The sequence below is a fragment of the Pseudonaja textilis genome, chromosome 2 (genome assembly GCF_049901715.1).
Source record: "Pseudonaja textilis isolate UNSWEBS1 chromosome 2, rPseTex1.2, whole genome shotgun sequence".
NCBI classification, from domain to species: domain Eukaryota; kingdom Metazoa; phylum Chordata; class Lepidosauria; order Squamata; family Elapidae; genus Pseudonaja; species Pseudonaja textilis.
This window is the reverse complement of record NC_141991.1, coordinates 117,103,763-117,175,851: the sequence shown is the minus strand read 5'-3', so window position 1 is coordinate 117,175,851 and position 72,089 is coordinate 117,103,763. Positions and strand designations below refer to the sequence as shown.

Genomic DNA, 72,089 nt, shown 5'->3' with positions numbered 1-72,089 from the left:
AAAAGCCACAGGCAGTGATACAATGAATGGCTGAACATTATTATTTTTTTGCTGCTCTTTTTCTCTCCAATTCATGGGAAAGGATTTGATGATAGGAAAATGGCAGAGGTTTGCTCTGGGCAGTTTTGTATTTTCCATTGCTATAGATAGGGCAACACCAACTGATTTAGAAAATGTTTTCAGAAGGACAAGGATGACTTTGATAGGTTAATTCTTTGTCATGCACAGAGAATAAGTTGTCTTTTATCTAACTCTGCTTCCAAGATGTCTGTCTAGGTTTAATTTTTCTGAGCAAGAAAGTTTTTTTTTCTGCAGGGAAAACTTCATTTTCCTTTGGTGGAGGCACTTCTCCAGATTGTGAAGGCCTGCTCTTGCTCAGAGAAAATGTTTTGCAGGTTGCAACCCTCTCCTTGCAACCTATGGGTCATACGTGATCTATAAGGAAAATTCAGGTACCATTGAGGCAGCATAGAGATGGTTACCAATTGGTCAAAATGGTGGTGGAATGTGCCTGGATTCCCGGAAGGGAGAAGCTATTTTTCGGAGGGCAAGGAGGCAGTGGAGCTTGGAAAGTGTAGTAGGCAGAAAGAGGGTTAAATGCTTTCTCCCCAGCTATAGAGTATATCTGTAGTTATACAAGCAGTTGTTTTAGTCTGGTAATATTTTGTGTATAGTAAGGAACAAGAAAAGAAAGTATTGTAACTCTACGTATAATTCAGGATTATTTGGGCCTGACAACAACTGATGTAAAAGAGTAATTCCACTGCCATATGTAGGTAAATTATGTTGTGGGGGCAAAGAGGTGGGCAGGTGTCTCAACAGTAAACCAGGGGTGTCAAACTCGCGTCATCACATCGATGTCACGTGATGTATCATGACTTTTCCCCTTCGCTAAACCAGGGATGGGCGTGGCCGATGCATGATACATCCAGGTCACGGGCCACGAGTTTGACACCCCTGCAGTAAACCAGCACTGGACTCCAACAATGGAGAAAAACCTAGAGCAGTTTATTCTTTCCAAACCTTTGAGCATTCAGGATCAGGGGTTGAAAACAAAACAGTCTCTTTGGAAGGTCAGTAAAGCAAGCATACAAAAAAACAAACAAACCTCAAACATAAAATATTCCAAGCAAGAGAGAAAAATGGGACCAGTAGCATTTGCTGGAGGTGGGTTATCCTCCTTTGTACCCACAGACTCAATGGGCAACCCAGTCTCAACAAAGAAGCATCAGGCAAATTGGTAATTCCCCACTTGTGTAGATTCTGGTCTTTTCATTTCGTCTTTTCATTTCGTCTCATAAGAAACTGCAATAGAATAACTAGCTCAATTTAGTGCCCCACAAAGGTTTCAACCAGGCAGCATAAACAGGTGGAAGAATCTGTTTTTACAGGCCTTGATAAGAGAATTTTCAGCACTTCCTCTGCAGGCTTCTGGTTGTTGTGGTAGTGTTCTGGTGACTATTATCTCCCTCCAACTCACATACTTGCCCTTTCGGTAGCACAATCAGGTGTTGTGGGTTATTTACAAGGAGGCTGGTGTTTTCCCTTCATCACTAGTGTGAGCAATCCAATCTTTCCATTCTCATTCAGATAATAGGCAATTTCTTTCTGCCAACCGTGCCAATCAATTATAGTTTAATTACCTGTGTGACTTCTGACTTTTCCCATTTGGAAACTTTCCTATTTCAAACCATACTTAATTTACCAGGTGTTAATAAAATGAACTTTGCACTGTTTGTGTTTCATATGAGGCTGACCATTCTGTGCATGCACTTGTTTTGAATTTAATATGTTTTGTATCAATTGTGCTTACTCGGCACAGTATCATAGGAGCTGAAAGTTACATCAAACCACCTTAACTGTCTTCAGAAATGCAGATGACCAATAAATGCTGGCAGAGGGATAGAGATGCCAGATGTCAGCCTTGTGGAGTAGTCCAGATAAGAAGCACAGCGTAACTATCTTTATTGTAAGGTTACATTAACAGAATACTGCAAATCAAAAAGTACCTCTCCTGTCCTTCACTTTTACTCTCCTTGGGAGGATTTTTACCATCCCCTTCTCCTTCGGACTCAAATTTTGTTTATCACATCTTGTCTAAGCTTCAGGTCTTCTTCCTATCTCTCAAGGCTATTCCCACATATCATTACACCAGCTAACTGTTTTCCAGATTTTTGCAATGCTTATATGGTAGCCCAAAGGTTGCACTTTGGGAATGGTACTAGATTTTTATTAATGTTTTTAAAAAGGAAAATAAAAAACTGATACAAAGTAAGAAAAAGAAATAGACCAGAAAGCTAAAAGTGCAAGAAAATTTAAAAGTAAAAGAAATATAGAAAAGGACGAAAAAGATGGGTTTTTGATTTTCATTTACGAAGGGAAAATCTGGAACTTTTAGATTCGGGTTTTCCCAGATGTGCCAATATGATAACTCTAATAAAAATGTGACTTTGAGAAAATGTTTGTCTCGGAGTTTGTTGTGTTGGAATTTGTTACTTGGAATGTTGACACCCTGGCCCTCCAAGGTCAAACACAGCCCTCAATGAAATCAAGCTTGACACCCCTAGTGGTTTAATTCTTTGACATATATTTCTTCCTGTATTTTTTTTTAAAAAATGTTTGGCTAATAAACTCCATATATCACAGTTTCAGTTTTTCTTAAAATTATGCCTCATGTGGAGAAAAAATGTAAAGACTTTTCCCCCCTTTATTTCTCCTACAAAAATAGAACTCGGAATCATTCAACAAAATTGGCTGTAGGAAATTCACAGAAGCTGTCCAACAGGGCCTGCTAGATCTTGTGATTAGGGGTAATTTTTAAGTTCAAAACAAATAGTTTAGTTGCTGAAGGATAAAAGTGGGGAAAAAGCTACAGCCACATCTACACTTCATTACAAAAACTTGCTGATCCTTACAGGAAACAAAATTTGTTCCTGATCCAGGGGGTTATAATTTGTCAATCTGGCAGTGGAAACTAAAAATGATTGTTCAAATGTTCTGATATACTCTTGCCTTTCTTCTGTCGTTCTCACAGTAGTCCTAACATTAATTTAAAAAGAGATGAAGATGCTGTTGAAGACATGCAGGCCAGCTGTGCTCCCTCTGTTCTTCATTTGATGATGATAAAAAGTTTAATGTGTTGGTTTTCAATCAGTCCAAAAGTGGATCAGCTTAGACACATTGACGTCATGAAACTTCATGAAGACATCAGAATTAGTTCTGCAAGATCTTGTCACCTCTTTGTGCCTTCATCAATTAACATTTGAGCATGACTTTGATGGGTAGATTAATTAGGCTGGAAGTAAAACTGAAACATGCCTCCACAGAATATTTTTCAGAGTTTAATTTGAAACATGTCAGTTTTACATAGTGAGTCCAAACAAGTTTATAATGAAATATATTTCTCACACAGTGAAATACAAATATTAAATGATATTTTAATGCAATTTTATTTTCATAAAAATCACTTCACAACCTAATATTACATATTCTTGTACTTCTAGATGGGTAAGGCCTCAATCATATCACGTAACATATCACAATTTATTGCGATGTTTTTTGCCTTTGTGGAGCCAGGGTGGGCATGGCTTGCATGTGATGCATCTGGCCTGTGGGCCACCAATGAATGATAGGCCCAGTGTCAGGATTCCAACAAGCATGCCCAATGGAATCAAAACTCCAAGGCAGGCTTATTCCTCAAAATACAGCTTTATTAGGTATATCATATTGGCACATTTGGGGAAAACCTAACTCTGAAGGACCCAAGGTTTTCCCCATCCAAATCAAGACCCCAAAGTTCTTTTCCCCAGGTCACATGGTCCAACAAGGTCACAGCCACCATCCTGGCTGGCTTTGGTCCATGCCTCTCCAATACCTGATAGAACGTCCTTGGCTTGCACAGGAAAGAATGTTGTTTTGGCTACACATCCCAGCTATCTCTATTTTCCCCCTCACATTCTGACAGCTCCAACCAGCCTTGCTGTGGCAGCCCTTGAAGATGCTCCAAAATGGCTTCAAGGCTGACACCCAGTACAGGAAGCAGAAATAATGTTATGACCCTTTTAATCCTCAAAATAAATGTAAACTGAGATTAGTTCATAGTCATGGAAGGTATTATCCCAAAGTGCAAAACAATCATTCACTTGCTTTAAGAATTGAAAAGTGATTTGTAAAGGAGTATCTGCTTTCATTTCACTGTCCATTGTTTAATTTCTTCGACAATGCTATTGTGGGATTCCCTGTCAGAAGGAGCAACCAACTTTCACTTAATGTAATGTTTCCCTTCTCATATGACCGCACATGTTCACTTGAAGCTCTTTCCAACTTGGAGGACAGGGCTATTTTAAGAGTTTCCTCTTTTCATATATAGATAGTTGCCATGGTTACAAAACTAATGCACATGGAAAGAAGGTTCTTCACTATTGACTCAGCACTAAGGCACGTTGTTGCATCTCTTGATTTCTCAACTAATTAAAGGGATATTAAGCTAACTTTGCCTCTGATACAGTTCTGTTGACTTTAATGGATAAACGGTGCTGATCTATGCCACCTAAGAAGCTAGCTCACTGTTTACCCATTACCATGCCACCTGAAATAAATCCTGCTTTGGTTTGGTTTATTTTGCCAATTAGATTTGTGCCTTTCATATATATGACTGGTCTGGAACTAGAAAATATGTAAAAAATATGGGTGCCTTGATTTTGATCATAATGCAAGAAGTTTGACTCAATACAAAATATTTTACCAAAATTAAACTGGTAAACTACTCTGCTATGGCATTCCTGGTGTTTTTTTTTCTTTGTAAATTAAAAAAAACATTGTGTTTGTAGTGGGTTATTGTAGAGAGGGTGAAGAAAAGGAAACAAGACAAATTAAGATGCATGGCAAATTTTAATCAATATACATAAATAACAGTATTCTGAGTACACATATATATTGTAAATATACATGTCAAGTAAAGTAATTGATACAAAGAGAATCAAGAGACCAAAAGAAATTCAGGATATTAATTGTTATGCTGGTTGGAATCACATCCATTCATTCAACCATAACTAGTTACATAGACATGCATTTAATGCAGAAATGGGCCTTGCCTCTTCTTGTGCCCCTTTTCAATCATTGTATATTTCTGTTGTGTTGCAGGGCTAAATAACGGGATAGGCAAAGGGGAAAGATGAATGTTTAATGAAATCCTGGCCTTAATGACATTTTATTCCATTAGAACCCATGGAGATCTTCCATATACTTCTAAGAGCCAAAATGTCACAGTCAGAAAGTTGGAACTGAAAGACAATCTGCCTCCTGAAGTTCACAGTCAACTCTACATTAACTGTAGTAACTGATTTCATAGTGATCTTATTTCAGCAAATCAGATCTTTTAAATGTAGTCTTATACATATACATGATTCCTCCTGGCTCAAGTGTTACTTATTTCCCCCTGTACCTGTATAGGGTTGTAGCCAAGAAAAGGCAATCTTGTATTTTCTTTCAGAAGAGGCACCAACAAAACAATTTTCTAGACTGTCATAGGGGTTAGCATTGCAGCTTTACTGTATTTAAGACATTTTTATTCCATTTGGCCCTCAAAAAAGAAAAAAAAATGCTCAAAGCAGTATAAACTACACATACCCACAAATACCTACAAAGGCAACAGCTTTGATACTGAAGCAGGTTCCTTGACTTAGGTCTTTGTTAATAGGCAACCAAAATCTGAATGCATCAGCATTTCTAAGAGATGTAAATAGAATTCTAACAGTCAGTTCTTATGGGAAAGCAAATATCGATATATAACATATCCAAATAACTGGCCTCTGGAGTTGAGCAAGCTACATTAGTCACCACATGTCCCTTCACTCTTTATTTTAAATTTAGACAGAGTTGTAGCTTAATTTGCTTTTCATCACCCAAATAGCCTGTCTGTAATCCAAGCCAGCATGCTGAAGTGTTTGAATAAGGACTGTAAGCACAATATGGGAGTTATTTAAAAACAAACAAACTGAACTGATTACTTTTGAAGTTGAATTCTTTTTGTTCATCCAAAGTATATCCACCAGAAGTTGGAAAATAACTGTAACAATATGTGGGGAAAAAACTTGAGAGATAGAGCAAAGAGAGGCCGCTCAGGGAATGGTCAGACAAGAGAGAGCAGAGTGCTCAACTGCATAATGGACACAGAAAGAGTCTGTGAAGGACCCTCCTAGTTTTTCAGGCTGTAGAGGAGGTAGTGGGAGAACTGTACTTTCAGGCTTGTAAGATTTTCTTAAGGTAGTTGTACGATTAAGAATTAGCTTATTTGGTTGTGTTTCCTGTTTGGTCTAGTTAGTAAGGCAATCAGCTAAAAAAATGTCTCTCCAACAGCAGTGACAGATATGGATGGGATTGAATGGGGTGCTTGTAGTAGAGCATTTTTTAAATATCCCCCTTCATGCCTCATAGCAGCTCTGAGTGTGTGATCAGCAGAAACAGAAAGAAAACATGTAATCCTTCCAGCCTCACTTGTTAGGAATAGTTTTTAGGTGGTTTTGATGCAAAGCACATCTTTGTACAGGTCATCTACCAAGACTTCACATCTCTGAGCTCAGGATTGGTGCTTAGAAGCCATTTGATCTGAAGGTAAGAGTTCTGGTTCACATGGAAAATCTCTTCCACCCTACTCTTCTAATCTGTTCTTCAGTATGCAACTTGTGTTGTTTGGTATTTACTGGCATGTACAGTAATTGTTGAAAATGTCAGTGAATTGGCAAATGGTAAATATCATTGACATACAGGATGGAGAATAAATGTTTCCATGGTCTCAAATTTTCCATTAATATGCACCACCCAAATGAAAGGCTTTTGTGATTCCCTAAGTCTGAGTAGGATTACAACAAAGTCAATGGAAGAAACAAAACATTTTGCTAAATTACACTGTGGTATGTGCACAACATAAACTAATTGGAAGCATATTATTGGAATTCTGGATTGGAGCTTCTTTTCATGGCCTTCTGAATATCACTGAATGGTGGGTTTAGGGATTTCTTTACCATCATACTGTGTAGGAGCAAAGAGAAAAAAAAAATCTCCTTCCACCTTGTAAGACTTCGTGGGAAGTAATAGCTCTCCAACTGGAGGCACAGTTCTGTAAATCTTCAAGCAAATGTGACTAGGTCCTCTTCATTAGTGTAGATAAGACAAGGATGATGTGACACCTATATTATAGTTTGAACTATATCATAGGTACATTCTTTCTCATCTCACTTTTTTCTGTTTATTTTGGAAAGAAAGCTGTTCCTTTCCCTTTCTTTCTTTCTTTCTTTCTTTCTTTCTTTCTTTCTTTCTTTCTTTCTTTCTTTCTTTCTTTCTTTCTTTCTTTCTTTCTTTCTTTCTTTCTTTCCTTCCTTCCTCCCTCCCTCCCTCCCTCCCTCCCGGCTGGCTTGCTGCAAAACGACTCACTGCAAGCAATTCACTCCAGGACAATGCACTATGGGAGAATACTGGAGGTGAGGGGAACCTTCTCCTCCCCCTCTCCCTTTCTGTCCCTCCAGCCCTCCTTGATCCAGCTTACCAACAGCAATAGCATTTAGACTTATATACTTATATACCCACTTCACAGTGCTTTACAGCCCTCTCTAAATGGTTTACAGAGTCAGCCTATTGCCCCCAACAATCTGGGTCCTCATTTTACCCACCTTGGAAGGATGAAAGGCTGAGTCAACCTAGAGCTTGGTGAGATTTGAACTGCCAAATTGCAGGCTGCCGACAGTCAGCAGAAGTAGCCCTGCAGTACTGCACCCTAAACACTGCACTATCATGGCTCAATACCCCTTGAACTATGTGGCAGAAACTCATTTGCACTGAAAAGTATTTGACTCTCTTCCTTCCTGCTTGGTCCTCCCCCATTTTTTTCTGAGGAGGAGGAGATTTTCTTTGAGCCTATTCCTCCTGAAAATGAAATTGTGGTGCCCAGAACTTGATACAGAATAGAAGGAGCTGTCTGATCATTTTGGAATATAGTCGAAGGATTACGTTTTATGATTGATTGATTGATTTGCATCCTGCCATTATTATTTTTATAATAACTCAAGGCAGTGAATATACCTAATAGTCCTTTCTCCTCCGACTTTTCCACAACAGCAACAACCCTCAGAGGTGAATTGGATCGAGAGAGAGTACTTGGCCCAAAGTCAGCCGGCTGGCTTTCATGCCTAAAGAAGGACTCGAACTCACACTCTCCCACTTTCTAGCCTGGTGTCTTAACCACTAGATCAAAATTGGCTCTCTGAATTTGAACACTCTGCTTCTGTTGAAGCACCTTGAAATGGCATAATATGTAGTCACCTGCTTCTATTCTAAGATCTAAATATCAGGCCATATCTTTCCCATTCTATACCAAGACATTTTAATTTTGTTTTCTAATTTCTCTCTGTTGAACTTCATACTGGTACTTTTAGCCCATTTCATTAATCCATCAAAGTAATTTTGAATTTCATGTTGGTGTTAGCTATCTCTCCTGAGTTTTGGTCACTAAATCGGATAAGCATTCTCTCCATCTCTTCATCCAGGTCATTAAGCCTTAGAGGGCCCAGGACCAAATTGTTTGGCCTCCATCCTGAGATCTCACTCCAGTTTGATAAGGAACAAATAATGAGCATGGTTTTAATTTAATTCTCATGCCATCAAGCTCCAATTAATCAGCTTGCTAATCTGAATGTTGGTGGTACTATGTCAGATGCTTGCTGGAATCAGGATATAGTGTGATTTCAGCATTCTCATAATGTATCAAAAAATTATCCAATCAAAAATAAAATAAATTATTCTGGAAAGAGTTGGTATTGGTAAAACATGCAGAGCTGTGGAAATTAGAGGATATATTGCAAAAAGCTCATTAATCAATCTCTTTATGTTTTGCTCAGACATATCAGCGTCTGACTGATCTATAATTCCCTAGCTTCATGTGTTTTCCTCTTCTTAACAGTGAGGACATTTGCTGTCCTTCAGTCATCTGGCACTTCCCTAGTACTCCGGATTTCTACAAAGATAATACAGGTAGTCCTTGACTTATAACTTTTTATTTAGTGACCACTTGAAGCAGTGGTGTATTAACGATTAAGCAGACTAAGCATGTGCTTAGGGCACCAGCCAGGCCCAAAGGGGGCACCACAAAGTTGAGAATATGGCTTCGTTTGTACAATATGTACAAAGGAGGGGGGTGCCAAGATTTGTCAGTGCTTAGCCTTAATCCACCACTGACTTGAAGTTACAATAGTATTGAAAAAAGTTACAATGAATCTACAATGGCGCTGGCTTATGGTCATTTTTCACCCTTACATCCGTTGCAGAGTCCCTGTGGTCACATGATCAAAATTTGGATGTTTGGCAACTTGCTCTTATTTATGGCAATTACAATGTCCCAGGGTCATATGGTCACCTTTTGTGACCTTCTGACAAGCAGACTCAATGGGGAAGCTAGATTCATTAACAAGCGTATTACTAATTTAACCATTTCAGTGTTTCATTTAACAACTGTGGCAAGAAAGGTTGTAAAATGTGACGAAACTCACTTAACAATTGGAAATTTTGGGCTCCATTGTGGTTGTAAAACAAGGACTATCTGTAGATAGCATTTCAGCCTAGTTACCAACTAGTGCTATTATAACAAGAGTCTGGTATTATAGATCTGTTCATTTCTCAACAGAACCATGCCTTTGATCCTTCTAAATTATTGTCCAGAAAAACCTCCTCAACTGAAGACCACACTATTTTGGAAAGGATTCTTTTTTAGCTTATGTGTGACACCATCTTTTCCTCCCTCTACCTTATTTTCATTTTTGATTCTTATTTTTCTTGTTATTTCTTGGTTGGTTATTTAATCATTGCTATGGATAACTTAACTTTTTATATTCTAGGTAGGCTGCTGAGAGTTGTGTGATTGTCACAGGACAGATAGAAAAATAGAGATAGCTTTGCCTCCCTGCAACAGACAATGAAACCATACAATAAAAGGTCTCTCCAATTTCTCTGTGTTGCTGTTCTTGTTGAAACATACTGAATGAATTGGTGCTGGCAGTTATAAGAATCAGCTGCTTGCATAGCAATGAAGCATAGCATGCACTAAACCAACAGCTGCACCATTTAGCAATTCCTTGGTCTGTGTTAATATAGAGGCAGCATCCATACCACTTCAATGCTAACCTCACTCCCACAGCAATATCTACAATTGTACCCTAGAAAAAAGGTCAATGAGTCATTGACTCATTGTTGATGAGTTATAGCCAATGAGACCAAATTCAAAACCTTTGGGAAGGTAAAAGGAGCTCATAAAATGGTTGAAAATGTTAGCATGCCATAAAAACATTATTTAGTCTAGTATGTGATAAATTGCTCCCATCTTTAGAAAACAGGCCAGTTTTATAAACAAAAATGTTAACAACTAAATTGGAATAGACTATGATTTCTCTTCCTGTATACATCAAGCGAAGTTTGACTTTTGATGCCTTCAAACACATCCATATCATGTTCCTGGCAAGAACATAATATGGATGCTCTTGGAAGTGATTTGCTCCTGCTTTCTTTCCAGATAGTTTTTGATCTTCCAACCAGCCTACTGTCCTGGCATTTCTGTGGCCTTCCACTAAATATTAACAAAATCTAACTGTCAGGTGCAAAGGATCAGGATCATACATTAATTTGCAACACAGAAGATTTATTTAAGGCTACGCACACAAATCTAGTCAACTACAGTTCAGCACTAAATTGGCACAAGATGTAGGTCAACAGAATTCAAAAAGGGTTGGACTTGGACCATTTGTGGCAATATAAGCACTCTAAGCTGATGTCACATTTAACTCCGCCTCCCCACCCCCAAACTCTGCCTACTCTTCTCCTACAGTGACCCAGCTTAGCTTTTTAAGATTAACCAGGGTCTAGCTAATAGCCTAAACTAAAGCCAGAAAACATGTGGGATTAGCTGAACTGATATTAAAATAATCTTTATACCTGCTACTGATATTATGTCTGCTTTTATCTTCCCTAATTTTTACTGTGATTTTTCTCTGAATGAAGAAAGTTGCCTATGATCTGAAGGGAAAGCAGGATATTTAGAACATTTGGCAGGCGTTGATATTCCACCCTCCATTATGCTATTTGGCAGATTTTCACATCCTACCTGTTCTGCAGTGCCTTCATGGCTGGCATTCTGGAAATTCTGAGTCATACAATGTTCCTTTTTATAGGGTTTGGAGGGCTCTGCTGAGTCATCCTATTCTTCAGATAATTCTAGTCAGGGAGCCTGGTTCCTATCTATATTATCTATTAGCTGATTGGTCTCTTGATCTCACCCGCAGAGTTGCTAAATTTTGTCCCACCATATGTACCATCTGCTGCTCACTGGGCAGCAAAATACTGTGGTAGTTTTCTATCAGATATTTTTGCACTATAGTTATGTCTTATTCTAATTATAAGATATCCACTATTATTGGTTGCGCAGTCAGCCAGACATTTGGACTGAGTTTGGCATTTTTGTCCATTATCATTGCTTATATACACAACAATGTGAAATCACAGTTGCTGCTTCTTTAGCTGGTGTTGGCCTTCATAGGCATTGAGTTCTTCCTAAGAATCTAAGATATTGTAATGTATCGACATTGTAAATTTGCAGATCCAAGCATTGCAGTCTCATGTAACTGACAGATGTAAATATTACATAATGTGTAGATTTTCTAAATGACATCCAAGATTTATTTTACCTGGTACCCAGTGTGCCAATAACCACTGGGACCATCAGAGTCAATTTATACTACAATCTTTCAATATTGATTTCTTGATCTTGATCTTTCTTGAGATCTTGATATTTCTAGAACGTTGTGATCTTCTCCGGTTCTTTGTTTTCTATTCTATTATCCCCTCCCTGTACTGCCACACCAATCCCAAAAGCAATATTTAGGCAAGTAAAAATATCTTCTTAATTATATAACTTTGAAAAAAACAACACCCTGCAGATGGAAGAGAAAAACCTAACAGACATTTCAGTATTACAAGGTTAGGAATAATGAGATCTAATAGCAGCAGTTTGGAGACACACATATGTATAGCTCTAAAATAAGAGAAAGTTCCTCAATAAAGAGAGCAACCAAAACCTGGAGCAGGGCAAGTAGTCTATCTTGCAAGACTTAGTTCATTTTGCATGTCTGATTGTACTATATTTCCTCCTCCCCCTCCTTATACTTCAGGGAGGCACCTGCCTGAGCCATTTCTGAATATTGTCTCACTATTCTGGACTTAAAAAAAGAATGTCTGTCCCTTTTGCTTAGGTAAAAATGATGGAGAGGTATATCTCCATCAAGGTCACCTTTACTTTCTGCACATTGAGAAACACTTTATTATAATTAAATACACAAATCCCATACATACACACCAAAAGTTTATGGAAACAGGGAAACATGAAGACATCATATTCCTGTACTATTGTTGTTCTTTTTCTTTTTAAACATGTTATTTATTAATTTCAATGCCTAAGATGGCCTTCTTTTAAAGGAGATGTATAAATACAAAAAAATAAAAAGCATTACGTAGTAACTTGATGCTGATATATATTGCTTAACAACTATTCTGCTAGTGTACAGTAAGAATAGTTACATGGAATAGAAAGAAAACGTCAGCCTTCAAAGCAGGGGCATTTAAAGTTCCCAGTGGATTGTTATCTAAAATTTATGGAAGTTTTTTGATCCAGCAGCTCTTCAGATTCTTGGAAGGGAAATCTTTTCCATCTTTCTTCCACATGTGCAATTTTTTTTTTTAAAAAAAATGTGACTTGGGAACTGTACTATTGGACAGGAGAAGGAAGGGCACATGCTTCTCACTCAAGAAAATCCCCAGCTGAATTCCTGGTTTTTCAAGTAGGGCTGGAAAACCTCTTGCTTGAAATTCTGGTGAGCTGTTATTTGTCACTGGTGGTGATACTGAGATAGACTAACAATGGTTTGACTCAGGATCTGGCAGCTTCCACCGTTCCTAAAAAAAGCATGGCCTTTCATCTGTCACTCATTGCTCATGGTCTTTGCAAAAATCTACACATCTGCCATCCAGGCAGTCTGCTTAGCAAAGGCAGCATGATAAATTTAGTAGAAATCATCCCATTTTCTGATCTGTTAAGCCAATAGGATCTACTTACCAAATAAGAGCATGCATGACTATGTACAATACGACAGTGCAATATCTTTATTTTAGTCTTTGATCACTGAGAAGCAAAAACATAACTATGGAATTAAAGAACACAACATAAAATAATGTCTGCCTAAACACTGTAAGTATTGCAATGGCATTCTTTTGGCTGGGATCCATGTGTAGCACTATGAATCTTACTATAAAAATAATCTAGAGGAAAATATCTGAAAGATGGGTAACACTTGACTGGAGTGTTATGCATTTCTGGGGGGCCTGGGAGTAGGGAGATGGTCTGGAAATAATTTGGAACTAACACATTTCTCATCCACCTCCATTGGCTAATGGTAGGTAGGTATGTAGGTAGATAGATAGATAGGCAGGCAGGCAGGAAGGCAGGCAGGCAGATATAGATAGATATAGATATAGATACAGATGTAGATGTAGATACAGATATAGATATAGGTGATAGATGATAGACAGACAAACAGTTATAGTTAGGTAGGTCAGTAGGTAGCTAGATGATAGAGATAGATGATAGAGAGATAGACAGACAGACATATAGATAATAGATAGTCAGACAGATAAAGATGGAAAGAGATAATAGAGATAGAGATATACAGTTTGTATAGACTGTGTAGCTTCCCAAGTTTTAAGGCAAAAGGAAGAACCACTCATCCTGCTATTAACTGGATAAAAATTGCCATCTTGGAAAATATCTCAGAAGACTTGTAATGAATTGTAAGTGGGTTACCAATATTCAGAGAAGGAAAAACTTGACCTGCAACATAATCAGTTCTGCAAATGGATAAAGCATGTTCCACAAGCAGATCATTTGCAAGCTTGTTTAAAAACAACAGTGCCTTATGCAATAGTGATAATGAAAACTTATTGTAGAAGGATAATGTTTCTGCATACCATTTTCCATTAAGGCTGGTCACAACACTGTTATAATTGCCTTCAAGATGTGAATATGACTCTAGTTTGCAATCTGTGCATATTAGTGTTATTTTTAAATGCATGGCTATATTTTGCCCATGCAATTATGGAATCTTTATTTTTTTCCAACACCTGGCTTGCCTGATTCTGTTTCTCTTGGCTGCTTAGTTTACTCTGGCACAATTGTTTTGAAAAAAAAAACCCACCTGATAATAAAATAGAATGGGGTTAATAAAGTGCTTCTTTCAGTTGCTGAAAGATGCATTCTTTCAAAGTCATATATCATCCTGGGACTTAAAAGTTTTGGAAATAAAACCCATACATAATGTTTCATGTGCCCACTAACTGTCAGAGGAAAGCTTTTTGCTAGCACTGGAACTGCAAAAAGTTTCAAGAGGCTGCTGCTGGGTTTTATTTTATGAACAGTTAATTTTGCATAATAGCTGTCTGAGCCTTTCAAAGTACTGTAGCAACTATCACCATGCCAAGTTCTAAAATAGTGGTGCTTTTCTTTTTTTTGATGGTGTGGAGTAACATTAGCATGTGGTAGACCAGGGAGGAAAAAAAGAAAGAGTTCCAATCTCAGTACAGCTGACTTTTTCCAAGAGAATGGAATAATTATGCCAAAGTTGATTGTTAGGAAAGATGGCCCTCTGTCAGAGAGAAGACTGAACAGTGTAATATTACATTTTCTGAGAAACACAGGGATGGCTACAGGCCTTGGCCACTAGAAAATAATGCTGTAATTTTTAAATAGATAATTGGAAGTAGAATATAATATAGGTAGTCCTTGATTTACAATAGTTCATTTAGTGACTGTTTGAAGTTACAACGGCACTGGAAAAAAAAGTGACTTACAACTATTTTTCACATTGTTGCAGCATCGCCCATGGTCATCAGATCAAAATTCAGATGCTGGACAGGTGACTCATATTTATGATCATTGCAGAGTCCCAGGGTCATGTGATAACCTTTTGAGATCTTCTGACAAGCAAAATCAATGGGGAAGCCAGATTCACTTAACAGCCATATTGCTAATTCGACAACTGCAGTGGTTCATTGAACAACTGTGCAAGAAAGTTCGTAAAGTGAGGCAAGATTCATGCAACAAACGTCTCACTTAGCAACAAAAATTTTAAGCTCATTTGTAGGCGTAAGTTGAGGGCTACCTGTAGAACAGTTTGGTTTCCCTTTTCAGTTTTTCCAGGGTGTCTCTATAATGAAAGGGTAGTGATTTGCCCTTGGTAAGTACATGGCAGGTATATAAGCATCTCTGAAAGTATATTATCTGGTCAAACATATGTTAGAAAAAATTCTCTTTATCAGTTCATATGGATTTAAAGTAAAAACTTCCAAATGTTTTTTTTTCTGTGACCAGCATTTTCATGAATTCAGAAAAAGATTCAGAACAATGAGAAGGAAAGGCTTGACTGAATAAGTTCAGGAAGGATGGAAAAAGGGAAGAGGAATGTTGCTATATATTTCCAAGAACACCATGCTTTCATAGGACTAATCCACATTGGTCCACCAGAATGAGCTAATAACTATTTTTGGAGGGCACCCCTTGTCAACCCCCACCTCGATCAAAGCCACCCCAGGGTTGTGTTTCTCTACTCGACTTCTCTACTCAACTGACAAAGTACAATTTTAAAAAATTATTATATTGCCTTAAAGGCTCTTATCTGTATCAACACATTTCAATTTCTTGCAGGCTAACTATATCAGCCCTCTGGCTATTTTACAGAGGAAGAAATGACCTTCAACTGAGTCACTGCTTATTTGTGGTCTATTTAGGAGCTAGAGATACAACTGTTATGATTGAGATGTCTGAAAATGGTGTTCCACTGGATTAAACAACACAGGGAAAATAGGAATCCCAAAGAATGATATGTTCTGAATGAGCAACCTTTTGTTTACAAGGAAAGAATTATGGTCATTTTGCTCTCATATAGAATTCTTAGTAACTATGAGAGGCATTGGAAAGCAATAGGCAGTAAAAATAGGATTTGTTAAAAAAGCTAATTAAGTTTGGGTGTGTATCCATTTTAATCTATCTGTCTGTCTGTCTATCTATCTATCTATCTATCTATCTATCTATCTATCTATCTATCTATCTATCTATCTATCTATCTATCTATCTATCTTCAACTCTTGGGATTTGTATGTGTATATGTGTTACAATCAAAGTGTGAAATTAGGCATATCATAGAATGGCCAGGAAATTTATAGAATGGTAAAAATGGGATATCAAAGTATGAAACACTTTATATTTTACACATTTCCTAGACATTCTATGCAATGCCAAAAGGTGACAACAAAGTATAAAATACTTCCTCTAAAATGCCGTTCTAGCTTTCCTTACTGTAACAAATGGGTCAATGGGGTCTTATTTTGCATTTCTTCTTTCATTTTCATATCCTTTTCAAGAAACTCTTCTTTTCATGACTCTGTTTTCATACTTTGCCTAAATAGTTCTTGTCATTCTACATAATGCCAAGGTATTATATCCAATGGCCTGAGAATGTATATATCAAAATAACACAGACATTTCATACTTAACAAACGTTACATATTCTATAGATTTCCTAGGCATTCCACACAATGCCAGTTTTTTACTCATTGCCAGTAACACATATACCTCATACATATACACAGGAAGGCCCATCCATGGGAAGGTCAATGAGAGGCCATTGCTTTCCTGAAAGAGAAAGGTAAGAAAGTAGAGCAGCAGGTCAATTGCCCAATGGAAGAATAAGGTGGAGTGGCTGTGAGACTGAAGACTTTCTAAGCTGATTCCAAAGAGTCTCAGTCTATACAGCATTTATTAATGTTAGCCTAGGGACAATCTGGCATGGACACCAGACTGAAACAACTTGCACTGTAAGTGTAGATGTGTCTTAGAAGGAATGGGAGGAATTGCTAGATCCCAATATGTTACAAAGGCTAGATAGTTAAAAAAAGGGTTAAGAGAAATAGGAGAGTCATACATATGTTGACTTCACTTTGGTAGTAAATGATTCAATTTCTAATGCAGTGGTACCTAAGTTCTCATGGTTAATTGGTTCTGGGAGATGCAATGAATACCAAAAACAATGAGTACCAAACATTTTTTCCATAAGAAATAATGTAGTGAGTCACAAGGCAGCTGACACCAACAAGTTCTAGCTTGTGTGTTAAATAGCAAACAAACAATGAACACCGGGACAAAATTTTCATGTCAAAGTGCATTCAGTACCGAATTCAAAGCAGCTGAGTACCAAGGTACCACTGTATTCTTCAAAAAGCAGGCATGTAACAATTATTTTTATTATTTAAAACTCAACCTTTACACCACATCATCTTTCTGAAAACCATTGTCCTATCTCTTCCCGGCATTTGCTTTCTTTCACTTTCAGTATTTCCTCTGTCTTCAACGTATTCTGCTGATTGGCCTGTTGTAGTTTACTCATTCTCTCACCATCTACTTGCTTTTATTCATGTTTTCTTCCAAATCAGTTTAGATTGGCTATCTAATTGCTCCTTACTTTCTCAATTTCCACAGTTTTCTGGAACACTTTCCTGCTGGCTGAAAATGACAGGTTTTTGAAACCTCAGAATCTACGTAAGTACAACTGCAACTGAATGACTGTTGTTCAGGATTAAATAAACCAAGTACAAAGAGCAAAGTCACTCGTCAGATGTTTAAAATTCAGGCAAGACAAAATGGCTTTGGAAAGGGTTGTTCTCTATATGTTCCTTAAAAATGGCTGGATTATATACAGACAGCACATGATAGCAGAATTCATCAAGAAACAAGACAGAAGGAAGATCTATTCCCCAATATATGGTGGGTACAAGGAGCCCAAGTTAGTTTATATCCCCAATTTGAAAGAACACCTCTCCTGTGCTATTTCTATAGAGTTGTAGCATTTTAATTTTGGGATTTCTCCACATAACTGTCTACGGATATTCTCAGTCACCCAGGTCATGGTTGTCACAAAGGTGCTTTTTCAAAAGGTCTCTCTTTTTCCAAAAATAAAATCTAGTTGCCTTTTGGGTTCGCCACATAAAAGTAAGGAGGTCTTCTAATTGATGGCCTATTTAACAAAAGAAACTTTCCTTCCACTCAACTGTCTTTCTTGCACTAAGCAAAGTTTATTTCTCATTCTTTACATCATCATTTTGTTTCTTTGCACATTTGTGGGGATGCTGATCCCTAATTTTCACTTTTTGTCCCTGTCATATGACAGTTGTTGTAATTGACAGCAGTGTTTTAACTGATTTTTGAAGACTTATTTTTATGCTTTTTTAGATGTTCTTTTCTAACAGGTTCTTTTTTTAGTATTCTATGTTATTGATTGCAAGCTGAATTGGGCAAATGCTTCTATTAAAAGATGGCTAATCCATGCAGAGACAAAATGTCAGAAGGATACTAGCAAGGGTCAGAAACAAGGAAAGCTGTCTGGGAAACTGAGAATTAGGGTTTGGAGGGCAGAGAATAGACTTACTGAACACAAGCACTGCCTTTGTCTTCTCTAATAGTGCAGTGATTGAAAGAAGAGGTAAGATTCTGTCATCATACACGGAAAGAATGACTGTCTTGCTTTGTCAGTAAATCTCACACCCCCTTGTGGAAAAGGAGTTTTGCACCCTCTAGAGCAGGAATGTCCAACCTTGGCAACTTTAAGACCTGTGGACTTCGACTCCCAGAATTCCCCAGTCAGCATGCTGGGGATTTCTGGGATTCGAAATCCCCCAGTGTTAATGTTGCCACGGTTGGACATCCCTGTTGTAAAAGCTTTTAAAGTGCCTATCCTGAGGCCACAAAAGTACAGCTTCCCATATATGCTTGCCCTCATAGCCTTCCCTGTACAAATTCCCATCTGACGACCCACTTCCTGTTGAGTATTGACTCAACGCCTTATTTACCTTTCAAAAGCATAACAAGATTCAACAGGCTGCATATCAAGTCGGTCACAGCAACCAGCTATATAGTGCGCACAACCTCTGCTCAACAATCAATAGATTTCTGCTTAGCTACGGTGTGCCATCGTTTATGGACTATTAAAAAAATACTATTCTTTCCTACCAATTAAGAGCAGAAGGAAAACGTTTGTTCTTTCTTCTTGCGCTGGTAGTAAGAGTGGGAAAAAAGCCTGAACTTTTCCCTGTGCTTTAGCAGGGAACAGTTCCAACACTTACATAAAGAGACATGCTGAAAACATCAGATATTATATGGAGTTCACTCCTTTCTCCCATCTAATTAAATGAGTGGGCAAATCTATGAGCTTTCCAGAAATGAGCATGGAACTAAGAGTAACACAATTAAAATGATTCAGTCAGTTAAGGTTAAATTGCAGGTTACTCTTTCAGGGTTTTATTATTATTATTCTCGCTTGAAAAGTGCAATAGATTCAGGAATGACTTTTAAAGTAATCAATCATTTTCCCCGCCTTCCAAATGAGAACAGATTTCATCACCCATTGATAATGAAAGTAAATTGAGAAAAACCTTATTCTGTTTAATAATAGTTCAACCAGGCGGCTAGTGGTCTCTCAAGGTTATGTCTCTATTTGATAAGATTTGTAAACTACAGGTAGTCCTCAACTTATGATCACAATTGAGCCCAAAGTTTATATTGTTAAGTGAGAAAATTGTTAAGTGAGTTTTGCCCCATTTTACAACTTTTCTTGCCACAGTTTTTAAGTGAACCACTGCAGATATATAGTTAGTAACATGGTTGTTAGGTGAATCTGGCTTCCTCATTGACTTCGCTTGTCAGAAGGTCTCAAAAGGGGATCACATGACCCCTGGGACACTGCAACCGTCATAAATGCGAGTCAGTTGTCAAGGATCTGAATATAAATCACGTGACCATGGGGATTCTACAGTGGTCATTAGTATGAAAATGGTCATAAGCCACTTTTTTCGGTGCCGTTGTAACATGGAGCGGTCACTAAACAAGCTGTTTTAAGTTGAGGACTAGCTCTGTTCCATAAGGAATTGAGTTTTTTCTCCAGTTGGGTGCCAGTTTAATTTTTTAAAAATATTAGCAAAACAAGGTACACTTTATTTTGGGGGTATCAATGGTATTTAAATGTAAGCTGAAAAATTAAGAAAACATCAAGTGGCTTTTTGTCAAAGATTGTTTTACCATCATCTATGCAAATGGCTTTTGCAGTAAAAATATTTAAATATAACATATATTAATATAAAATATTTCATAGGCCTATTTAAAAATTTGCTGTTTAGAGGGGCCAGGGTGGAATAATAGCTGAAGGCACTGGGCACGATAAATTGAGAGGCTGTGTTAGTCCTGCTTTAGGTACAAAGCCGGCCGGTGACTTTGGACTAGTCATTCCCTCTCAACCACATTGAGGTTCGATCATTTTGAAATAGAATTTACCCCCAAAATCTAATTCACAGATAACTGTAAACAGGATTTATTTATTTATTTGTATCCTACCTTCATTATTTTTACGAATAACCCAAGGCAGCAAACATATCCAATACACCCTCCTTTTATTTTGCCCACAACAACCACCCTGTGAGGTAGATTGGGCTGAGAGAGATAGTGACAAGCCAAGGTCACCAGCTGGCTTGCATGGCTGAGGTGGGACTTGGTGGGACTCACATTCTCCTTCTCGCTAACCTGGTACTTTAACCACTGGACCAAACTGGCTCTTTGGTCTGGATAAAAATCTGTCCTCTCCTGGGCCCATAAGGGGTAAACACAAGTCTCTCATATCACTATTTCTGTCTGATTCCCGTTAACATTTGCATGCAAATATTGTTCCTTCCTTAGTGCATATATTTTCCATTCTCCTGCCGTATGTGTTACTGTAGCTGTGCTTGCTTGTTGGCAGGGTATTTTCACTAAGTTATCTGCAGCCTGGCAGCTATTTTTCCACCAGGAGTTAGTTTCCTCTTTGCTTTTAGCTTGCTCAGAACAGGTGACCTTTCTGTCACCTGTGAAATGTATTATGCTGTTTGGACATGGCTGAATCTAAGAGAAATGAACTACAGCATTGGTAATTTTGAAGCCAGCTTTTCCACTGGAATTACACACAGAGGTTTCATTACATTTCTGGAGAGAATAACAAAATAACGGAGTTGGAAGGGACCTTGGAGATCTTCTAGTCCAACCAGATGCTCAAGCAGGAAACTCTATTTCATTTCAGACAAATGGTTGTCCAATCTCTTCTTAAAAACCTCCAGTGTTGGAGCATCCACAACTTCTGGAGGCAAATCGTACCACTGATTAATTGTTCTAAATGTCAGGAGATTTCTCCTTAGTTCTATATTAGCATTTTAATCAAGGAAGCGGTTGCTTTGAAAGAAAGCTGTGCAGTTATTTATTTTAATTATAAATGTACAGTACAACTGGGGGGGAACACACCGGATCCCCTGCACCTCTGGTATACATAATAGTTCAACTCCATGCTATATAGCTCAGAAGTTAACTATGATAACTACTTAATTCTATTCATTTGAGAACTTTTAGGTGAACGTTTGAGTTCACCTTGAGAGAGTGTTTGCCTTTTTATAATCTCAGCTAAGGATTTACTGCTTAGTTTTGTATTCTTCTCTTCCCTTTAAAATAAACAGAGATCAAGCCAGTTCTGAATCTCTGGTGAATTTCATGGCCAAACAGAATCTTTCAACCAAAGAGTACTACGTGTTCTTCATATTATACAAAGCTTGTTTTCTGTACAACGTTGCTGTTGATTTTTGAATTGTATCAGAAGTGTCCAATATGGGAACATTAATATGTGGACTTCAACTCCCAGAATTCCCCAGCCAGCATGGGCACACCTTGGTAGTTAGTTACCCCTGCATTATATAATGTGTACATATTTAAATAAAGATATTTTAAAAATTGCAGATTAGAACTTTCCATTTGCATGAATGGAGTGGATAGGTATTCTACAGTAAACCTGGTGGGGAGGGAGAGAACCTTGTAAGCACAGATCCTGTGTGGTATAAAACCTTTTCTCAGTTGTCATGCTTAGCTTGTTTAGTTTTTGATAGATTCTCTCTCTTCTGAGATCTTAGAATTGCTGTACTAACAGCATGAATTGCTTGCTTGAAAGTTAAAAGGCTTCAGAAGAGACCTTTACTGCTGTGAAAATGAATGACTTTTTGTTGCGTGGCTGGCATGCTAAAAAGGAAAATAATGTACTATTTATATATGCTTAATTCATATAGCTCATAAAACATTAGAATTTGCTTCTTATCCTATTGAAAAGTATACCAAAAGAGTTCTCCTGGTAGAGGCCAAGAGAGCAAGACCTAACCGAGAGCTAAACTAATCAAGTTATATTTGTTTCAATTATATTTTTGATAGCAGAACTATCAAATGCACACATATTCCCACAGACTATGCCAATCTTACATCAGTGTGCAGGTACTTCTTGACTTTCAACCGTTCATTTGTGACCGTTGGTATTGAAAACAGTATTGAAAATAGTGACTTATGACCCCTTTTCACACTGGTGACTTTTCCATCCCCATGGCCACGTGATCAAAATTTGGAAGCTTAGCAACTAGTTCATATTTGTTAGATTTTGCAGCAGAAATCAAATCCAGATGACTGATTCAGCAGGATTCATTAATGTCTTTATATACATAGAACAGATGAGTAAATGTACAATACCAATGTAGGTTCTTCCAACATAGCAGAGAGTTAGAGGCAAAAACCCCAGCAAGATGAGAGAACAGCAGAAAAAAGTTACAGCTTCAGTTTCAATTCAGCAGTTGCAGACAAGACTGCAGCTTCAGAGCTTAATGTAGAGCCACGCCTAGGCTCCTTTCAGTTTCAGTTTCCAGACAGTCCTCATTGGCTGACTTAGTTGCTATGCCTATTCATTGGCTGACCTTGTTACCATGCCTCTGCCAGTTCATGAATATCCTGACAATAGTTATGATGGTTGCAATGTCCTGGGGTCACACTGTTACTTTTTGTGACCTTCTGACAAGCAAAGTCAATGGAAAAGCCAGATTTCATTTTATGACTGTGTTACTAACGTAACGACCGTAGTGATCCACTTAACAATGGTGGCATGAAAGGCTGTAAAAGGGAGCAAAACTCACTTAATAACTGTCTGACTTAGCAACAGAAATCGTGGGGCTCAGTGGTGGTTGTAAGCCGAGGACTACCGGTATACGACGAATGACTGCTGCAGTGTGTGCTAAATTTCAAAGAACACAGCCAGCATTGCTAAAGATCTATCGATTAAGCTCTACCGATAAATTTCAGGCATTCATGTTTAACTTGGGGCAGGTGGAGGCCGGGAGCATTTATCACCAGGTTATTTCTGAATGGTGTTTCCCCTTCTGCAAATTTCCACCAAGGGTTCCAAGATTTCTTTCCAAATATATTGTGTAAGCTGTGAATGAGAGCCAAGTAGCACTCTGCCCTTGGGCAACCAGCTGGGACAGTTCCTCTCCCTGCAATGTTCCTCAATCAGAAATACAATCATACCGCGATAGATGACCCCTTTATAGAAATAAATTAAGGGTAAAATGTTTCAGTCTATCAGCCCTCACACTCCAAAGCCTATCATGACAACTGAATTTCTAGCCAGGTATTGCTTTGAGACAATATTCTTCTAAAGTTTCTTCCCACCCCGCTAATTATTCACCTATCAGTTTCTTTTCTCTCTCTCTCTCTTCACATACGGGCACATATGCAGGACAGTCTCTCTACATGGCCTAACAGGATAATCACATATACGGGATTTACAACTGTTCATTTAGTGTTCAAAATTACGACATTCAAAAAAACCGTTCAAAATTATGACGGCACTGTAAAAAGTGATTGAAGACTGTTTTTCGCACTTTATTATATAGAATAGAATTCTTTATTGACCAAGTGTGATTGGACACACAAGTAATTTGTCTTTGGTGCATATGCTCTCAGTGTACATAAAGAAAAAAATAAAATATATTATTTTTATGTATAAAATATAAAATAAAATATATTGTTTTTCACACTTGAATGAGAGTTGTAACATCTTCACAGTTACGTGATCAGAATTCGGATGCTGGGCAATTCATATTTATGGTGGTTGCAATGTCCCAGGATCGTGTGATCAGATTTTGTGACCTTCTGACAAGTAAAGTCAATGGGGAAGCCAGATTCATTTTACAACCATGCTGCTAACTTAACGCATGCAGTGATTCATTTATCAGCTGGGGCAAGAAATGTCATAAAATGGGGCAAAATTCACTTAACAACTATCTCACTTAACAACAGAAATTGTGGGCTTAATTGTGGTCATAAATTGAGGACAACCTGTATTCCTCAGGGAAGGAAGAGCAGTGTCCATCTTTTCTAATTCAGCCTATGGATTGGTATCTTACTAATTTATCATTTCTCTTCCAAAGTCTTTCCCAATCCTCTAACTGAGTGTTATATCTGAAATTTTTCATCCATGCTATCATTGTCTGTTTTACTACCTCCTCCTCTGTATCAAATTTTAGAAGCTATTTATAAATTTTGGATATACATTTTTTCTTCTTTTTTCTTCTGGTATTTTTTCAAGTTGTTGAGGGCTTATATCTATACCAAATTCTTCCATATCTTTTTTATCCTTTGTTTGCACCTGCAGGTAGGGCCACCAGTCTAACTTGATTCCTTCTTCCTTCAAATTTTGATTTGCTTTTAAGTTTCCATGATTATCTAATAACTGATTGTATTTGATCATGTTTGAAATATCCATATTACAAATTAAAAATGGCAGCCTCATATAGGGAAAACATTTATAAAATGTTTTATCGTTGGCATCTAGCACCATCGAGATTGGGCAAGATATATCCAAATTTGAGTCCAATATGTTGGAAGTGTAAACAAACAACAGGTACCTTCTTTCATAAGTGGTGGTTGTGCCCCGAAGCCAAAAAATTCTGGAATCAAATAAAAAATTTGGCTGCAAATAATAGCAACAGATTGGTATCTTACTATGGCTAGAATTATTCGTGACATTAGCCAATTCCCTTTTTTAAATGTATTTTTTCCTTTGAACCTATGTTGTGGTTGGTTTAGTGTCTTGTAGAGAATGAAACCGAGAAAAATTAATTAAAGTATGGTTTTGAATCAACCATATTTGTTAACTTAGAGAGTAGTTGGATTATTATATTATTTAACATTTTCTTTTTTTTCTTCTTGTATGACTGCTTAAGCAGACAGTGCAATGTGTTCTAGTGGGGTTGAAAGCTTTGCTTGAAGATTTAAACAGAAGTAATCCTTATTTTAAACATCGACACTAAAGGATTAGTTCCTTCATCACTTTAAATCTAGTCCTTCCTGCCAACACCACTCAAAATTAGCCCTCATATTGCGCAGATTGGAGTTCATTCCCTCCAGAAAAGTACTTTTTTCTTAACTAAAATAAAGCTTTAAAGGGTTGCTTTTAGCAATCTGTTTTATTAGTCAAAGAAAAGTTATATGTGCTACTATGACTTGTTCCTACTGTGTAACCTTCCTGCCAAAATATGGTGGGGATTAACAAACTGCCAGAAGATGACAATTTAAGGCACCATGGCTTGTTTGCAATTTCATGTCATCCGTTATTGATTGCATATATGGAGCAATCATCTGTTGTTCTCCTATATGGAAAGATCCCAGTTTAGTTTTAAAGTAATCATATTGTCAAGTTGTTTATGGATAGAAGCATTGGAACTTCAACATCTCCTCCAAAAGTTCAATTATAAATAGTGGCTACCTTACAAAGAAGCTTGCCTTTTATTTTAGCATTGCTTTGCTAATAAAACGCTGCTGTTGGAATCTTCTCTTGGGGTAGGAAATGAGGAAGGGAAAGGAAAAGGTTAATTCTTCTGCATTTCAGCTGGGAAGGAAGCCTATTGGGCCTAGCAAAACTGTTCTGCTTTGTGACAAACCATACTCTATGTGCAGGATGGACATTTAAAGGAATTCTGCCCATTTTCCTGGCTCAGGCAAAAAGATTTCCATGGAAAAATCTGTTTTATTTTCAGTTTTTGGCTTCTTTCCTTCAGCTTACCTTGCTCACTTCTAGGCTCTGGATATCAGTTACAGGTTTGGGATGTTTAGAGAGATTCCTTCTGCTTCTTGTGTGGTCAAAATACACCCCAAATTTGTATGTGTGTGTGTCCGTGCGCGTGTGCATATATGTATGTATGTATGTATGTATGTATGTATGTATATGTATATGTATATGTATATGTATATGTATATGTATATGTATATGTATATGTATATGTATGGTATTCAGCTTTGTTCGGGTATTTTCCCACGTCCTTATAGTTGTGCTTTTAAAATTGTAGCAACGTTTCGGCAGAATCTCATCTGCCATCATCAGGCTTGTGTATTGTGTTCGTTTGTGAGTCAGACTTTCACAGCAATTTCTGTTTTAAATCCCGCCTGGATGAACACAAAAATGCAGTAAAAAAGCTGGAACACACTTCCTCACCAGTCCAACACATGAAAGCCACAGGTCATAGCATCAACTTCAATGGCACCAAAACCCTAGCCACTATAGAAAACCCCAGCCACAGAATCATCAGAGAAGCCATAGAGATTGAAAAAAGACCTGAAAGCATGAATAGAAGAGATGATTCCACCAGACTGTCAATTATTTGGAAGCCTGCGCTCACAAACAAAAAAATCTCCACACCACTAGCCAGCCAAACACATGGGCACAAACAGATCCCCCTTGATACCTCCAGCTCAAACACACCCCCAGCAGGCACCCAGATGAAACCTAACTTCCTAACAAATGATAGCCGTCCATTTACTCGGAGCCAAGCTGCACTAAAAGCCTCCAATGCTGGAACACAATGTTGCCAGCCAATCAAGACACAAAAAAAGGTACAAAACAGACAGAAGATATTAGAAACACCAATCAAGCAGAACACAGCAAACTCCAAGACCAATAAACACAGACCAAGACTCCCAACCAATCAGGATGAAGAAAAAACCATTCTGGCACAGCAGTAGGCTAGCCCAAAATTTGAAACTGAAACAACTGTAAAAGTCTGACTCATAGACGAACACAATACAGAAGTCTGATGATGGCAGATGAGATTCTGCCGAAATGTTGCTACAACTTTAAAAGCACAACTATAATGACGTGGGAAAATACCCGAACAAAGCTGAATTCAGCTCTGTGTATGGTATTCAATTCTGTGCTGGGTGTTGATAGGATTGGTCATTGAAGTAGCAGTTGGTGTGAGTTTTCTTCTGGTATATGGTGTGTCCTAGTGTTCCATCTGTTTTTTTTTTGTAGATTAGTACATCTAGGAATGGTAGTTGTTGGTGAATTTGATTTTGGGGTGTGTGCTGTTTAGGTGTGTTAGGAAATTGTTTAAGTTTTCTTTTCCATGGGGTCAAATAACAAATGTGTCATCGATGTATCTTAACCATACTTTGGGTTTGTGGGTGGCATTGTCTAGGGCTCTGGATTCGAATTCTTCCATGAACAGGTTTGCAATGACGGGTGACAGTGGTGATCCCATAGGGGCTCTTTCAATTTGCTTGTATCCACCTAGCACAGATAAATTCCATGGCCAAAACACTAATTGCCAGAACCAAACGCCTGGCAGACAAGATATGCATAAAGACTGAACTATGCACCCTAATTAAAATACTGACAGCCAACGGCTTCCACAAAAACAAAATCACAGGCCTGATCCACAAAAACACACTGAGACATCATGGAGACCTAGAAGATGAACAGACCTATGGAACAGCTGTCCTGCTCTTCATAAGAGATACTACAGACAAAATCAGTAACATTGGCAACCCAGGCCTGATATCTCACATTTTGATAAAGCTACTAAGTTAATTGAAACAGCAGCAACACCCTAGATTTACAGAGATTCTCCATAACAATAATGTGTTTACTTTTAGGTCACTTTTGCACACATTTGCCCCTGTGGTTTTTCTACTGTGTTTTAATCTGCCTTAAAAAAAAGAAGAAAAAGAATGGTTATATTTTAAACTCGTTTTAACAGTAAAGTATTTCCAAGCATGTTGTCTCTCAAACATACATTTTGAAGGGTTTCTCCATTAATTTCTCAGAAAGGGATGGCACAATGAACCCCAATATGCTAGCCTAAAATGTGGTCAGCCTGCTTGTGACTCAGGGTGCAGTATAGACACAACATTCTGAAATATCCAGTAAGTTTCAGGGTTGAACAAAGATTTAAGTGTAAGGAAGCACAATCCAATCCCAACCTTCTAATAACTACATAACAGCATATAAAACATTTTTGCTTTAGAATAAAACAGACTGAGGAATTTACAATTTTGAAGTACTCTGATTTAGGAGCTTCTGAGAAAATCCAATAGGCTGTTGAATTTTAGCCAGCAGAAAAGAAGTGAGGAATAACTTTCTTCCTACTGAAATCAATGGCTGGAAATGTGAAAAGCGTTATGAGCTTAGAATACCCACTCAGGGACCATGGTTATGACTAAACAAGAGAGGAAGAGACTCTTAGGATAGATGTATTAAATTGCGTGCTTTGGCCAGCATGGCATTGATTGCTGCAGATTAAATAATTACAGTCTACAGTAAGTTATAAAGGGTATGTCAGGCTACAGAACTTTTCCCATTCACTCAACTAGAATAAACTTCTGAAAACGTATCCAAACGTATCACAAAGGAATTCTTTATTGAGATGAGACAATTCCTGTAGGAGTTCAAAGCAGCTTCTGAGTCTCTCTGCATACAGGGATACATAAGGGAGTTTAGAACCCCTCCCCTTATCTTGATGTGTATTTAGTGAAACAAAAGCCAGTATGTTAATTCCTCCCTACCCCTCTTGTTAGAATGAACTATTCAAGAGATTCCCAAAGTACAATCTCACTATGGAATTTTTATAACCTTCTCATCTCCTGGTTGTGCCTCTCAGAGGTGATAGTTCTGGCCATCTGGCTTTTCTCCCTCTATCGTATCATATGTGGGTTATACAAATTCGATATAAGATTAAATATATTCAGGTTACATCAAGAAAGGATTTCTTTATCAGCTTCCCCCCACCTTTTCTTCTTCCACTGAAGAAATGACAGATACACGGATCTGACAGGGCAGCAGTTATTTAGAATTGATTAGGGAGTGACCCTCGCTGTGAGAATATACAGGACCCCCTATGGAGCAGCCCTTTTAATGGGAAATAGTGAAAGGCAGACTCGCTTGCTTTTTCAGTAAAATTCCCCTCTATGTGCTTTTATTCTTGATGGGCCACTGCAGGCAGAGCAATCTAAGAGCAGAGAAGAGACTGGGCAGCCATTTGTTTGGAATGATATAGAATCTCTCTTGAATAGGAGTTTGGACTAGACTATCTCCAATGTCCCTTCCTTATTCTGATGTTCTGAAGATGAACTGTGTCCTCACATTCCCACTGAATCTCAAGCTAACTTTGTTCTGAGCTACCTAATTTTGTTTTGACCTAGCATATGGTATGCCCTAAGATGGGGTGTCGTACTTGCGACAACATGTTGTCGTCACATGATTTATTGCAACTTCACTAAAATGGGGGTAGGCATGGTCAGTGTGTGACTCATTCGGTCTGCGGGCCGTGAGTTTGACACTAAGATAAGATATGTTTGAGAATCACCGTACCTTTCATTCCCCTCAAATTGGCTTAATTGGGTAAACCATGACTGGCAATAAACGAGTATTTTGTGTCAACACCACTCTGTGTGTTACATTAGCAGTTGAGTAGAACATAAGCTCCACATTTCTAAATCCCCCCCTCTCTCCCTCTCCCTTTCTCCCCTCTTTTTTTTTTATCCACTTAATTCCAGCCCTTCTCCTAGTACTGCTATCCAAGGGCCAGCTGTGGATTAATTAGAATTCTGAATGCCTATTCCAGGAGAAGAAGCAGACCACTATTGAAACCTTTGATACAGCAAGCCAGGATGGTAAAATCGGCCTGCAGCTTTCAGTAATGAGCTATTTCTTTTTTAAAAAAATGTCCAATATCTGTCTTGTGCGATTCGGGGCTGCTTAACTAATACAGAATTACTGAAACTGCATTATTTTAACATGTGACTGATGATCAGAACAGCCTGGATAGCATGTAGATGATTGGATATATAGGAGACCCTCTTAGTACATTGTCCATATCAAAATAGAGTATGGAGTATGTTCTCTGATAATCCCTTGCTAACTGGTGACTTTTAGCCTTAATAATGATGGAAGGAAAGCAGACAGGAAGGAAACACTGGCAGTGCTCCACTACATAAAAGAGTAGTAGGGTAACCTGTTTGCCTTTTCAAAAGAGCTCATGGATAAACCTAAGTGCTGTGTTCATATATACAATGGTTGTTAGTGTACTCTTCATAAACAATAAGCATTATGTGGATTTCCTACATTTGAAACAAACAACTTCCTTCCTCTTCCCCCTCCACATTATTTTCCTCATAACAAATAAGTAATCAGAGCCCTCACAGGTTATTCTAATTCTCCTCATTAAGTATTATTTATATGCCTAATTATTAATGATTTTCCCAGTTTAAATATTACAATTGAGAAAATACCAAAGGGAGTCAATCCAAGACAACTGTATCTGCTACAGAGAAAGTGTAATTAACCAAGCACTAAAACCCTGCTTATTTCTGTAACAGCTATGCATTCGTATTTCCTGAATTGCATTTGCTGGGTGAAATTCTAACTTCAGCGTGATTAAAAAAATTTCTAAGTTTTCAGATGGAGGAAGACTGAGTAACCAACTCTTCTTCCAAAGTCTACCTTTTTATGACCACTGAGTATAGTAACCTTTTCTCCTGTTACTGTGTCAATGGATCCCCCAGCCATTCTTCTTCTGGTGAATTTAGCCAATTAGAAATCACACAAAGCATATTCTAAGATTGCTGCCTTACTGAGTCAGTCAGATCAGGTGTTGTATATGGATATCTTTGAAGGCAAATATTTGAGAGGTTGTCACAGAGAAGTGGGGGGACAACCCATTCTTCAAAGCACCTGAAGGCAGGACAAGAACTAACAGATGTAAATTTATCAAAGAAAGAGCCAACCAAGAACTAAGGAGAAATTTCTCCCCCCCAAAATTAATCAGTGGAATGGCTTGCCTCCAGAAGTTTGTGTTGTTCCATCACTGGAGGTTTTTAAGAAGAGGTTGGACAGCCTTTTTTCTGAAATGGTAACAGAGCCTTGTGTTTGAGTAAGGGGTTGAATTAGAAGATCTCCAAGATATTTTGCAATTCTGTTATTCTGTAAAAGTATTTGGAGGTTTTAGGGGCAACTGGGCATCACACATTATCAGGATTTATGTGATAACATTTTTGTACCCCTCATACAAAGTTCTCTCCACCCCACACAGTAGGTTCCTTTTAATCCTTTTGTTATTATGAATATATTCCTATGCCTGTTTTAGAGTTGTCAGTACATGGATGAAGCAAGACTTTACCTTCACTCCATCCACATTAGTAATTGGACTAATCAACATATCCAGAATTCTATCAAACTTTCCTATTGCTCAAAAGACAAACATATAACTCCTTTGTTCTATGTTATTTTGTTATTTTATGTTGATATTTCATACTTTAAAAAATCAGAGCGTTAAGCGTTGGATCGCTGTAGCATTCCTTTATACAGCAGGTATCGCTGGAATCAAGTGACAGCATGTCCTGCCTTCCCTGGCTGTACAAACAGAAGATATACAATCCAATGGTCAATGTCATAACTCTCTATGCTAAATCATCTAGGTCAGGGTTTCTCAACTTTAAGTTATGTAGACTTCAACCCCCAGAATTCCCCAGCCATCAAATGCTGGCTAAGGAATTCTGGAAGTTGAAGTCCTTACACATTGAAGTCACCAAGATTGAAAAAAACAATGATCTCAGTTTTACATCTCTCACTTTACATCACTGCATGGATCTGCCTTTTCATGTGGCCATGCTCCTTTATAGCAATCTAATGCCCACTATCAAGAGAGATTTTTAATCCAGAATGGAGTGCAGACTCTTCTTTCCTCACATATTTTGTTTTTAAAGAAATAAAGGGTCAGTGTATTCCAGTGAACTGACGCACTCTGTCTAATTTATGCCCCAAGAAGCTTAAAAGTGTGCGTCATTTAACCGTTTTCCATGTGTTCATGCTGAGATTAAGAGATGGGGCTTTCGGTGAGATTATTATCAAAATTACAACTAAGGGGGCGGGGGGAAGGTTACATGGGATCAGTAGCTGCAGCTGGCCTTTGATTTATTTATTGCTAGTTGTTTTGGGTTTTTTTCCCCTGCTACCCAATGTTGAGTGTGCTAAATGGAGAAATTTGAAGGAAGAAACTTGTTAAGAAATGTGCCAAAATAAGAAATGATAGGGAAAAGCAAAGAGCAAAAATTTAAAACAGATCAGTACTTTGCCAAACCCAGGATGAGAATAACTGCAGCCATTTATGTGTATTTAAGTGAGTTTCTTTCCTTTTCTTTTTTTGTTATCTGTGAACCTCATCTTATTTTCCTTGGCTGAATCAGGTGGCTGACTTCCTCCAACATGACTGATAACTGAACTAGGTGAAGGTGATGGGAATTTTGTATTCTGCTGAAAGGAAAACTGTTTCACTAGATAGCTTTCTGGAGCTGTTTACTGGGAAAACAAGGAGGGAGCCAATACATTGACAGATCTATGAGCTTGACAGAGCATGTCTGAGCAAAAGAAAGAGGTCTTGGTGAGGCAGTGATAATATAATGCCTGCACATGTTTTAGTACCTAAGAAAAGCTATCTTCTATCTATATGCTAGCTACTCAATGAGGGAGAGAACGTATTTTCTAAATTGATTTCAAAAATTGACATTTTTTTTTATTGGAGTGCTCAGTTATTGCCTTGATTTAGTTACATGATAGTTATGGAGTATGTGCAAATATACTGCCTTTGACTGTTTAATCATCTCTCCAGTGAGCTGCAGCCTTCCTGGCTTTCCACTTGTATTAAATTTTAATTTGAAAGAAATTGAAAAATATCCTGGGAGTAAAATAGAATGAATAAATCAATGAATGAGTGTGTGTGTGTGTGTGTGTGTGTGTGTGTGTGTGTGTGTGTGATTACATCTGCATATACATCTACACACACACACACATGTGCAATGGGAAGGAACTTTTGAGAAATTACAAGGCATCTATGGGGATTCTCAGTCATCCAGGTCATGATTGTCCCAAAGATGCTTCTCTGAAAGGCAACTGGACTTTCTTAGTTTTTTCCTTGAAAATGTTTCACTTCTCACCCAAGAAGCTTCCTCAATTTTGACTGAATTGGATTCTAAAGTCAGAATGGAGGAAGCTTCTTGAATGAGAAGGGAAACATTTTCAACAACAACAACAAAAAAAAAAACCCCAGGAAAGTCTACTTGTCTTTTGGAAAAGTGTTTTGGGATTGCAAGGCAAATGAAATTTGACATAGTATTAATATAGACCAATAGTCTGATTCAGAGCCAGGTTTTGGTGGAGTTCATTTATTTTTACTTTTTAAAAAAGTTGTCTCTTCTCCCCACGAAGCTTAGATTAAATGGCTAAGAGAAAGTCAAACCTTCCAAGAAAGCAGGAAAACAGAATCCCAGAAATTCCAGTCTTTCCCTTCTTTTAGGCAATAGCCTTTAAAATTGGTTTTGCACCCTTTTGTACTGCACCCCTTCCGATAGGCATCACTTTCAGAATGTCCAAGTTGGGAGAGTTGTGGCTGGATTGTAGGTGTGATCTATAAGTCTCTTAATAGACAATGCATTGGAAACTAAAAAAGAAGACAGATGAAATTTCTTGCTATCATTTGAGTCAGTATGCAGATAGTGATGAGTTACATTTTTTGTTCAATGCTATTTTTATAAGACTCTTTTTTTAAAAAAGGCAAATTGAGATTTCAAATGGCATCATGTGAGGAAAAGTGAGTGACAAATTTGCCAGTTCCAAGCAAAGAGTTTTCAATACTTAGCCTTTAAAAATGTGGGCTTACCTTCTACTCATGCATCCATGTTGGGGGTGTTGAACACAATTTGCCATCTTTCTTTCTATCTCTATCTCTCCCTCTCCCCCACCTCTTCAAAGAGCCTCCTTTTTAAAGCTATAAGGTGTTTCAGAAGATAGCTGAGAATAGCTGCATTTCTGAATCTGGTCAGTGTACACAGATGAGAATTTCATTCAGTTTATTTTTATTGCTCCAAATGTTGTCATAGATGGGATGGAAAACCTGAGGAATTTTTAAAAAAATGAATATGAAGGAAAGAAAAAGAAAAACCATCAAGCAAACACACACACGAGAGATGGGGGGAGGGAGAAAGAGAGAGAAAGAATGCTTTATTTTTCTTTTTGTACCAACTAGCAAAATGCCTAACTAGCTGAACAGCTGCCACCTTATCATTTTTCCCCTTCACATTCATAATATTATATTTTGGTTCTGATTTTGTTTAGGGTAAATCCCTTTCATTACACTGTCCGTTGTTCAGTTAAGGAAAGGTAATCCAAAATGAATTCCTTGAGATGCATGCTAGATAGGATTGGAATTTTAGTGAGATAAAATAAGTGAATTTTGCAATTGTGGCTTCTCCAAATGACTGCTATCCAACACTTGTTTGGACAAATAAATTTAAGAAGGCACTTTGAGTAAAGCAATTTATCAAATGGATCGTAAAGAGTGTACTTGGAGTGTTGGGTACCTCACTGTAGAAGTTACTCCAAAAGCTGGTGAGATATGAAATTACTGGAGAAGAAAGAGGAAGCAAGCAAAAAGTAATGGTGGCTTTCCTCAAGGAGAGACTGGCCAGGCTGAAGGAATCCAATAAATCTTTGAGCTAGGGAAGAGATAGCCATGTAACGTTAATACTCAGAGATCCCTCGTGGAAACTGCCAGAGCAGTGGGCATTTCTGAACTGGGATCATTAGGCAACAGCAACATTAGGTCTTGCACTTGAAGCTCCACCCACTCACCCCTCTTCCAGGTTTTAATGTAATTTCAGTAAATTAAAAATAGAGGAAATCTAGGATTAATCATCTACTGGCTGCTTTGCCTTAGGCAACTGTTCACTGTCCTAATATCGAAAAGAATATGTGTGACATTTTGTGTTTGTGTGTATATGTATGTATGCACATGTGCATAAGTGTGTGTGTGTGTGTGTGTGTGTGTGTGTGGAAGCTAGTTTAGTCTAGTAGTTAAGGCACCATGCTAGAAAACAGGTGTGTAGGTTCTCGACCCACCTTAGGCATGAAAGTCAGGTGGGTGACTTTTGGTCAAAAACTCTCCCTTAGCTCAAGACTCAGTCATCAAGCTGGCCAGTCCATTCCTGCAACAACTAGTGTCAGTGATTCAACATTCAGTTTATCTTGGGGAAAAACCAGATCCTGCACTTGAGGTAAAATGCTAGGATGAAAATATATAAGACAATATATCCTAATCAAACATCTATCAAGGACAAAACATATCCCCATCAATACTTGCAGGTCAATACTTGCAGGTTAGGGTATATAAACAGGGATCAAGCCCAAACTCCTCAGCACTGAGGATGTTACCTAGTTGGGTTATAAAATGTCTGCAAGCAAACAACCAAGCTCAGAGAGCAGCAAGGACTCCACAGCACGGATGGGATGCGACCGGTGTAACTACCAGTTTGGTGATTTTATGTTTTGTGGGCGCATGCACATTTTGAGCACACGCACATCCGATGCGCACTGTGTGTACATGTAAAACATCATCAACTTGCTGTCTGGACAGCTGAGCAGCACTGCATGCAAGTGAGCAGCATTTGAAAAAGCACTTTTTTCCTGCTTTTTCAACCGCAGCTGTGCCACGCAAAGCAGCTGAGGTTGAAAATGGAGGAAATAAAGGTCAGGTAAGAGCCCGGGCAGGTGGGTGGACCAACTCAGCAGCAGACATAGAACCGGTTCAATGTCTGTGCTCTTCAGAGCTACCGGTTCTACAGAGGTGGACAGAACTGGTTGAATCCCACCCCTGCTCCACAGCCCTGACATATTTTTATGATGACATTTGATGTGGTTTATTTTTAGTCCAGAAACCTTCCATCTAGAACATCAGAGAGCATTGTATCACCTGAAGCCAAAAAAAGCAGGAAGATACTTTAGATAATCAATGTCACTATTACTCAAAAGAGCTCCAACACACTAGAATCCAATGATGCAGGCCTAATGCCTTCTGCTCAGCGTAAGTGTAGTCCTACATATAAACATGCTGGATGGCACAACCACATCAGCTGAAGAAAGTTTATCTAACATTGAAGCAAAGTTTCTCACAATTCCTGTGACTCCAGTGGAGAATGAAAGATGGGATTAACTCCTACTTCCTGGATCCTCAAACATATTGACATGTACTATCAAATTCCAAATGTCTGCTAGGAAAGAAATTTGACTAGAACGGTACCATAGAAAACAAGAAAAAGTTTATAGAGTAGGAAGGGAGGGTGTCTTCACATCGTTTCCTTGTGTGAACTCCTTGGGCAGCCTTCTTTCATTTAGGGCAGCAGACCAAAACAAACCACATACATCATCTTACAAACCACCAATTTTTTTGCAGCTAGGTCATCATTTCCTTTTTCCACATAAGAGAAGCTGACCCTGTCCTGAAATGAAGGGAGCAAAATATGTCAGCATGTTGAGCTGTAAGCTCTAAATGCTCTAGACAAGTCCTGCTTTTACAGATGAAAGTCACTCAGCTGCCCTAATGGGTGGTTTTAAGTCAGAAAATTATTTTTTTGTATGTGTTCCAATTTGGGGCCATCATGGATCAGCTTGTATGTTTAAATTATCAAAATGAAAATGCTATTACAGCATTGGTCACATATTGTGCCAGTAATGTTAACGACTAATATGCTAAATGTTGCCTTTCTAAGAAGAATGGATTTAATCATTTTATATTGACTAAAGGAGATGGATTACAGGTAATCCTGTAAATCCTCAACATCCACACATGGCATAATAGGATTTATCCATTCTTTTCTGGGGTTTTTTCCTCCTCTGCATTATTGCTGGAAGCACCACAGCCAAATCATACAGATGTTTATACTGATTTCCAGAAATAAAGATCTAATTTGTCATTTTTGTCTTTTATAGCCAAGGTCAACATATACAAGAAGTTAAAATTAAAGTGATTAATATGTATTTTAGGTTGAGTTCTTTTTGTCTTTTATTTTGAAATTTGGGGTCCAAGTCCTACAAGTATTCAGTGTATGACTTAGAACCCCAAATTTCATTTTTTCCCCTAGATAAATGAAAGTAAAATTTGATTAATATACAGTAGATAGATGAGGCTTAGGTGATAACTAAATTATTTAATGTGGAATAAGGCAGTCCTACATATAATTATTTGCAATTGGGATTCAGAAATAAGATAGAATGCCTTCTGGACTTTCTTTAACCTTTCTTTGAAAATAGGATCATTTACACTCTTCTAATCTTTCTCTGCTTATTAGATGATTTCACCTAACTCCAGAGGTATCGCCAGAGCTTGAGGTGCCATATATGGACATTTGCCCTCATAGCAATAGCAATTGCACTTAAACTTAATGTATATATCACTTTACAGTGCTTTACAGCCCTCTCTAAGCAGTTTACAGTGTCAGCATATTGCCTACAACAATCTGAATCCTCATTTTACTGACCTCGGAAGGATGGAAAGCTGAGTCAACCTTGAGCCTGGTGAGACTCAAACTCCTGGAGTGAACAGTGAGTTAGCTTGCAATACTGCACTTTAACTACTGCGCCACCAAGACTCATTTTATCCCAAAGGTTTTTTTTCCAAAAGGCAACTAATCTTTCTTGGTTTTTTTTTTTTCCTCAAAAACGTTTCACTTCTCATCCAAAAAGCTTCTTTCGTTCAAGGCAGCCCATCATTTTATCTCCACAAAAATGGACTGGCAGAGAGAATGAGCCTGACCCAAAGTCATCAATTTCCATATCTGAGGGTAGATTTGAATCTATGTTTTCCTCATCCTAATCTAATACCTTAATTGCCACATTCATTCTCTAGAATTTCTCAAATACCAATGGAAAGAAATCTCCCACTACAGGTTATGGAATTATACATCATTTATAACAGTTTAATCCAACAGCTAGCTAATCTTTTCAGGCCAGTACTTAATAGATGCATTGATTGATTGGCCACCGTATCTCAATATCTACCCACTTGGCTGGGTATATTATAAACAAGCAGTAAAAAAAAGCTGTGAGCAATGGTTTATTGATGAACTATAACTTCCATTCTTGGCCATGCTGTATGGGAATTGCAACCCATTAATAACTATTGGAGGGCACTAGTTTTCTTGTTTTTGAATATCTTCCCTGTTCCTTTAAGAGGTCATGGTGAAATCTTGCATTTATTCTGACAACTCTGTTGAATTTGGTCATGTGAATGAAGAATCAGCTTCTAAATTGCAAAAGGTTGATTTTCTTACAATTTAGTTTATTTGACTTACCACTGGAAGAGTTTGAAACTAGAAATCTAATCTACACTACAGGAATGAATCAGGATATTTTTTCTGTAATTTGTTTTGAAAAATCTCACAGACATTACTTTGGCTTTGGTGTTCATTATGTTAGTACATAAAGGGCATTGTCCTTCATGTTACATGCTAATGCTTGTTTTTGCATTGTGTGTTTCACTTGTTTAAATAAAAGGACTGGGTTCCTGTCCAGCCCACTTTATGCTTGTATTCAGTCTATGGGTGTTTAGTTTACCTTTATATTTGAATGTTGGGGGTCAATCTAGGAAGGACAGAAAGTCTTATCAAAATATGTTTATAAAAAATAAGCTAAAATGCAATCGGTGGGCTTTTATTTACAAAGGTCTGATGTTTTGATATGAAAGAGGAAAGTGATTACTGGAGGGGAGAGAAGATTAATCTCTAAAGGGGTATTTGGACTAGCTTGGGAAAATGAATCTGAAGTCCAGCAGATTAATACCTAGGAAGTTGAGGTCATATATCAGCAACATGTGTAGCTCTGGGCAAGCATCTATCTGTTAGTGTCAGTTATCCATATACAACAAGAGTAATGACAGCCCGCATCATTAAGTTATTTTTTTGTTTTTGTAGCATGAACACATACACACACACCCCAAAAAAACAACCAACAACCCCAGATGCTTTTGTTAAGAAATGCTTTGTCGCATTTAACTTTCATCATTAATCCTCTTTTTATCAAACATTTTTATTAATTTATTACAAAATGCAAAATAGAACAGTAAATAAAAGAGCAATGAGGAGGGAAGGGAAAGGGGAATGAGAAGTGAGGAAAGATACGGAAAAGAAAAGAGAAAGAAGCATTGACTTCCAACTCTCTCTGTTGCCTTAAAACAAAGCATTAGCATCAAATCACAGCTTTTTGTTTTTCCATAATAACATGAACAAGTCATTTCTATAAAAATCTATCAATCTAATCTATAAAACGCAAAGTCAAAATTATATTCTTTTCCACAAAATTCAGAAGCAGTGTCCATGAGGAAACAAAGGAACTTATGTTCTTTTCTGTAATCAGAGTAGTCAGTTTTGCCATTTCAGCCAATTCTATCAACTTCACAACCAATAAGACTTCAGCAAGAGAGTGGTCAATGTCTGGAATACTTTACCTGACTCTGTGGTTTCTTCCTCAAACCACAAAAACTTTAACCTTAGACTGTCTACTATTGACCTCACCCTTTTCCTAAGAGGTCTGTAGGGGGACGTGTATAAGTGCACCAACGTGCCTACCGTCCCTGTCCTATTGTTTCTTTTATTTTTCTTATATGTATCCATGTATTCATAACTATGTTTTTACTTATACCTATTACCTTTAAGCAATTGACAAACCAAATAAAATAAAATAAAATAAATAAACAAAGCTTCAGGACGGTGAAGATGACATAGTTTGGTTGGCCAATAAGTGCATCTTGTGGAGCTGATTCACACATTCTTGTTATGTCAAGTTGTAACATGATTGAGCCATTATCATTAAAGATCTCGTGTATTTTCAGAAGGCAGCTGTTATACCCTGGCATGAATTTCTACATTAGGTCATCAGTTAGGCTAATCAGTGAAAATTTTAGATTCCTGTATATTCCAATATTTTAGAGGCTGACACAAGGAAGGGTAGGAGTATCAACCTATTCTCCAAAGCATCTGAAAGCTGAACAAGAAGCAATGGATGGAAATTAATCAAGGAGAAGACCAACTTAGAAATAAAGAGAAATTTCCTGACAAAACAATTAATCTGTGGAAGGACTTTCCTCTAGAAGTTGTGGGTGCTGCAACTCTGGCAGTTTTAAAGAAAAGATTAGACAACCATTTGTCTGAAATGGTATAAAATCTCCTGCTTGAGCAAGAAGTTGGACCTCCAATTCTTTTATTATGTTATTCTCTTATTCAAGTGCCTGAGTGAGCCAGATATTGATCACTTTCAGCTCCATCTATATGTACTGGGAAGTGTTGAATTTGGGTTGGTATATAGAAGGAATGTTTATAGTGCAAGATTTAAATGGCTTGGATAGTTACAAGCAATCACTGTTACCAACAAACAAGTGATGAGAGATCCTCTATCATGCTTTATAAGCAGACAAATACCAATGTGCATCTCTGGATTATTGTAATGTAGTATTATATAATGTGATGCACTGTGTAATGTTTTAATTTGTAGTGTAATGTAGCATAATAGTGTAATGTGTTGTGCCTCCTTATTTCTAAGATGAACTGCAGGAGGGAAAATTGTGGGAGGGAAATCTGGAAAAAAAAAACCCACTATAACAGAATTAAAAGGTCACTTGTTTCTTTCAGGAAAGAACATACAGTATGTGAACAGATTAATGGCTATTTGCTGAATAAAATTAAACAAGGTAATTATAACTACAGTTGAACCTAAAGCAAGTCAGATTGTAGGCTGTGGTTTGTTATCACTTAAATGAAAAAGAAATTTTTCATTTTAAAAGAAGAAATTAGTACTTTCTCTTCTGATGCAACTCTCAGCACATCTGGTTGACATCTGTTGCACAGAGGCATCTGTTTTATCATACACAAATAATAAAAAGGGGAAATGTCAAGCGAATATTTGCCATATTAGTGTGCATATTTTTTATTATATCAAAAGACAGCTACAGTATATCAATTGAACTGTCCTCCATATTCCTGTCATAAATCTTTGAGATGTTGTAATTCCTGAATCAATTTTCAGTAAAATAAGTACATGTCTCTTGGCAAACCTAAAAATACACTGTAAAGTAAAGTGGGTGAACTAGTACATCAGAAAAAGCCACTCAAGATATAATTAAAGTGGTCTATAAGCCTAATACGGGGTTCCCCAATCTATGAAGTATACAGGTGGTCCTTGACTTATGACTAAAATGAAGCCCCAAATTTATGTTGCTAAGCAAAAGAGTTGTTAAGTGAATTTTGGCCCATTTTAGGACTTTTCTTGCTACCATTGTTAAGTGAATCACTGCAGTTGTTAAGTTAGCAATATGGTTGTTAATGAATCTGGCTTCCCCATTGACTTTGCTTGTCAGAAAGTTGCAAAATGAGCCCAGGATACTGCAACTCTCGTAAATATGTGACAGTTACCAAGCATCCAAATTTTGATCATGTGATTACACGGATTCTGCAACAGTTGTAAGTGTGAAAAAAAGCTCATAAGTCATTTTTTTTCAGTGCTGTTGTAAGTTCAAATGGTCATAAAGCGAATGATTGCAAGTTGGGGATTTCCTGTGCCTCCTTTGGGGGAGGTGCAGACAGAGTCCAGGGAAAATGTGAAGATTTTTATTTTTAAAAATAAACTTGCATTGTATTGTTTTCATTATTTATTTGGGCTCATTTTGGTATTTGGAGTTTTAAGGGACATATGTACATTAAGGTTAAGTTAAAGGAAGTGTGGTAGCAAAAAAATCAGAAATGCATGGCCTATTACAATAATTAATGTAATTATAATGATAATATAATATAGTATAATATGATAACATAACATAACGTAACGTAACATAACATAACATAACATAACATAACATAACATAACATAACATAACATAACATAACATAACATAACATAACATAACATAACATAACATAACATAACATAACATAACAAGTTAGGGATCCTTGATGCTCTCTGAGCTTGGTGGTATCCTTGCAGACATTTCATTATCAAACTAGGTAGCATCATCAATCCTTCTCCTTGTCAAATTTCTACTCTTGATTTTTCTTTTGGGGTGGGGGGCATAAATGCTAATTTCCTGGATGAATTTAGTTTCTCTTTACTCTGCAGTACAAGGTTTGCTATGGTTATGACCTCACCATTCCCAATCTAAACCATTTACTTATAATTCTGTTTCTATACAATCCTGAATGATTGAACAAATCACACTTATTATACTGTTGTATGTTACTTAAGGAGAGCAGAAATTCATGGTTTTGGGGTTGAAAGTAATATGGAAAATTATACAAAAAGTACCCTGATTCATTCCTGCAGTGCAGATTAGCTTTCTCGTGTCAAACACATTCAGTGCTAAGTCAAATAAGCTAAATTGTAAGAAAATGCTCATCAAGGGACCTAAATGGAAAAAAATAATCATGATGCAGTCATTCCCCCTTTACCTGTTTTATGAGGAACCACACAACTTTGCTTAATTTAATAGAACAAACAAAGCCTATTAGCCTTTCCTTTATAGACATATATACTGCTCTTATCCTCTAAATTCAGCTGTTTCAGGACAAGTGATCCTATGAGATAAGTCATGAGTTGAAGATTTTAAACCTTTTCTTCCTGCAGGTCATTGGTTCAAATTTTAACTGTTTCTATGACAGATATGGAAATTACAATAGACACGGCAAGCGTTGAAGGTTTAATTGATCAGTGGCATATATATCAAGTGATACTGATGGACAGTTTCCTTTTGTTTTAGATTTATTATTAACAATGTTTTGAGAAAAAGTGTTTTTTTTTAAATAAATAACATTTAAATTTTTTTAGATTATGTATACTTAAAAAAAAAACAATTTTATGCAGATTTTTCATTTTACCTGCTCTTGACTGGTAATCTGAGAAAGTATGAGCTATTCAGAAAATGAAATACTGTTTTTCCTCCAGATTTTAGAAGGACCTGTTTTTTTTTCTTTTTTTCCAAAACACTTTTCAAATGTAAGTTACAGCATTTTGTGTGTTTTTAAAAGGAAAACAAAGATAGACAAGAGCACCACCTCCGATATAGTCAGTCTTCAGCCTATGGATTTCTGTTTTCCTAATAATAGAAGAAAGTGTAATAATTACAATTTAAATAAAGGAATCCCCTTGTTAAACAATGTTTTGTATGAAATTATACAATTAGGTTTAGATGCTGATTTCTTTTTTAAACATTAAAATTCAAAGATTTTGCAGAAAGAGATTGCTCAGAAGTTTAAAATTCTGTATTAATCCTCTACTCTTGGCATCCTTCTCCCAATTTAGCAAAACTACTTTCAGTGACATTTTAACTGATAATGATGCAGCCAGGAGGAAGATGAAGTTGATTTACAGTTTAGCAGAAATGCATATGATTCATACAAACATATAAATCAAAACCTTTTATCCTTCAAAATTTATACCATTCTAACTTTTCAGGCAGTTGTCCAATTTAAAAAAATCACTAAGGTATTAGTAAAACTTTAGTGAAAATAACATCTTCCATTTGCATTTGCAAAAACAATAGGAAAAAGTGCAGACTGAAGTTGAAATGGATAAATACATCTCTTTTATGCTTATTTTATAACACCTCTGAAGGCTTCCATAGATCCTCCTTCTAGATCTAATATTTCTTGTATATTTCTTATTAAAGTTCTTATATCTTTAGCTGAAGACAGTGGAAAGGTAAAAATCAAAAGTATTGAGGGGGGAAAATAGAAATACAATTCAACTGGATATTAGTTGCCCATCCCAAGCTATTCTATAATAGGTCTCAGTAAAAGAGTTAACACTATATAGGGAACTCCTTCAGACTATTGTCAAACCCCAAGTTTCTGTAACATTTTGTAAGAAATTCACAAGGATAGTACAGAACACCAGTTAAAACCTTAAAGGGGCTGAAGAAGACAAGAATGAAATCGAGTATGGATGAGAAGGAAGGATTTGCAAATATATTTGCAATATATGAAAGCCAGATTCAATTTCTGCCACATTCAAGGACAGATGTAGTAGAAATTGAATCTGGCTGTTAATGTCTGTGTGTTCAGTCTTGGCAGTGGCAGATTAAGGCTCACTGGTACCCTAAGCACTGACAAATCTTGGTGCTCCCCCCTGCCTCCCTTTGTACATACTGAACAAATGAAGCCATATTCTCAACTTTGTGGTGCCTCTTTTGGGCCTGGTGTCCTAAACGCGTGCTTAGTCTGCTTAATGGTTAGTACACTACTGAGTCCATAAAGTCTCCAATAAAGAGTCTTTATGGACTCTTTATTGGAATTCATAAAGAGATTTGCCATCTTTGTTTTAGTAATGGATGCTAAAAACACAGGTAGATCTGTAAAATTCAGTCACTGAAGCCCATCTCAGTATGAACTGGCTCCAGACATTTTTTTCTGGATGATGCTACATCTAACATGTTCTTACCTTAGAAATCAAGATTTCTGACCTGCGGACTGAAACTAGTTAGCAGTCTGCAAACAAGCAGGCAATATGGAATGAACTTGTCAGAAGCCTGCTTTGAATAGTCTAGAGTCACATAACTGTTTTGTTCAAACAGAGGGAATAAAAGCATGTTATATTTTTTTTAAAAAATGTGAATGCATGCTCTTTCTCTTGAGATGCTGATCAGAGCTTATCCTAGTCCTGCAAAGGAGTGTCTTTGTGATTCTCTTTCATGTTTCTTTCTCTGTGTTCCTCAAGCCCATTCTGACAGGCATAATCCAGCTAAACAAATCCCCCTTCTACTTGTCTGCTTCTTATTTTTTTCCTTTTTACTGCTGTACCCAGCAATATTTCACAGGTGCCCCAGTGACCTGATAGGATCTCCACGGTGTGCATCGGTAACCTTTACTGCTTCCATGTGCTGAAAGGGATGATGTAGCTCCCAGCTCTTTGTTTCCTTGACACCTAAAGGTTTCTGCAGGCCTGTTTTCCATTAAGCTCAAAACGGGCACATGTGCAAAGAGACATTCCAATGGGAATATATAATTATGCTCATCAAAAGGCTGAATATTCTTTTGTTTAGCAACACGGCTCTCAAAACTCTCACTGCTCACCAAATTCCTATGGAAACTGAGATGTCGATGCTCATTTGTAACCCTTTTGTACACTGCTGTTACCATGTAGTCACCATGACATCTGTATTCTTTCCTTTAAATAGCATTTGCAGCGCAGCCGAGGGATGATTGTAAACGTGCTTTCGTTGGGAGTCGTGTCACTCAAATGCTTTATTCCCCACAATGTCCTGCTTGGAACATGTTGTATCGAATGTAAGCAAAACATTGGCAGAAAGTAATTTCTAGGCGCTGTTCATCTTTTCAGTGTTATGACAGACTGGAAACTGAGTATTTATCCTTGAACGTTTTTACTGTCCAATGTTTGTTATTCTTTTATCACTTCCTTAAGCCTTAAACCTTGTATCAAGGGCAGAGTTCTTTTGGCGATTTTTCTCCTTTTCCTTTTATTGAATAAAGAGAGTTGCAGAGAGCAGGCCACAGGTGCACAAATGTCACTTTAAGAAACTGGTCAGGATTGATGGACCATGTCCACCCCCACCCCCCACCCCCCATTTTGGAATATTTGGGAGAATCTTAGAAGCATTTGCAGGTCTATTGAAACTATAGGAGACTCAATGCATCCCTTTTAATTTGTATTTTGGCTTATTTCACATTGAAAATTAGCATGAAACCGTGGCAGCGCAATAGTTAAAATGGCGTACTGCAGTATAATTCTGCTGACCGCCAGCAGTTCAAATCTCACCAGGCTTGAGGTTGACTCACCCTTCCATCCTTCCGAGGTGGGTAAAATGAGGACCCAGACTGTTGGGGGGGTGATATGCTGACTCTGTAAACCGCTTAGAGAGGGCTGTAAAGCACTGTGAAGTGGTATTTAAGTATAAGTGCTATGGCTGTGATCCCAGGATGATTTTCTTCAAATTAAAGTGCAATACAGTGGTTGGCATCTGGCCAGCTAAGGTCCATAATGATTCTCAGCCAGTATATAGGGAAATCTGTTTAGTGGGACATCATCCACATTCACATACGGGAATGAGATAACAATACAGATGATAATCTTAATTTGTAAGATTTATAAGGTCTCCCAAAGTTTCAAAGAGGCGGCGAGATTTAATAGTATCGGGTATGTCAGGGGCTCTTTTGACTGGTTAAGAAGATATTCAAAAATAAATGTAGATCTGTAATTGAGGCAGAAAACCCAAGGGCTTTTCACTTGGCACCCCCCAAAAGACCCCCCCCCCAAAAGAGCAATGAACAATGGCAAAAAAAAGTTTGCATTCGAATAGATGTCATTAGCTCTGATAGGTTGAATGCACCTATTAATATTTGCAGTCATTCTCCAAGCTGGCAGCTGTCATCACTGATCATGAAATCATTGATGCCTTCATATCATATGCTTGCTCACTGATTAATATTCACTCAGAATATTAGGAAACAGCAGCAGCAACAGGAAAAACAACTGCAGTCACAAGAAGAGTCTTTTTCCCAAGTACAAGAGCAGAACTGACCCTGTAGTTTCTGACTTAACAGGAATCATTCACAAATTTTTCCTGCCCTCACTGGAGGAATTTATTTATTTTTATTTTTATTTTACTGCTACTGCTTAAACAGCTGTTTCAATGAAAGCCAATTTCCCAGGCCATGTTCTTCACCAGCTTCAGTTTCAGAGGAGTTTTGACCTTCTGGCAGGACATTAGAAAAGCACCATTTTAGGTAAATATACACACTGGGCATTTGAAAAGAAAACATTGCCCAGAAATCTTAACTGGAGATAAAGACTTTTCCATGGGAAAATCTGGATTTTCAGTAAGTAGTGAAAAAAAAATTTTTTTTAAAAAAAAAACCCACAATCCCTAGGTCAGCTCTCTTCCTACTTTAGGTGATGCATCAAAGGAATGGGCTTCTACAGTCATCAATCAGAGCCAAGGAGAATCCCCCCAAAATGGTGAGATACAGCTGAATGTTTATCTTATTTGAATGCTTATAATAAAAGCAATTTCTTGGGAACTTTCAGACGTCAAAGTGAAGTGTGTAATTCAGTCAATAGCCAGAATAGTACATTTGTAAGATAGTCGCTATATTTGATGACAGACGGTCAGAACTTCAGGCTGTAATTTGAAATGACACAAGTTTCATCAATTTGTCTTGTCTGAAAGATACTTCATCGGCCCTGAAAAAAAAGACACAGAATATCTGTAAGCTAAATGGAGAACTGCTGATCAGGAAGGTTGCTGAAAATCCCTTAGCATGCCTCAAAAGTAAAGTGGCTTAAATCGACAATAATATAGAAACATTAATTTCATTTCATTTTTCAACTGAAACCCAGCATGGAGGATTTATAGCCAGCCAAGGGGAAATCCATTTAGTCTTTTTAAGCCACTTTAAAATATAGTGGAGGAAGGAAAAATATAGAGAGGGGCTTCCACTAATCTTCCCCCACTCCCCTTAGGTCTGTGTCATGATTCTCCTATTTCAGGCTACTTGGGAAAAGACATCTGCTACTCTCAAATTGCAATCAGGTGTGCCTGTCTTAGAAGAGCCATGCAGAATCCAGAACTCTAAGATTCATATCTGCTTCAGGGTCTTCACTCCCACTTTCACTGCTTTTCTGTTTTTCCATTTATCTTTTCAGGCAAGTAAATATTGACTTATTATTGAAGTTCGTTGCCCCCTACAATTATTTTTCTGTTTATGTTATACTCTGTAGATAATCACAGGACATTAGGATAAAAAAAACCAATAAATCAGCCAATAAATCACATCACCTTGTGCTACTTTTCTCTTAAAAGATGACCCAATGGATCACAGAACTGTCCAGTTCTTTCTAAACTTGTTTTCGTTGATTTTTATGGGCTCCCAAATTCAAGGAAGCTGAGACTTTCCTTTTGGGAAGGGAGAAAATTATATAATTATATATAATACTTCTAGATCATCCAAAGCTTCAGATGCCACTTTATGGAGCAAACTTTTTTGTTTTGTTTTTATAGTGTACCAGAAAATTTACAAGTTGGGACTGTCCCTTTTTCTTTCTTTATTACTCCCAGTATGGTCAGTGAGGAACTTCTCTTAAAATATGCAGACATAAATGCCAACTATGACATTTACAGGAATTAATATCCTCCTGGTTGGAAACAGCAGGAGGAAGCATATTATTAAAAGGAAGGGTGAAAACAGATCTCTGATCCTCCTTTCCTTTCACTTTGCCAACACGAGAACAATTTGGGATCTGGCAGATTGACTCCTTTCAGTGCTCCCCACCTGTCACGATCATATTGCTTTGACTTTCTGTTTGTTGTTCCAGGTCTTTCTCATGCCTGATGAAATACGGAAACAAAAGCAGCATTGGACTAATCTCACACAAAGGCACATTATACCCTGGCCATAATAAGCAGTCATCTGTGCAGAGCTGGCTAGTGGCATTTTGGAAAGAGAGAGAGACAGACAGACAGACAGAGACAGAGACAGAGAGACAGAGACAGAGACAGAGAGACAGAGAGAGACAGAGGCAGACAGAGAGGCAGAGAGGCAGAGAGAGAAAGAGAGAGACACAGAGACAGAAAGAGAGAGAGAAAGAGAGAGAGAGTCAGACAGAGACACAGAGAGAGGCAGAGAGAGAGAGAGACAGAAAGAGAAAGAGAGAGAGAGAGAGACAGAAAGAGACACACAGAGAGAGAACCATAAAGTTGCTTCTTTCCTGTCGCCCACAAAACCCCAACTGAACCAACAACTACATCTTCAATTCTGGGGAAAAAAGAAGCAGGAGGTATAGGAGAGGCCATGGATAATTCTTGGAGTGAATTGATCTTGTCACCATTCAGTCAATACCATTGCTGGGAGTGTGCAGTTGTGCTTTCTCTTATTCTAATGCAAGTTTGTTTGTTTTAACAAAATGTCACCCGTTTTAAAAAGTGTGTGTCACTACAGAAGTTGAGAAGTAGCTTAGTATCACTTTGACCTCAGATATCTCTTAGTGGTCTGGACTGATACATTCTGATTGGATGCCTGTTGTGTACAAATAGGACAGTCTCACAGCAGAGATTTATCTATAGCATCCTGACTAATCTTTAAAGACAGAAATGTTCAGTCAAGACCTGCTCCATTCAAATGTGAAACTTGAAGACGATGAAAAACCTGGCATCGTGTGTGATTCATGGATGTCCTGCCACTTCTCAACAGCTTGAGCATCTTCAAAGTCACCAGGAGGAAGATTCATCCACTCCACCTCACAAACATCTGAGATCCTGTAGCTTGTGATGTCATTTACAATGTTTTTTTATAACCAGTGTGATTGGCAATAGGAAACTACTGTTGTCCATTGTGTTGCATTCCAGAACTTTAATTGAGTGTGGATCTTCAGGTATTGTCCTAACAGCAATTAAGATTTCAACTGAATAGGGATTTTAATAAATTGCTTCTGAAAACATCCACTGGGGAAAAAAAAAATCAAAACATGGCTATTAATGTCAACACACACACACAAACACACATAAAAAGTTCCATGATGTAAGAAGAAGCAGTTGGCAGCAACTCCTTACCCCACTTTTTTTCTTCCTTCAAATGAGAAAATTTAAATATCATGACTGGATTATTAACATTGTGTATCTTCCTGAGAACATTTCCCAGAAGGTTGTGTAATAGTCTCTACAGAATTAGGGCTAGGCTGGATTTCTAAACTCTTCTCCTCTCCCTACTATAGTGTAGACGTGTTGAATGTCTAGGAAGATACTCAAGTCGTCCAGATCATGATTGTCCCAAAGGTACTTTTTTTTTAAAAAAGCAAATGGACTTTGTTTTTCCTTTTGAAAAAAAGCACCTTTGTGGACATTTTGGTTTCAGATAGAAAGAGAGGCAGAAAGACAGACCTCATATAAGAACAGACTTATCCTCTTTTTCTCATGATCTGCAGGAAAAACACCAGCTTTGAACTGAAAATAAAAAATAAAAAAATAAAATCTCACGGTCACTCAGTCCCATATATAAGCCAACCAACAGACATAGGCAAACACTAGCAAACAGGCTCTTGCAAGTTGCCAAAGAGAAGACGTGACTAAGCTATGGAGAGAAATTTTAGATGATCAAAACAAGTGGGAAGATGGGAAGGAAGTTCTGAAGAAATTATGCTTCATGAAGCTGATGAATAGTAAATTAAACTTGTACAGATATTTTTAAAGCCGCATACATAATGTAATAGCGCATAGTTGCACTGATCTTGGGAGAGATGATTAAAAAAAAATTGTTATAAAACAGGTCTCACCTAAGATTTTGTTTTTCCAACTTCTATGGAGAGGAAAACCATAATTCTTTTTTTTTAAAAAAAAAAAGTCATAACATACAGTTTCCTTCTCCTCTCCCAACTGTAAATGTGTTGAATCACAGGACAAGAAGAAAGAAAATATGGCCTGTAGGTCCATCTTTAGAGACACCTAATTGGAGTTATATAAATGTACTAATTATTCCTTCCCATACTTTGCTTTGGAAGAAATAGAAATTATGAGAGTATTAAAAGACACCCCCGCCCCCCCATTTTTTTTTTTTTTTGCCAATTTGAATTCTAGGCTGGAGCTGCAATAAACAACACCCTCTCCTGACTGGAGAGCAAAACTACAATTGTTTGGTGTAACTGCTGTCGTAAGCATCCTTATACTTATACAATTTTTATAAGATTTTTATGAGGAAAAGAAACAACCATAACACAATCTTTTTAAAGAATATGTGCAACAAACCACTTCTAAAGATGACTCTATCTTAGAAATGCAGAGGTGGTATTCAGCAGGTTCTGACCAGTTCTGGAGAACCGGTAGTGGAAATTTTGGGTAGGCAAATACCACCTCTGACTGGCCCCTCCCCCTTCTATTCTCTGCCTCCTGATTCCCAGCTGATCGGCTGGGTCTTCTTTTGTTGCCCTGCACAGGAGAATGAAGCTGGAAAGTAGGTTAGTGGGGTGGGGAGGGAATGGGGATTTTGCAGTATCCTTCCCCTGCCATGCCCACCAAGCCACGCCCAGAGAACCAGTAGCAAAAAAAATTGAATCCCACCACTGGGTTATTGGCTATTGAAGGCTATAGATAACCCTTAATGTGTATGTTCCCTGGAAAATCAGTAATGAAGTATGGGTAGTCCTTGACTTATGGCCACAATTGAGCCCAAAATTTATGTTGCTAAGTGAGACAGTTGTTAAGTGAGTTTTGCTCCATTTTAGCAATAGCAATAGCACTTAGACTTATATACTGCTTTATAGTGCTTTACAGTCCTCTCTAAGCAGTTTACAGAGTCAGCATATTGCCCCCAACAATTTGGGTTCTCATTTTACCCACCTCTGAAGGATGGAAGGCTGAGTCAACCTGGAGCCTGGTGGGATTTGAACTGCCAAATTGTAGGCAGCCGACCGCCAGCAGAAGTAGCTTGCAGTACTGCACTCTAACCACTGTGCCACAGAGGCTCCTTATTTTACCTTTCTTGCTACCATTTTTAAATGAATCGTTGCAGTTGTTAAGTTTAGTAACACGGTTGTTAAAGTGAAACTGGCTTCTCCATTGACTTTGCTTGTCAGAAGGTTGCAAAAGGTGATCAATGACCCCAGGACACTGCAACTGTCATCAATATATGCTAGTTGCCAAGCGTCTGAATTTTGATTATGTGAACACAGGGATTCTGCAATGGTTGTAAGTGTGAAAAACAATCATAAGTCACTTATTCAGTGTCATAACTTTGAGCGGTCACTAAATGAACTATTGTAAGTTAAGGAATACTTGTATATGAATTGAATAATATCTGGAAATTCCCCATTTCTTGTCTGCATTCTGGTAGTTTTTTATCTGCCATTTCAGCAGATAGCAACTTCATAAATAGAATTTCTAGAGTCATGCTACACTCTCTAATGTTCCCGGATTCCATTTCTTCACTTTTTAAACTTTTCAACAGCATGCAAGATGCTTGCTGTCCAATTTACCAGATTTGTAAATTCTCTCTCTCATATCCAAAAGTTTGTAGAGCCTTTAGGACTAAGGCCCTTATTTAAACACTGGATCTTCTCAAAATAAGCAGCTTGAGATTTACAGCTCCCAAACATCTCTACTAATATTGACATCACTATAATCAATTTGTGAACATGAGCCCACTGATCCCTTTAATTGGACTCATCGCTGCCAATATCTCAAGGCCCTTTGTTTGCCTTGTATTTGGAAAAAGATCTAATACACATATAATGAACTCATTGTGGTCTGGAGTACATTTCCTAAATCAATAAATAATTCACACATGCACAGAAACATGTATATATGCTGGAGCAGAGAGGGAAGGGTTATTTTTAACGCTCATCTGTTTCATGCTAGAATGTTAGGCTCATGGAGTTTAAAATCCTGTCTTACTGAATTTCTCACTGCACAAGATTTTCGTTAGAGGTTTAAGACTCTGTATCTTCATCTTTCAATCTGGCGGTGATATATATTGGACAGGCTTAAATAACAATCAGCAAACTGACCTAGCTGGCATTATTTTGTGGCCATTAATCTGGACTTCTAGTATGGGAAATGCCTCAAACTCCAGTGCATGAGATGGATTAATTTGACATCTACAGTGAAAATCTTGCTTCATTAGGACAAGAACATCATAAAAACAGAGGTCAGATCTCATGGTTGTGAACAGATAACTTCTTGCCTATTTCTTTTCAGAGCATATGCAACAGGACAGTGGGCTTCCTTTACAAAACAGCTTCTCAATCCCAATCAATAGTCCACTGAGGCTCAATCCTGTCTGTCAGTATTCTCCCAGAATTGAATAATGTCAACCTGATGCAATTTACCCTTTAACAGTGGCCCTGGATGGCCCCTTTTGCTATTGGTCTGTTGCCAATCCCCAGCACATTTATGGGAAGTATTTCTGGCTTCCTGCAGTGGATCCAATCTCTTGCAGTGGCTGGAGCTACTTTGTTCCTCCATCATCATCATCATCATCATCATCATCAGCAGCAGCAGCAGCAGCAGCAGCAGGTTTTGCCCTGCTTGAAAATGGGATATTATAATTTGACAGACACAGATATACACTGCTCAAAAAAATAAAGGGAACACTTAAACAACATAATGTAACTCCAAGTCAATCACACTTCTGTGAAATCAAACTGTCCACTTAGGTAGCAACACTGATTGACAATCAATTTCACATGCTGTTGTGCAAATGGAATCGACAACAGGTGGAAAGCATAGGCAGTTAGCAAGACATCCCCAATAAAGGAGTGGTTCTGCAGGCGGTGATCACAGACCACTTCTCAGTTCCTATGCTTTCTGGCTGATGGTTTGGTCACTTTTGAATGCTGGGGTGCTTTCACTCTAGTGGTAGGATGAGACGGAGTCTGCAACCCACACAAGTGGCTCAGGTAGTGCAGCTCATCCAGGATGCGAGCTGTGGCAAGAAGGTTTGCTGTGTCTGTCAGTGTAGTGTCCAGAGCATGGAGGTGCTATCAGGAGACAGACCAGTACATCAGGAGATGTGGAGGAGGCTGTAGGAGGGCAACAACCCAGCATCAGGACCGCTACCCCTGCCTTTGTACAAGGAGGGACAGGAGGAGCACTTCCAGAGCCCTGCAAAATGACCTCCAGCGGGCCACAAATGTTCATGTGGCTGCTCAAACAGTCAGAAACAGACTCCATTAGGGTGGTATGAGGGCCTGACGTCCACAGATGGGGGTTGTGCTTACAGCTCAACACCATGCAGGACGTTTGGCATTTTCCAGAGAACACCAAGATTGGCAAATTCGCCACTGGCGCCCTGTGCTCTTCACAGATGAAAGCAGGTTCACACTGAGCACATGTGACAGAGTCTGGAGACGCTGTGGAGAACATTCTGCTGCCTGCAACATCTTCCAGCATGACTGATTTGACATTGGGTCAGTAATGGTGTGAGGTGCATTTCTTTAGGGGGCCGCATAGCCCTCCATGTGCTCGCCAGAGGTAGCCTGACTACTATTAGGTACTGAGATGAGATCCTCAGACCCCTTGTGAGACCATAAGCTGGTGCGGTTGGCTCTGGGTTCCTCCTAATGCAAGACAATGCTAGACCTCATGAGGTGGAGTGTGTCAGCAGTTCCTGCAAGATGAAGGCATTGGTGCTATGGACTGGCCCACCCGTTACCCAGACCTGAATCCAAATGAGCACATCTGGGACATCATGTCTCGCTCCATCCACCAACGCCACGATGCACCACAGACTGTCCAGGAGTTGGGGGATGCTTTAGTCCAGGTGTGGGAGGAGATCCCACAAAAGACCATCCACCACCTCATCAGGAGCATGCCCAGGCATTGTAGGGAGGTCATATAGGCATGTGGAGGCCACACACACTACTGAACCTCATTTTGACTTGTTTTAAGGACATTACATCAAAGTTGGATCAGCCTGTAGTGTTTTTTTCCACTTTAATTTTGAGTGTAACTCCAAATCCAGACCTCCATGGGTTGCTAAATTTGATTTCCATTGATAATTTTTTTGTTGTCAGCACATTCAACTATGTAATGAACAAAGTATTTAATAAGAATATTTCATCCGTTCAGATCTAGGATGTCTTATTTTTGTGCTCCCTTTATTTTTTTGAGCAGTGTATATTGCAGATGGATTTTCTTCTCCCAGATTTTTTTTCCCAAAAGGCATGGCATAGAGCCATGGTGGTGCAGTGATTAGAGTGCAGAACTGCAGGCTACTTCTGCTGCCTGCCATTTATCTCACCAAGCTCAAGGTTGACTCAGCCTTCCATCTTTCCAAGGTCAGTAAAATGAGGACCCAGATTGTTGGGCCCAATAGGCTAACTCTGTAAACTGTTTAGAGAGGGCTATATAAGCACTGTGAAGCAATATATAAGTTGAAGTGCTATTGCTATTTCATTGATTCGGGATGGAAAGAGCCAGAACTAGCAACTTCACATAAAAAGCACACTATTATTTTAGACCAAACAGACAATGTATTTTGATTTCCACTACTTATTGGACTTTGGTGGTGACTCAATAAGTCATCCTCACCCCCACCTATCAGTAACTGAGAGGACAGCATAAAGTTTTGAAGAAGAACTTTAGTTGTTATTAAGCCCACAATCCTGGGGCAAAGAATTGTGGGAGTTCTTCAAAGAACATTTGATTAGCATTAATGTTTATAATGGGTCTTCTCTTGATGTAGAATCTTGACCCCACACCTTTGCCTCTGGCCAGTCATTATCTGAAGCTTCATACTGACATGTCCACTCCTGCAGAATTAAGTAAGCCTACTTTGGATCGTAGTGAACAGATAAGATAACTGACAGCAGGAAATCCTATGGTTGGGATAGAACTCACTTGGAGAATGAGTTAACTTCAAGCATTTCTTCTGGTTTGATGTTTTTCCTTTCCCCTCCCCTTCCTTAATTAAGATTTATTGTAATTTACTCTAAACAACTAGCAGGTCAGTTCTAACTAGCTTTATATAGTTATTATTAGATTTTGTTTTTAAGTTGAACCAGGGTTGGGGTTTTCCAGATACTAAAAAGTCCAATTTCCCATAAATCCCATTCAGCATGTTGAGCAGCCAGGTGCAAACTATAGTCCAGGAAAATTTGAGGAGATGCAGATACACAACTCATACCCTGAACCTTATAAACATTATTTAATTACAATAACATGAAAGAACTGGAACAAGGCTGCACGTTGAACTGTCAATGAATCAGCAAAACAAATTAGCAGTGAGGAGTGAAACAGCATTAAAAATAGTAGTTAATATAAAAACACAACATTATTATTTATTAAAAAGCAGAGCTAAATCAAGATGTTTTATTTGGTAGCTAATATTTTGTGGAAATGGTGCTAGGTGGTAAAATTTTACTGAGCATCAAAAAGGAGCTGAGTTTTTTTAGTAGCTATCCTTTAATGTCTAAAAGGCATAGATATCAGAGTAGACCTCAGGGCTAGGTATGCTAACTTGAGAAAAGCAATCTTTTAAATATTTTAGAATCTCAGACTGCGTATGTCAAAGCCAGCAATTTGAAATCTGTCAGGAGAACAAAGGTATGGTGAAATTATTTTCAAATAGCTCCACAGCTTGGCAGTCCAGTTGCTACAGTTTAAACTTTAAAGTAACTAAAAAGTCTTAATGAAGATACATGACATCAATCCAATAATTAGGATGTACGTAATATTGATCAGCTATAGTTGGATGAAGAATGAATAACTAATGCCAAGTCTGTAGGCTGGATCAGGGAAAAGGAAGAAAGATGGGAATATTAAAGCATTTCCCAAAAAAACTCAACATGGATGAACCCATGGAATAGTCAAGCTGGATTGAAGAGAGTCCTTACTTAATGGCAGGCCCGGTGGGGTTGAACTGGGAGACCAGTTTGCATTGATAAAATGAAATTTAAGCTATATGGACATCCACCCAAGATCTGTGTGTGATTCTTAAGATGGTTAAATACTTAGTCAGATGAACTACCTATACTGACAGTGCTTCAGTCTTACAATTATCTCCAGTTTGCCCATCCTCACTGAATCAGACCTCTGGAGTGCCAACCTCTATCACCCTAAATCAGGGGGGTAAAATTTGTAGCCCAAGTGCTGGATGCATCACATACTGGACCTGCCCCCAACTGGTTTAGTGAAGGGGGGGAAGTCCCGCTACATCACATGATGACACCATGACAATGCAAGTTTGATATCCCCACCTAAATGAAAATGATGAACATTCACCACCTGTAGAATTTAGGATTCATCAGCAATGGAAAACATCCCATTAAGAATCCATTAGAATCTGTCAGTTTATTGGAATAGATCGTTTACTTAATCTTCCATTCATGGGGTAGATGGTATGCTTCTGAATTTTAGGTGAAAGTGTGATCCGCAAGAAAGTAAGCAATTACTTTTCTTTCATGTGTATTTGATTAGATGACAGCCTTGGAGAGATACATTTTGGACAGAGAACCACCTGCTTTAATAACTAACATTGATGACCTCATAAAGCCAAAAATTCAGAGTCTTCAGCTTCTCATTCAAGGCTGCATTGATTAATCAAAGACTGACTTTTGAGTTATAGCCCAGTTATGAAATTCCAAATTAAACACTGAAATTCAGACAGGAGACTTGGACGAGGAGAAATAATACAATGTTTACTAGGGAAATAAGGTCTTAGTATAATTTCCCAGCCCTGTTTCTCAGTCTTAGCACTCCATTCTGCCTAAGGCCTTAGTATCAAATCATTTTTAATGTATTCTGCATGCTAAATGCATGCTTGTATAGATATGATCTGAATCTGTTCACTTCATTAAACATAGAGAGCGTTCATCAAGTTTGCCCAAATACAATAATGCAGAACAAACTACCATTCAGTGTAGGTTGACAGTCCTGATGACTTCATGGACGCATTTATGGCAGCTTTCATGGCAACAAGTCGGTTGGTCTACCTTCTTCTGAGATCCATTTTTAATTTCCAAGCCTTAGCCTATAACCCTGGGATTTTTTGGTGATCCCCCATTCAAGGAGGAATCATATCTGACCCTGCTTATTTTTCCAGCTTAGAGAAAGTTAGCTAAAGGCTACTATCTGCTGGGATGAATATATACCTGATTCAGGTTTACAACTATTTAGCTGACATCTTTGTTTAGTAGCAATTATCTTTTTTTTTTTAGCCCAATTTGAAGCACTCACTATGATGTCTGTGGATTGTGGGCCTGGGTTATTTGCAGGAGAGAACCTTCTGTTTCTACCTTGTCTACTTTTATCTTCAATTGGAAACTGTTACAAAAATCTGCTTAACATCCACAGCTAATTCTGTTGCAATTTTCCTTGCTTCAGGATAGGAGGGGCTTCAAACATTTCTTTTTGGAGTTTCTCATTGGTTGGTTCCCTCAGATGTTACCTTACCTCACCAATGGGAGCTTGGTGACCAACGCAATTAAATAAATAACTAGATGCCAGAAACGGTGCTTTCCATTAAGAGAAGGGGGGGGGGGAATTCTCAGTATGAAAAATTACATTACTTTGCATCGTTGCCTCCTAAACATTGGCTGCAAAAGCAGATTGGGCCATGTGATGCTGCCTTTTAAAATAGAACTTGACAGATCCCAGAATGAACAAGCCATATATAAATGATAAAAGGGGAAATCTTTTTTTTTTTTAATTCCCATTTTATAACTTGTCTTTCTGGATTGTACTTGATGTGATTAAAGGTTAATCTATGTGTTATGTAACATGAGTAAACATGAATTATCTAGGCAATTACTGATCTTCTTTAGCTATTTCTCTCCAATCACTTTTAATCGTCATTCAGTCTAATATTTCCTTTACAAAGCAGGCTGATTTGCAGCCTTTCCTGGTTATTAGAAATAGTCTGGAGCTAGAGGAACTCTCTCTCTCTAGTTGCTAGTGCCAAGTAATGTGGATCTTAGCAATTTGAAACTCAAGCTATTCAAGGTTCCAAATAATTAAATCTATCTACAAATACAGTTCTTTCTTAAAATCATGATAAATTTATGACTTCTTTGTTCTGCACATTGGCAGTGCACATTGAAAGGCAAGAAGAGAGACTCTATAAAATAATCTAATTGTCTTGGCAAGATATTGTCTCACTTGTCTTTGTTATTATGAATGGCTCAGCCTGGATGAAAGTCACTCAGAGCTATCCATGTTTTGACTCTCTCACGAGGAAAGTTATATAATCAAGAGTTCATTTCTAAGGAAGTAGTTTCCATATCACAATGCAAGTTTTGGACATGGACAATATACATGCATTAAGGGTGCAACTGGACTCTTTTATAAGAGAGGAAGCCCTATCTACAACAAATTAGAACAAACTAGAACAAATTATTTCCAAACAAACATGGGCACAATTGCATATTAAATTTGCTTGACCCTATAGCATCTGAACCGATAAGGGGTTTGCATGCAGAATTTTACATACTATTCTGTGTTCTTTCTTGCAAGTGTTGCTGGAATCTTCCCTTCCTTTTGGATGAAGGTGAAGGAAACTAAATCATATACAAAGTAGAGGATTTTAAAAAAATGGAAATATGCAGATAATGAGAGAAACAGATTACAGAAGATTACGAGACAAATTAGAAGGAACATGAGAACAGAGTTAGCTATTGCTTTATTGAACTAAAATAAAAGATAGATTGCCCACAAATAGTTCACATTCTGATTTTCCTAAGTACAGAGAGAAGAATTCTGAGAGGCAGCCTACTCAAAGAGTTAATTGTTATTGTGGGGGGAAAAATCCTAGGGGATTTTACTGTGCTGGAATGAAAGCAGTAGGAAATATGGCTGGTCCTGCCATGGGGGTCATATCACTTGAGACTTTCAAGAAGAGATTGGACTGCCATTTGTCAGAAATGGTGTAGGGTCTCCCACTATGGGGTGTGTGTGTGTGAATTAGATGACCTATAAGGTCCCTTCCAACTCTGATTATCTGTTATCTGAGGGCAGAAGTAGGACAATGCATTTTGTTCTGTTTTTTAGCTGGCCTGCCATCTCCAGCAAAACATATCTGCTGCCCCCCTGTGTTGAAGTCAGGTTTAGGTGGCCTTTGAACCCAGAATCACAAAGGAAGAGATGGGTAATCTTTCCTTCTACCAGCAAGCATTTGGAGCAAGCGGTGAGATGCTATTGCTGTTGCTTTAAAAATGTTAAGGATATTTTCCTAAGGTATCTGCAAGGGAGGTAAATAATCAGGTCTTGCTGGAAAGTGTCAAGTTAAACATAATAAGACTAGTAGAAAATTTTGTCTGAGATAGTGTATAGGAAGTGATTGGGGAATCCACCATTCACCTTACATGAACTGATTATCTATAGGGTCAGCTGTATTAAGATATGATAAATCTTCTTTTCCCAGAACAGTTTGTGCAGGAAAGCAGGCAGAATTATAGCCAATAAGATCACAGGTTCATATCCCAGTACTTAGAGAAAGCAGCCAGCCATAAATTATTGTTAATGCTGGAAAGGCTTTTAATGAAGTACTCCCTTTTTCTATCTTTTCACCAGACAGAAAAAAAACTCTCTGTGGAACTTTATCTGTTCCAATTCCCATGCTCTCTGTGAGAAATGTGATAGTTTCTTTTTGCAAATGAATTATGGAGGCATCAGAAGAAATCTACCCTACAATTAGGTGTTTCTAAATGTCCTTGTTGGCAGCATTTGTATCTTGACCTTTGGCAGTTGGTGCTGAAAATATTGTTGACAGGTGAAAATGCTTGACAGAGTAGGACTGTATTTGCATAGGATCATCACTTTCCACCTCTAGTTGTGATGATGAACAATGGCAACTCAAACATGGTAGCTTCATGATACAACTCCTGCCTGTTGTACTTGCATTGGAATGCCAGAAAGAAATGGGTATGTCACAGTGACATGCATTTTATCACTCCCTGTTCACCCACCATATACTTATGCCCAGCACTTAGCATATACCTATATCTAGAAGATAAGGGGACTGTATTCTCTGTTTTGGAAGTACATTTAAATAACAGTCTATTATTTAAATAACAGTCACCATGAGCCATGGTGGCACAGTGGTTAGAATGCAGTATTTCAGGCAAAGTTTGCCCACAGCCAGGAGTTCAAATCTCACCAGGCTCAAGGTTGATTCAGCCTTCCATCCTTCCAAGGTTGGTAAAATGAGGACCCAGATTGTTGGGAGCAATATGGTGACTCTGTAAACTGCTTAGAAAGAGGGATGTAAAGCACCGTGAAGCAGTATATTGCTAAATGCTATTGTTGTTACTATTGCTATACAAAGACACACGTAAGTATGAATGGTACAGTGTAGCAGGTTGTTTCACAGGGATGTTTTGGTTGAAATCAATATATAATCAGGTGTTTTAATGTCTTTTTAATTCTGTGCTAAAACTTTCCTGTGCATTTCCCACCCGCCCCTTTTCATTTAACTCTATGGAAAATTCAGTTTTTAATATCTTTAAAAGTTAGGAAAATTTATTTGGGAGAATCAAAATGTATTAAGCCATGGTAAGAGAGGAAAAAATATTGAGTTTCAATTTAGGAGGGAGTTAAGGAGTTGCTACTTCATTCTCTGAATCAGCTATTCCAACTGGCTTCAGTTTTATTATACAATAAAGATAATTTACTAGCCATGTGGTATTAAATATCTGGGAAGCTTCAGCCAAGTTTTGAGTCTGCTAAGGGAGGGAGCCTGATATAACAACTAATAAAACTGTTGGCATCTGTTAAAACAGATCCACATCTAGAATCTACATAGGGTTCCTCCTAGTAAGTTATACACATCATACCACTCTAGCTGTCCTGAAAACTTCCAAATATAAACCAAGATTTTACAAAGGGATTTTTTTCCCCAGTAAAAAGACCTCTTTTTTATTATATCTTTTGGAAAGTTTATCTCCCATAGAATATCTTTGCTTCTGAAATGGCAAACTCTTATCTCCCCCCAGCAATATTTTTTCATTGTTTGAGATTTGAAAGTAGGACTTGCAGGAATCCAAATGAGCATCATCAATCTTTTGATTCCCACCATTTCTTTTGTATCCTCAACTGCAGGGGTCCCAACCCCTGGTCCATGGACCGGCACTGGTCTGTGGCATGACAGAAATCATGCTGTGCAAACAAGCAAAGCCCCATAACGGGATGCAGGCAGAACGCGAAAATATGCCCCCTTCGGTCTGTGGAAAAACCACTCTCCATGGTACCCAAAAGGTTGGGGGCCACTCAGAAACATACACTTTAAGGTCCTGGATACTTAGCAACTCATAATTCCTAGGTGATAGGGTGAAATGATGGAAAGGCTCAGCCCCTTGAAAGCATTTATACGAAATGCTTCCAAAACTATCCTTTTGTTCATTTACACTGGATACTCCAATTAATGATGATGCATAATGTCTGTAGCTCAGGTCATCTGATATGTGTGTGTTTGTGTGTGTGTGTGTGTGTGTGTGTGTGTGTGTGTGTGTGTGTTACATGACCTCAGATGACCCTAATATGTTTAGCTATAGACATAGTGCACCATTATTAATTGGAGTATCCAGTGCAAATGAACAAAAGGGTAGCTTTGGAAGCATTTAAGTTAAAATGTTTAGGAGTTACTAACATATATTGATAACATTACAATTTGTAAACCTTGACTGGTGCATGCCAGTTTGGTGTAGTGGTTAAGACACTCAGCAAGAAACTGGGAGACTATGAGTTCAAGTCTTGCCTTAGGTACAAAGCTTGGTGATGTTAGGAAGCAATGGCAAAGAACTTTAGAAAGACCTTGCCAAGAAAAGTGCCAGGTGTCAATCCAAAGCCAAACATACATTTTGAATGCAATTTGAGAATGTTCCCCATTGGCAGCAAATAACTCTTCATGTGAGGAGCCAGCTTGCTAATTCTAACTTTGATGGCTGCATTTAACATTTAAAAAGAGCATGGCCACAGCAGTATCTCCGGCTTATTTTGAATTGGGAAATGATGGAAGCAGGAGAGTTAGAAAGTGCAGCAATATATACCAGTCAACAATCATAAATTGTAAATTAAAACGCTGTAATACTTTTCTTTCCATCACAAGAACTTTACAGGCCCAACTACCACCATTAGAAATATGCAGGATCTCAACAAATCAGGAACATCATTTATAGTCTCTGCTATTTTTGTAAGCTGACTTGAAGGCCACTATTTTTGGAAAGGTTATCTGGGAATGTAATATATTTGCATTTCTCTTTGTTTTAAATTGAATATAGACACCCTTTACTTGTTAGAAGTTTTATAAGTTCTATAATCATTTCTGAAAATTATATAGTAATATCAGAGGAGTTGAAGCAGGTGGAAGAGAACAAAGAAGCAGTTCATTTAACGGCAATTGTAATTCGTATTTCTGTTTGCTATTTTAGAAACCCTGACATTTTCTGGCTTCCAGCTTTTTAATAAAGAAATATCCCTGACTTTTCACTTTGGATAATTCTTTGCTGAGATAAGAATGAGTAGAGCAATTATCTTATTAGGTTGACAACTATCAAAGAAATAATGCAAAGCTGATTTTCATGAAAGTGGATACTCAAATCATATTTGATTATTTTGAGGTAAGTCATACCTGATGCCACTAGCTCACCAAAAGAATTCACCACAATATAAGAACTGGGCTTTTAGGTTACATCTAATCCATCTTTATTAGAGTGCCAGACCAAAATACAATCATAACATTGTTTTAAAAATAAAGTTATATAAACAAAAGCTAGTAGCTATAAAACCTAACCCATAAATTTTGTACAAAGTCTCACTGACACCAGCTTTTAAAAAATACAAGCTGGATTAAACCAAACTGAGATTCAGAAAAAAAGTGATATCCTATAATTTAAATCTCATTTGATCCACATAGGTAGAAACTGTGGTTAGGATTCAAATTATTTTTAGGTTGCTTTGTTTAGCTTAGCATAAGAAATGGACAAACCCTAACCCATTGGTAAATTTGAAATTATTGTTTTGACAGAGCTGAGACATTTCTGGAATATCTCTGTGTACCCGGGGTAATATCATGATGAATATAAATATTCATAAACTATTTATACATAAAAAATATATAAATAAATTATATAAACAGCAATCAAATGATTATATTACTTAAAATGATTTTTAAAATTTCAAATGGCATCAATTTCATCAAATACCATGAAAGTATTTCTGTGACTTTAAATGAAGTTAGAAATGTTTCTTTGCATACATTGAATGTTTCAGAAAATGTTTGATAATGATTGGTTTGATTATCTGAGTTGCTAGAGAAGTAACTCAGGAGCTGGAGCATTAATTCATATAGTTTGAGCTTGTCCTGTTGTTGCCTTTTGGGAACTGATATTGACAAAATTGTAAATATAACCCTGAATCTATCACTATGTTATGGACGGACACGCACACACACACATGCATGCACGCACGCACGCACGCACACACACACACACATGGCCATATATTCCTTACTTCGTGTTCCTTATTTCGAATATGTGCTACTTTCTATTCTATGTTCTGTATGCCACACTGTAAAATATACAACAATCTAAACTTTCAATCTAAACTTGTATCCTTGCCTCTCTTTTATTGTATGTAGCTTTCCTATTAAGCAAATTTTTGCAATACAGAATAATGGCAACCAGCAGCATCTTTTTGCTATTGCCCTCATGCTCTGAAACACAGTTCATAATGCTTTGCTTAAAATGAAATCCATGGCTGATTCCTTTGATGTTCTTAGGAACATATTGTTTAGCTTTCATTCGATACATAAGAATGGCGAGGTGTGAAGGATATATTTACTAAAACATTGCAGTCTGAGAATGGAATTTCCATTCCTACCTCAAAATATATTAAAGTACAGACTTTAGTGGTCTCCCTCTCTCCCTCCCTCCCTCCATCTCTCTCTCTCTCTCTCTCTGTGTTTATCTGTCCGTCTGTCTGTCTGTCTGTCTGTCTGTCTGTCTATCTATCTCCCGTCATAATAGTTTCTTTCCTTGTTCCAATTCCTCTACCCCACTTTCCTTCTGTCTCCTGGAGATTCTCTAACAGAAAGTCTTGGTTTTAATCTAAAGGTCATCAGCTCAGTTGGGCTCTTCTGGATTTCATCCACAGGAAAGGAGGGAGAGGAAAGTCAGCAAAGGAACTAAATATATTTAAGATAGATTTCATCATTTCCCTCCTGAGTTTTTGAATGTCATTGGGTGGAAGGGTGACTTACAGCTTATTACAGAGTTTTCATCCAACTGCACCATGGAATCAGAAGTGAACAGTGCTTGGCCCTTTGGCCTTTAACTAACACAGTGTTCAGACAATCCTCCTTCTGAATGCAGTAATAAACATTACGTGCATTATGAAAGTTTCAGTGTTTGTGAAAGAAGTCCATTTGGCAGTAAATATTTCTAACCCCATGTTTGTTATGATTTGCTTTCATGTTTCTCAGTTTATAAGTACTTCAATTTTGCTGATATCTTTTTAAAAAGGGTACTATTTTAGAGTCTATCTGTCAGTCTGTCTGTCTGTCTGTCTATCCATCCCTTTCTATCCCTTTCTATCTCCTATCTATCTACCTACCTACCTATTTAGGAAAGGAAAACCTTCTTAGGGAGATATATATATTTATTTATTAGATTTTTATCCCATCTTTATTACTTTATAAGAAACCCAAGGCAGTGAACTTTCATAATAGCATCCTCACCTCTAGGCCACCGTGCCAATTATGCCAAATATATATCAGGGCTAATAACCACATCTGCCTCATACATCACTAACCATTCTGTGCAGAAATGACTGTATCAGAATGCTAACATGAGAAATTATTAAGCTGAGAGAACATAAACATTCTCATTAGAAAACTGTTTGGAGACATTGCAATGCCCCAGTAAACAAAATGGCAGGTCAATGAACATCAAAGCCAAGTATATTTAACTTTGGTAGTTGGGAGACATAGTTAGGATCAGTAAATCCTAGTTTTGTGAATAAAACTGAAAAATCCTCTTTTTTAGTATTACTATACAAACTTTTCAAAATAGTATAATAGCATACAATATCATTAACAGAACATAGCCACAAACCTAATAGGAAAATAATGAAAGGAGAAATAATGCTCTAAAATGAACAATTCTAAAAATATTGACCCTTTTGCTTGAAGACCCTTTGATCCTTTAGCTGTCTTTTTCTGGGTGGCTTTATTTTTTCAACTCCCCATGCCTGTGGAATTTTCTGCACATCTCAAATCCATGTTTTAACTAGGTCTGACCCCACTTAGCTTCTTCACATCAGCCAAGGTTAACTAGACCATGTCACCAGCTGGGTACCTGTTAGAGGCAGGTTAGGGACAGAAGGTAAACTTAAAAGCAGTCAGATAAATTATCTACTAAAATGTGTACTGGATTGTGCATATAAAGGCAAGGTAAATCTGATAGCTGCATAATAGCAATTTGGGTGATTTAAAAAAAATGATTTTCTGAAAAAGGAGCAGGTTGATATTTAAAAACATTTTTTATCAATATAAGGTAAAGGTAAAGGTTCCCCTCGCACATACATACTAGTCATTTCCGGCTCTAGGGGGTGGTGCTCATCTCCATTACAAAGCAGATGAGCCAGCGCCATCTGAAGACGTCTCCGTGGTCATGTGGTTGGCATGACTAAACACCAAAGGCACATGAAACACGATTACCTTCCTACCAAAGCGGTCCCTATTTTTCTACTTGGATTTTTACATGCTTTTGAACTGCTAGGTTGGCAGAAGCTGGGACAAGTAACGGGAGCTCACTCCGTTATGTGGTACTAGGGATTTGAACCACTGAACTGCCGACCTTTCTGATCGACAAGCTCAGCATCTTAGCCACTGAGCCACTGCGTCTCTTCATCAATATAGCACTCCACATAACCCTAATCATCGCTGTTTATTCCAATTTCTAGCATCATTTAGTGTCCCATTTACTTCTACGGAATGGGAGCTAAAGCACCTCTCTGGCATTGGAGTTAGACATGGAACCTACCACGAACTTCACTGTAAATGAAGCCTTGTGTGCCTCCGATGCAGATTCCACTAAGGCATAACTGGCGTCTGCCAGTCTCTAAGTGTTCCTTGTCATCAATGTTGAGGGGGAAAAAATAGCATGTTGTCTGGGAAAGCAGCAAAAACGAAAGGATATATCTGTGACAGTGGAGTGTGTGTAAATTTATATATCACTGACATGGGCTAGATTTGTACTGATTTATACTGATCCACACTACCGTTATTGTCACCATTTGTCTCAGTGTCTAGAGACATAATGTCTAGCATCCCATTTACTCTATCCTATAGAGAATGGTGTCAAAAATAAAGGATATAAAACAATTCATCTCCAGATCCTACTGGGCATTTTAACTGATGCATGGAAAGACAAACACTAGGTGAAATGAAAGACAGCTAACTTCTCCTTTAAAATTGTATTTTGTATTTTCTTAAGCATAGGAAACTCTGCAGGGATCTTAAATATGTATTTTTCTTTCACAGTAAACATATCCTGTGCATTCCCAGTAGCATGCAGCTCTTTGTAGGAGGTTGTTTTTCCGTCAGCATTTCTTGGGATGATCAGGTGACCACATAGAGGAGTTGTACTCATTTGCAAGCAAATGTGAATATAACCTTGCTTCAGGATTTGGTATTTCACATAGGAAGGCTAGTGGCTAATAAAAGGAGACTAGATTCCCTTGCTTGGGATTGATATCTTGTTTGCAATGAACACCATTGTGCTTGAATTTCATACTACAATTACTGAGAATATAAAGAAAACTGCATGGGAATATGTATTTCTGCAGAAAGGTTGCCCTTAGATAAATTTTCACTACTCTGGAGCATGAGTTCTTTTAGTTGTAATACTTTACAACTTGAATAAAATATTTCCTTTTAAAGAAAGCCCAGGTTAAGTCATTCTGTTTTATAATGAAGTACCCATCACAGAGCATATCTTCATTTAATAGAATTTAAAAACAACACTTTAACATGTGGACAGTTAATTATTATTTATAGCCTACCCACTAAAAGAAAGTGTGTATTTCAGTCCATCTTAGTTATTATATACACATTGGTCAAGATAAAGAAGCTCTATCCAATTACTAAAGAAGTTAAAATTTCAAATAATGGGATCTGATCAGTCTGCCAAAAAAACAACAACAACCAAATTTTATTTGGCCTTTAATGTTTCTGTATTAATTCATTTTTCCTCCATTTAGAGAAAATGTATCTATTTCAAACTGACCCAAACTGGATCTGTTTCAAAGAGTTGATATCATAGAAACATGAATAACATCCCTTGACACCATAGCAGCATCCCTGGATGCTTTAAAAGAAAGATGATCCAACCTTGAAAAAAAAGACACAACACAAAAACCTGAACATTCAATAGCTACGAACTACATCTCTACCCAACAACCACAACCCAATCCACAACCCAATCCACAAAAAAACATAAATCAGACAAATAATGATATCCCAATCCTCATCAGAGAAGCTGTTGAGCATGAACGGAAATGTCCAAATGCCATCTTATTTGATCTAGAGGACATCAATGACAATGATGACATCACAACTGTTCGAAACATCATCCAGTGATTATCAAGCATCAACCATCTCCCCTGATGAAATACTTGACATTTCCCACATTGGCCGAGAGCTCAAAAACAGAAACGGCTCTGTAGCCCCACACTTCTGCAGAGTTATTTGCAAAAATGAATCAAGCAAACGTAAATTCATTTATACTATAAATTCACTTACCAAAAGCAACACCAACCATAAGAACCTCCATTCTCGCCTTGACCTAACCATACAGCAACATGCCCGCTCCCATGTACTCTGCAATGAACTCAAAAAACGTCTAGACAATGGAGAGAAGGATCTACATTGACTACCATACTGACTGTATCAAAAGTAAGCCACACAACCCGCAACTCAGCTTTAACCTTCAACCACAACCCTACCTCAACCAATCCACCATTACCCAAGACTAGGCACGCACATCCCTAACTACCTCAATTCCAACTACAATTGGCCTTAAATGCAAGCTACTCAATGCAAGAAGCCTTGTGAATAAAATACCTGAATTTCTCCTCTTACTAAATATGGCTAAATTCGACATCATATTTGTCTGTGAAACATGGCTCAATGCATCTCTCCCTGACTCCATCACCACAGTAAGAGACTATCATGTTTACCGATGAGATTGTGAAATTTGTAGAGGAGGTGTTGTTGCTATCTTCTATAAAAAGTCCTTACATCTAAAAAACATCCAAGTTACCCAGGAGTTTGCTCTTCCTGAGACTATCGTCTGTGAACTGTCCTTAAATATCACATTTCGATTCTTACTGTGTTACAGAGCCTCTGATTATGACATCAAACATGTAAACAAGCTAAATTCACTACTAACATGGGCAACATCCTGCCCACACACTTTTATCTTTCTTGGTGACTTCAATCTACCTCATATTAACTGGACCCTAAACAAATGTACAACTGAACCCATACATGCAACCTTCTACAAAGCTGTTATCAATCTGAGACTGGAACAACTAGTAACCAACAATACTAGACTTAACAACTGCCTCGATCCCATCTTCTGCAATAATTTGAATTTAATTTATGTAATACAAACTAAAGAACCCTTTTCCAACAGTGACCACAATATGATTGACTTTTGTCTGAACATACGCCCACACAAAAATCATCACAATGATGTGATCCCCAATTATAACTTCAAAAAAGGCAACTATGATCTCATAGACAACCATCTCTCATCCTTTGATTGGCAATCTCTATTCACTGGATGCAATACTGTTGAAGATCATTATAACATATTTTTACTTGAAGTCAAAAGAGTCATCAAACTATATGTACCAACAACTCCCAAAACAAAGAAAACCAGATTACCCATAACAATAAGGAAACTTCAATCCAAAAAGAGATCACTCTGGTGGAAAAACAAATCTGGTCACATTGCCAACTTCAAAAGCTAATACAAAAATTTATGCCACCAGATAAAGACTGAATGCACCAAATATCAAATTAAACAAGAGGAAAAACTTCTATGTACCAATTCCACCCACACTTTTTACAATTTTGTGAACAACAAACTAAAAGACTCAAGGTCCATCTCACCCCTGATAGGACCTAATGGTAAAGACTGCAATGATGACACCATTAAAGCCAACATATTTTGTTGAGGTAATTCCCTGTTAGGAGAATGAGCGCATACAGGGAGACGTAGTGAGAGTAATGTTGAATAACACACACACAGCACACAGATACACTGTACTTTACTTCCAATAAACATTTAAGCACAGTGCAAGATAAGCATTCCAAGTCATTCACAGGTAAGGCAGTCAGTGTTCAGTTCAGGGATAATCCATATATCAAAGTCCAGTATCAAAAATAGTTCAATAACGGACTTACATCAATGATCAGTAACAGTCATTAGGAGGAACAGCAACTCTTTTTGCATTTTCTTAAAGATATAGTATTAAAATGTCTATCCTAGTTTATATATTTCCAACCCAAATAACTGTTAGATGACTTATATTCCTAACATCTTTAACACATTCTTTATCTCAGTATTTGTAAACAGCAATGGATCATGCCCAGTATTTCCTAGCTGAACCACAGAAAACTACAATGATCTAATACATATCGATTTTACAGAAGACAATGTTGAAAAAGCACTACGCAATCTAAAACCATCTCTATCTATTGGACCGGACAGATTATGTGCCTACTTCTTTAAAAAGCTATCCACTGCCATAGCAGAACCTCTAAGCATAATCTTTGAAAAATCTTTCAGGACCAGCTCCTTGCCTAACCTATGGTCACTAGCCATGGTCAACCCCATCTGCAAAAAGGGATACCCCAGCCTAGTTGAAAATTACAGACCAATCTCCTTATGCTGCGTAACCTGTAAAGTCATGGAATCAATTATTAACCAATCCATTATCCTCCACTTAGAGACAAACAACCTACTCTCTAATAAACAATTTGGTTTCAGAAAAAAACTATCCTGTAATCTGCAACTCTTACACTGCAAAAACATATGCACTATACAACTCAATCAGGGCAAAACAATAGATGCAATCTACATAGACTTCTGTAAAGCCTTTGATTCAGTGGTACACAACAAACTACTCCTAAAACTAAAATCTTATGGTATCTCTGGACAACTGCATAACTGGATAGAAGCATTCCTGTCAGACAACAAATGGTCAAAATTGGGAGTGTCCTATCAAATTCTGTACCTGTCAATAGTGGTGTCCCCCCTAGTGTTCTAGGACCAACTCTCTTCATACTCTACATAAATGACCTCTGTGCTCACATTAAGAGCAACTGCATTCTCTTTGCTGATGATGTAAAGCTGTTTAAAACCACAGACAACACTGCTACCCTTCAAAAAGATCTTGATTATATATCAGAAAGGTCAAACAAATGGCAACTTTGAATCTCAACAAATAAATGCTCTGTCTTATATATTGGCAAAAAAAAATCAGAAAATATAATACAAGCTGAATGATCCAGGCTCTGTTGATGATCCAAGCTCTGTAAAGGACCTTGTAATATTCATCTCTAATGATCTAAGTGCTAGAGCCCACTGTAACTACATAGCCAAAAAGGCATTAAGAGTTGTTAACCTAATCCTACGTAGCTTTTTCTCTGGTAATATTACACTACTAACTAGAGCATACAAAACATTTGCTAGACCAATACTCGAATACAGCTCATCAGTCTGGAACCCACATTATGTATCTGATATTAGCACAGTTGAGAAAGTCCAGAAATATTTCACAAGAAGAGTTCTCCACTCCTCTATTCATTGCAGAATACCTTATGCCACCAGACTTGAAATTCTAGACCTAAAAACCTTGAATTACGCTGTCTTCGGTCTGATCTAAGTATGGTATATAAAATCAAACATTGCAATGGCTTACCTGTCAATGAATAGTTTAGCTTCAACCATAACAACACAAGAGCACACAATAGATACAAACTCAAGGTTAACCGCACCAAACTTGATTGCAGGAAATACGACTTCAGCAACAGAGTTGTCAATGTCTGGAATACTTTACCTGACTCTGTGGTTTCTTCCCCAAACCCCAAAAACTTTAACCTTAGACTGTCTACTATTGACGCCACCCCTTTCCTAAGAGGTCTGTAGGGGGCATGCATAAGCACACCAATGTGCCTACCGTCCCTGTCCTATTGTTTCTTTTATTTTTCTTATATGTACCCATTTCATGTATTCATAACTATGTATATACTTATACCTATTATCTTGTAAGCCATTGACAAATCAAAATAAATAAATAAATAAATAAAATTCTGGCATATTGAATAAAAAGAAAAGTTGTTTTAGAATCCAGTGGAGTTCCAGGAACATTGAGTTCCTTTCCTTTTGGAAGAGTCTTAGAATGAGAGTTTGGTGATTGTAGAAAGAAAG

At 37.8% G+C, this 72,089-nt stretch overlaps 1 long non-coding RNA gene across 1 annotated transcript; it reads left to right on the top strand.

Annotated features, from left to right (window-relative positions):
* The first annotated feature begins 17,615 nt into the window (after positions 1-17,615).
* On the top strand, positions 17,616-50,734 carry LOC148127039 (uncharacterized). Its single transcript, XR_015741865.1, has 3 exons — positions 17,616-17,677; positions 47,061-47,126; positions 48,483-50,734. It is a non-coding gene; the product is annotated as an uncharacterized LOC148127039 (long non-coding RNA).
* Positions 50,735-72,089: the final 21,355 nt, after the last annotated feature.